Raw genomic sequence first — 72,089 nt, 5'->3', positions numbered from 1 at the left:
TTCTGGCTAAGATTTTGGCTTTGAGGTTGGAGAATGTGCTTCCAGGATTAATTCACAAGGATCAATCTGGTTTTGTGAAGGGGAGGAGAACATCAAGCAATATCCGGAAACTGTTAAACATAATATCCAGGGGAGAGATCAACCAGGAGAAAGTGCAATCCTATCGCTTAATGCGGAGAAAGCTTTTGACAGGGTAAACTGGAATTTCCTCTTCTTGGTGATGGCCAAAATGGGATTTGGAGAGAATTTTGTGTCATGGATAAGGTTACTCTATACCAATCCAACGGCTGAAGTCAACACTAATGGTATTAGATCTAAAAAATTCAATTTAAAGAGAGGAACTAGACAGGGCTGTCCATTGTCGCCTCTCCTTTTTGTGATAGCTTTGGAACTGCTTGCGGCTTTGATCAGAATTCAGTTAGACTGAACAGTTAGACTGTGCTCTTTGGGTCTCACAGAGAGGTCAAGGCAGATTAAGATTCTCAATCGGATTTATTGGCCACCGGAAAAAATGTGGAGAAGGGGGATGTTGGGAAGTTTGGATTGTTGGAGGTGTGTACATGAATCCGGAAATTTGGAACACATGTTTTGGGATTGTGGGTTGGTGAGGTTGTTTTGGAGTGAGGTTGGTCGAGTGTGTGATGGAGTGATTGAGGGGTTGCCGGCCTTGGATTTTAATATGGTGATTTTGGGAAGTGATGAATTATTGGATGACCTTTCACAATGTCAAAAAAATGGTTGTTCAGGGGGACCATGATGGGCAAGAAGATAATTTTGCGCAACTGGAAAATTACTTTGACTTTGGACATTGGATCATGGTTGAATGCAATGCACAATTTGGCAAACATGGAAAGGGTGCTGTACAGGAGGGAGGGGAAGATTGGTTTGTTTGACAAAATCTGGGGAAAGTTTCTCTCACTATACTAATTTGCTAGAGTATTTTTTTGGGGGGGGTTGTACATAGTTGGGTTATTGAATGTTTCTTAAATTTTCTTTTGATCCATATGCTTATTGTATACTGTTTATATTTGTGGTTAACTTGTAAATAAAAGTTCAAAAAAAAAAGAGAAAAGTGCTGGGAAGCAGAAAATTGTGCACTATCCTGCACATGCAAATTGTTTAAACGCAGTCTCCTGTACGTTTCAGGTGTGCAAAGGGTTCCATGTGATTTGGTCACTTTTTTGTAGAATTCGATTTTGCCCATTTTTTAATTTTATTTTACATTTGCCCACAATTATATGTGGAGGGAGACCCCCTGCAGCGCCCCCAACCTCCATCTTTCTTTATTATCAGGATTACCCACCTGCCCACATATATTTTGCGGCCAAAATCGTCTAAAACAATGTGACGATTTTGATGAATTCTGCCGCAATGTAATCTCCCTATCCTGAGGGGGTGGTGTGAAGTCAATCGCCTGTTGTTGCTTGTGTAGGCTCCACAATTAGGGCTCGAGAGCTTTTTCCATTGAAAGCTATACATTGCTTTGAGGGTAGTACCTTGACTTTAGCAGCGACCAATTCTGCACAAGAAGATCTGCTACGCTGTCAATTTACATGTGATGGGGAGAACAGAGAGTGCCTAAACCAGAGTGCGCCTCGCTCACTCTGTGGAACCTAATGGGAAACAGTCGGCACTGGACCAGGGCTTCCATGCTGCTAGCAGTTCGTCGATCATGCTAAAAGCATCAAGATCATGGCTTTGCAGCACTAGATGGCAAACTCTCCAGGACACATCAGTTTCCTCAGATTATATATCGTCCACACACACCTTAATTCTTACACTTATGCTGGGTTGCAGTGTCATTCTCTGCTTAGAGAAAACGGCAGTGGAATCAGTGTATACAAACCCTTTGTTAGGCCACTATTTTGACAAGCCTTGATTTAGGTGCCCAAGCTGCTGAATGACATTTTCTAGTTTTGCTGGGAAGGTATAAACCCAGATGAAAACTATAGTAAGAAGTTGCCTCTTTCCACCCCAAACTCTCAGCCACATCATGCCGTATTGGACCTTCCCACACATAGCCATTATCATCTCCCTATTACTCTATAGGCTAGAGTAGGCCAACACCTTACACGTTGGCCTTCCAGACTACTTACTGAACAGACCATAAGAAGCCTAAAGGAATACAGCAGGACTCCTAAAATTCCAAAGACTGGAGTACATCACCCTGGCCCTCCAGACACTCTGCGGATTCCCAATGAAACGTGAGATACGTTTGCCAGTGCCCCCTTCATTTCAGGGGTCCGGAATCCATGCAGAGGAAATCCACCCACTATCAGCCGAAAAGAGTGCTTCGATCTAGAAATGTAGCCTTAGTAGCAGCGCCAAGTTTCAATCGACAACGTCAAAGATTATCCTCCTTCTCATATCTGTTTAGTAAGCTCTGGAACTCCACCCGGAGGCCGCTGCACTCAGAGGATGACCACCTATTTTTGAGAAAATCCCACAAAGCCTGGTGATTGGCAAGAGTTTATTTAAAACAAACTGGACCAAGTTTCAACGAGCCACCATTCCCAGACAAAGGCCCACCGGGAAAAATATGAGGAACGGACTTTCAACCCAAGTATGAAACACTCTGGATATCCTACAACATAAACAAGCATCACAAAAGGAACAGAAAGACTGAAAACCAAGAAGAAACTGAGAGGGCACCCTTACACTCACTAAGACATGCCACACGCGCAAAACTCAACTGCTCAAACTCATTTGGGTCAGTCTTCCCAGATATTGCCTGACGGTGGATCCGGTGCTGCAAGAACTCTGCATCTAATGGAGAAAAACACAACAACTGGCACTCACGGGTCAACAACACAAAGGCAGTCAAACGGTTCAGCCTAGTACTGAACTCCATAGCAGGAGCTCTCAACAAATCCCAAATCTCCACTGCTCCCCAACTAACCTGCTTTCTTCTTCACCTCCTACCACCAAGTGCTACGCACAGAGACCACCTGGCGCACGGCAGCTTTATGCCTGCTAATACCACATCAACCTCACATCTTCAGGTATATCAGACAGCAGCCCCACCCCCCCACCACCAAAACCAGTGGTGAACCTATTCTCGCAGAGATTTTATTAGACTTTCCCCAGCAGACAAAACACATACCCAAGTGTAACCCGCACAGACCCCACCTAACCATTCCAGCACCCAGTACCTGGGAAATTCCGGCCTGCATTCATCAACACATCAGGTTTCACACCTGCCTTCCTCGCTATTCCACTGGTACCCAAACCCTTCCTCTTTTTCTTGCAGAGTAACATGTAACTAGGCTGCAAAATGGCATAGTTGCACTACACAAGACAACTTTACATATCATTGCATACATCAGGTGATTGAATTACAAAGATTTGCTTTGGAGCAAGTGAGGGGTCTTGGAGTCCGCAGCCTCCTGGGCATACCCCGTACGCAGGCCTGCACTGCATTCTCTATTGCTACTATTGTACCTTTGTCTTTTGTTTCACCAGAATGTAACCATGATGTGCCCTCTCTCTTTGACCAGCTGCTCACACTCACCACCAGGTTACAATAGCTTCCTCATTAACCATGCTGTATGATTGTAAAGCACCCAGAACTGGCACTCCCAAATGTCTGCTGGTAAAGAGTTTCTTGTTAAAGAACTATGTTTCCTGTCATAAATACATACAAATACATGCAGATGCACCAGGCACCTTTACCACATATACAGTGCTTAATTTGTAAAAAAATAAGTGACAGGGCTCAAATATTTTCTAACACACCCATGACACGTCAGGATGGGCAGCTCCCCACCCACGGTTCCACCACCCACGGCTGCTTCGAGGTTGGCAACATATATGGGGTTAAAAGCTGCAACTCCCGCCGGCTTATTGTGGTTGACGGATGTACTCACTACAGCAGATGTGGATTCTACAAATGCCAATCAACAAATACATACAATGACATACTCATGGTGTCTTGACATGAGACACATGTTTAAGTGTGTCTTTAAACACAATTTAAAGTCCTTCGTGATCAAAGTACTGGCTGATTGTGAGAGCTCGGAAAGGGAACTCATTGTAAATCCAATGGGTGTCAAAAAGGCGCTGGCACAATGCACTGGGTGGGGACTATTGATGGCATGCGGGGGCTGGTATGGGCAAAATCTCTTTCTCCCTATGACAAACCCAGAGGTTTTCTTCCCAAGTGCTTGAGGCTGTTTCCAAACCCTAAATATAGGCAGGCATTCTTGAGATTTCAGTTAGATTTAATTCACGCTGGAGAGACTCATTCTCATTGGTATAAGAACGTACAGATTTGCTTTCTGTGTGAAAAGACTGATAAGCAGTCGCTAAGGGATATCATGATTAATTGCAGCAGGGGTACATGGGAGCTGAGAGATAGACACCTGGGGAAGTGTCTGGAAAGAGTGGAGAGTTTTTCCTCTGAAATGTTCTGGGAGAGGGAGCTAGTAAGTCAATAGGTCAAGAAACCCCCCTTACTCTGCAAGTTATAACAGTGTTGCAAGCCTTGGGTTTTATAGAAGTGTAACTGTCATATTATATGTTTGTTTATTGTAATGCAATAACAAAAGAGAAGTAGAATCTAAATTGAAATGACATGAAAGGAAGGTTTTGCTGTATTTTAATCTATTCGTTCTTTTCTCTGTACTCTGAAAAGATATTCATCGGCTAGAACACAATTAAAAAAAAAAACTGAACACAATCATCATTTAAATGTTGCTCTGATTCTATTGGTGGTTATTATGTGACTGACAGTTACAACAATAAAGTTGCCAAAACACTTCATCATAAACTGTATCTGAGACAATAAGCCCCGGGACTCAGAAATAAGGAAGGGGGTTGCTGCAAATGTGCACAGGCATATCCCCCAATTTGCAGCACAGGTAATCTATGGAAATGGGGCCTGCGGATCCTCACGAGTCAAGGTGCCTTGGATCAGTTATAGCAATCTTTCCCTTCAAGCTTCAAACCATTGCCTAATTTACGCATCTGTTGAGTGTCATGAAATGGTGATTTTCTGAAAGCTAGCTTGAAGAATTCTATCACTGGCATGGCAACACAGAATAACAACCCTCGCTGTTAATATTATTGCTCTAAAGGAAGGAGGGTGCAGATCCCCAGTACACATGATTATTCACAGTTTCTCTACCATTCATGTATTAGTTTTAACTGTTAGGTGTATTAGAGCACAGCTAGGGAGAAATGGCAAATGACAAGGGACACAAAGCTTGTAGGTGTTGTTTGGCTATGTACCACCATTGATTGCCCTTGGCCATGGTAATGTCTTAACTAGGCCATCCTTCTTGAGGAAGTCTTGTTAAAAACAAGTATTAGCAAAGCCAACTGTTCTGGCTTGTGTATAAATATTAGGCACTGCTGTTATAGGCCCAGATATGCCATTTTGGAGTTGTTTGATGGCCAGTTAATACGACAACGGCTGTACCTGGCGGATGCTTTTCCCATGCCTAAACAAAAGCCAAAACTGTTGGCATTACCAACTTTTGTTCAAAATGGCGTCAACCTTTCAAGGTCCTTCATTTCATCGTACTCTATAGGGAAGCAGTGATTTGCTGTTTATGGGTGTAGGACTGCATGTATAACATGTATTGTATTCCCCCTTCGGGTCCAAAAGTGCTTATATGGTTGTAACATCTGCCTGTTACTTGTGGCTGGCAAAAGAACAATGGCGCCATCGTCACAGAATCTATTCCCTCCTACGTGGGCCAACATGGCGCTGAAGTATTTTTCGTCTTGTTTTTGTTGTCAGTGCTTTGCTCCTCTTGCTCCTGCACTTCTCAATGACTCTGGAGATATCGCACATTGGTGGTCTCCCCCATTTTGTTAATAAAATGCCAACTCCCCTTCAAACCATCTCTCAGAAAGCATCATTGCTTGAGGGAAAGGGAAACTCTAAAATGCACTATGACTGTGTTAAGTTTACAAAAGAGAATAAAGGCGGATGGAAAACAATTTAGTGAAAATTAAATTTATAAGGGCTGATTCATGGACTTTTTTACAAGGTGCAAAGTGACTTTTTAATGGTACAAAGTGACTTTGCACTGCCAACACGCATGCTGATTCATGCAACAGTACAACATCTCTTTTTTCCGTGCAAAGTCACTTTGCACCAGTGAACGGTCACTTTGCATCATGCAAAAAAACAATCCATGAATCGGGCCCATATTATTTAAAATAGTGCATGAAAAATCATTTTGTGAAAATAAAAAATAATATGAAAATAAGTGCATGTGGGGGGTAGTATTTGTCCCCGATACACAGATATCTGACTTTGATGTTTTCTGTCTTGTTGCTTGCTGTTCATAAGGACACACTGGCCACCGCAAGGACGTAGAAAGCAAAACCAGGAGACGTCCAACTTAGCCCAGAGCATGCAGTGTATTGATTTCATTAAAAAAGAAAACGAGATGTTAGAAACCGAATACAACCAGAAAAGGAATACATGGACGGCTCAAGTCAGTTATTTCAAATGACTGATAAGAAGAATACGGACATCCGTGCAAGTCATGTGGGCAAACGAGCAGGGCCCGCAGACCCCCGAGCACTTCTGCCCCAGAATACGGCAGTCACTGCATGTGTTTGTGTGAGCATATTCTGCATGGCGGAGCGAAAGCTAGCGAGTTACCCTCTGGGCTGCATTGTGGACACCTGTAAGCAAAGACACCGCAAAGGAGGGGCCCCACCGACAGAACCCACAGCGACTGATCGCAGACCGTGCACAGAGTCTGTCTCTTTCTGTCCCCAACCATCCCACCAAGTCCCTCCTTCCCCTGGGCATTCCCTTCCAAGCACCAGGAAGTCACTGTTTATGAGTGAAAGCTGACTTCCCTAATTGACAAAGCCATTCAACTGACTGGGCGGATTACACACGGCAAAACCCGATTCCGCCGGGGCTATGCCAGCTGCCTAGATAACAATGGAACCAACTGGCAAACGCCTGAGAGAAGGAGCATAGGTTCTTTAATTTCCTCTGTTATCTCAAATGCCACAAGATGAGTCTCAAGTTCTACCACCACCCACAAGAGAAGAGCCTCTAAAACCAACGCTCCCCTCAACCAATCAAAACATTTCCCACACAAGTGGGCTCCTTTTTGAAGTAGGAGCAGTCCCCCAACCAGGACCCAGCCACAAAAGAGCCTGCCAGTGATCCAGGACCACAAATTCTACAGCAAGACAGACACACAGTTGTTAGGAAAGATTTCATAATTGTATGTAATTTTCCCTCCATGTGGCAACCCCCAAACTTTTTGCTGTTGTTTTACACCCTGATCTAGACTTTGCCAGAGAAGTGCAGCTTTCCGCAACACTCCTCTGTGCTTTCGCTCAATTCTTATGGGGAAACTGACATGCCTTTAAAACAGTCAGTACTGGGAGACTTTGTTTCCCTTAGTCCTTTCCTCATGTTGCAGCTTTTGTGCAACATGAAACAAGAGTGCACCGTAACTTACATTACCGCGCTCTTGAGTCTCTAGTCATTCCAAAGGCCCTAGAAACTCTCTGTGGACTTATTATGAACTGTGCAAGTGTGCCATGGATGGGACTGGTGGCAGCTATCGTTTCTCTTGTGTTTTGAACCCTTTTTCGCCATGTTATCCGCGCTTACCGCGTTTGGCACGAATAGGTGGCCTGGCTCCCAAAATGGCCATGCCACGAGGTTCTTTGTCCTGTCCGCTGACCGTCTTGCCCCTTCACCTTCCCCCAGGTCGAGCCGACCCGAGGCAGTCCTTATTTGGTCATGCACTTTCCCGCGAAACACAACACTTTCGCTGGCTTCTGCATGCTTTGTGTGTGCCTCCAGGATGTGGGCTCGGATGTCTGCTCCCAATACACATCCTGGGTGCAAGAGAGTCTAAAGTGTCCTGAATGCCTGGGACCACTGTGGTCCGTGATAAGTCCACGTATGGTGTGAGTGTTTGTGAGCAGATCTCCCATTGGGTCCTCTCCGTTTTGGCACGAAGGGAACTTTGGCTAAGAGGAGGCTGAAAACACCACTACCATGTCGATCTCCTGAGTTCACACCGAACAAGGGATAAGGAGCCATGTATCCTGCAACAAGAACCTGAGTCAAGGAACCGCTGGTGACCCGCTGAAGGTTTGGCAGCCTGATCCGCTGTCGTCCTGCGAGACCCCTCTGCATCTGATCGTCCTAGAAGGTCTGCGAAGGCGCTTCGACCCATTGGAATAGTGGGATCAACTATTCCTGGCACCTTCATCAAACCCTGCAAGAAAGCCTCTTCGGAAGTGTCCCTGGGCCAACCAGTGGGCTGACCAGCTTACGCAGGACGCTTTGCTCTGTCACTGCCGCCGTTTCGTGGAAACCCTCGAAACTTGGTCTACTGCTTGCTCTGCTTGCACGGCACCCTCACACCGAATTCGTACACTTGGCATTCCCAGGTCTGAAGTGAGATGAGTGCGCCCGGACCAGAGTAAACGCGGTTGTCGTGTTGCCCTGCTGTGGTACCAACCTGTGCACATCCGCTGTATTTGGGACACCCTCGACCCTGCATCCTGCTACGCAGAATCTACACAGTGTTGAGACATCCTGATCATCGCAGCTGAACCTGCCAGCAACGTGAACTAAACTGGAGAAGTCTGGGTCTGCCTGCGTCGGGGACCGGTGAGTAGTCTATACCCCAACCGGTGGCCCCTTACGCAGGAGCCCGTTTCTTTTCTACCGCTGTTGCGAAATAGCGACTCTATCCCGCACTCTCACCCTGCCTCTGCCCACAAGTGGAGGCCTTGCTTGAGTAATGGGGAATTGTTCTGCATCGCTTCATTCACCTTCCTGAACTGCCTGATATCCTGGAAGAGGCCCTCTTTTGTCCATTGGCACAAGCGCGTGCAGGTACTTTTGAGCATAAGGCTCCTCTCTTCGTAGAGCTCGGACTTCCTCCTAGTAAGGTGTATTTCGGATGTCGAACTGGGTCTAATGATTACTTGCACTGCCTGTTTTCCTCCCCATCTAGGTGGTCGACATATTACGTGCTGCTAACTCCTTAGACCCTGCGGTCTTGTATATATATCTTGTACATATATTGTATTGATTGTGATGTGTTGGTTTACTTTAGTATTATTTTGATTCTTTGCTATAGTCGATGTTACAAAGGCCTTGTAATAAATGTGTCTATATTTTTAATATAACACCTGTCTGGAGTAATTTGTAAGTGTCCTTGCTTTGTGTGCTCATTGAGGTCTTTCCGTCACACTCACCCCGCTTGAGACTTAGTCTTGACCGCCGCCATCGCTACCCTGATTGGTCTGGCTTGTCCAGAAGTTACCCTGTTCCAAGAAACTAGGCTGGCCTTCTGAACCTCTGCCCCTCCAGGTCAGAGTTCAGATATCCATCTTAACAACAGTACACCCCGAAAGGTGATGTAACATTGCCTTCACATCCCATCCACCTGCAAATATACCCTTGAGAGTCACCATTTCTAGAGCAAGCATGCTGCCAGGTCCTGTGCTTAGCAGTCCCCTAGTTTATTATCAATGCCACCTCTCTCTTCCCTGAACCCCTCTTCGCCCCCAAACTAAGTTCAACCAGAGAACTAGAACCACCTGCAGAGGAGTCCACACAGAGAGGCTAATCTGTACCAAATGAACAAACACAATGGTACCCTTTTCTTGAACCCACACACCCCAATGATTCACAAACCAGGACAACTGCCTTCTGTGGACTATAGTCTAGTGAGAACTGCATGAAGGCACCATCTTGATTGAAGACATCAATTACCAAGGCACGTTCACCCAATCCCCAATTTCCAAAAGCATCCTGATGATGATCTGGCTGGATTATCTGCACAGCGGACAAGCCACTGAAACAGTGGGCAAGCAAGAATAACCAGTAACCAGGTTTCATCCAACCCATCACTACTGTGATGGACAAACCCAGACACACCGTAGAGCTATGCATGTTGAAGAGTTTTGCTGCATTGCAGGGCTATACAAAAAAACAATGAAACAAGCAATAAAATTCTTCTGCGGTCTTGGAACTCCTGATTTGGTGACCCAAGCACCATCAGTGCTAAGCAATTTCTCTAGCCACCTCCACCCAAGGCACCCAGTTTTAGCAGAAAAGCTCCAGCACAGCTTTCAAGGTCTCCAGTGATATGTCCAACTACACCTCCTTTACTAGTGCTTGGAAAGACCTTTTGTTGCATAGGTGCCTTACAAATGCTCAATAAATAAAAAGTCTGACAGAATAGAAGGAAGAGGCGCGCGGGGAGTGGAGGAGGTGCGACTGTTTGTATCTTTAACACCACTCTGTCTTTTAGTGTTAGTGGTAGAAAATCCCTCAGTCTCTTGTAACACATATGTGTACCTCTCCTCATCAGCAACATTTCTCCATAGATATAAACAAGACATCTTACTTAATTCTGTTGACGTTTCGTCTCCTGGTGCATCGACTCAGATCACTGATCCATTTTGGGTGACTGGTGTGCACACTGATGACCCGGCTGCTTGCCACCTTATGCCACAGGTGAAATTCCACCTGTGTAGATCCTTTCACTTTCTGGAATGAACACTTCCTTCTTTTTTCTCTCAGCAACCGTCAAACCACATACTCTTCGTTCCCCTGGCTTTTAAGGCAACCACATTTTTCACTCCATCAAAAATATGACTCACACCACCATTTCCCTTCTCATTCAGACGGCCCCTCCCCCGCCCCCTTCTCAAACATCTTGCAATTATCTTGGCCTTCACTGCAACACATCAGTACCTATAACACCCTTTAGCAACTCCTAAAGTTAGCAAAACCAAACAACCACGTTTCCTTGAGTTCTCCCATGAGCTTTAACATCTTAAATCTAAGATCAAAGCCCCTGGAACCAAGTGGAGAGAAATATATCATTCTCATGATAAACTAAACATAAAATCGGCTTGGCTATCAACCACAAGGTCATTTTGAAGGTAACACAATCCCTTTATACCGACAAATCTGTGACAATAACAACAGTAAAGAGTTGTCTTCCGAGTTATACATGATTTTATTATACATAAATCTCTAGGCTTCAAGGTCGAGCTGTGGCAAGATCTACACTCTATTATGAGAGAGCAAGACCCCCTCCCTGGCACTTGTTCCCAGTAAGGCCCCATTTTGTTACTTTAGTTTCCCCGCCACACCTGTTTAATTTCTGCTCTACTACCTGACTCAAGTTCTTACAGTCATGTCCTCTGTTAAACCCACAGCTTCTATACCTGGCATTTTCCCACATTCATTCCTAAAGCTATGCAGAATATTTTTTTCTCGTTTTCTAGTTATCTTCTTCTCCCCCTTCTCTGAAGGAGTTAACTGCAACTCATGCAATCATGCCATTTTTCTTTCATTACTGAACAACCTGCCCTTTGATCCTTCTGTGCCCTCCAATTAGAGGTGCACTGGCACTCCCGCTCAGCTTGCTAACGCTTCGAAACCATTTCAAATTGAATCTGCTCATCTCCCACGACATTTGGATAAAATCCAATCTGAGTTCCGTCATCCTGGCCATAGGACCATGGTGGCCTGTTGGCCTAGGTAAAGGTGAACGGTACAACCTCCTTTCATCAACACCCGTATTTACGACAAGTGTTTTTATGGTGGGTTTTTGCTGAAAATACTTTTCAAATTTTTTTGGGAGTGGTAAAGGGCATATAAAGAGTTGGGGGTTGGGTAAAAACAAAAAATAGGTAGAGGACAGGGGGCTTGGTGTAGGGAACCCCCAAAAAAATTTGAAAGAAATTCAATGTGTTTTTTCAGCAAAAACATGTCGTGAAAACACCCGTTGTAAAAGCGGATGGCGATGAAATGACATAGAACCTGGTGAACCAGGGGTGGGGTTGGGGGTAGAATGGGAAGGAGAAAAAAAGAAAAAGAAGAGATCAGTAGTGGGAGGGAAAGAGAGAAGAAGAAATAGCAAGGAGAGGGGAAGAGATTCAGGGGGATGGACAAGGGTGGGGTTCAGAGGTTCAGCTGAGGCTCCCCGGTCTTCTTGGTCCCATATGTTTGTTGAGTGCTGAGATTAGGACGGGAGGGAGGGGGTTGAGGATTTCAAGGAGCACCTCGACCACGTTACTTTCCAGGATACCGTTTTGAGGGTACTTTGTATTGGAACCAGATGTATTTGGGGGGGGGGGGTGGACCAGAGCTGTTATGGCTCAATGTCAGGAGTTCATCCCACAAGTCAGGCTCCCCAGCAAGACCTCATCAGTGGGATCATCCCAATTGGCAACAGGTTCCTCTACAATTTTGTCGTAGGTTCCCATCTCTGTGCGATGCAATAATGTTTCCTGGCCTTCTCTTTCACTGCAGCAGTTCTCTGTATCTACAGTGAGGGACATGGAATCCTCCTCTAGACAAGCCAAGTCCTACAGGTAATTTTGATGTTTAAAGTGCCAATTTAGGTTTTCTTATCCGATGTTGAGTAGCATCTTTTTTTATGCATTTGGTCTGAGGTAGACCTCTTCTTTTTTTGTTAACCTGTTTGTGAGCTCGCAAAAAGGACTGTCCTTTTTAGCTTGAATTTCGTCTGTGCATACGCTCCCCTTAGGGGGAAGGGGCTTGTTTTAGCTAGTTCCAATATTTCCTTTGGGGGAGTTCAGTGCAGTGAACTTAACTTCTGTGCTTCACGACCGAAGGTGTTTCAGCAGGATCCAAAGCTGTTGAACTCATTGGGTCTTTCATGTCTTGCCGCAGATCGTCCCTTGCATCAATAGCCCCCACCATATTTTGCTTAGATTCGGACCGATCCTTCGTACTGTCTTACTGTGAGCTGGATCATTAAGGTCTATTATGGCATCACTGCCTGTACTGGTGATGGTAGTATGCAAGGGATGGCCACAGGTCTCCGGTTCAGTGCTTGGATTATTATCAAGAGCCAGGGGGAGCAATAGTATCCCCTCCCAATTGCAGATTTAAACATGGCTTCCGTGTTGTGCACAGGTGACATCCCTCTACCGGCGGGGGCTCCATTCACCTCGGTATAACTTCTAGCTCCTTACTCCTCTTGATGAATACTCGGCAAACACTCCATGATGCTCTGCGTCTGGAATGAGGGTTTTATAGAAGCACGCCCACTCACAGTCTGCTGCAGCCAAATGTTCAAGAAGGACAAACACTCGTCCTAGTATTGCCCTCATCCATTCTCCCACATCAAAAAAGAAATGAGCCTTCCTGGTTTCTTTCCACAATGTTCTTCAGAAGTGGCAAGAACGTCTATAGAGCTCTAGAGCACTGTCTCCACTATTCAAAGGACATCTGTCCTTTGGATCGGTTATTCGTCTCTTAGAGAGGTCCAATCATTGTCAAGCAATTGTCAAAGGCTTCCATTTGACATCGTGCATCCTGGATTGTTACATGTTTGAAGGCCATTCTCAGGAACATTGATCATTCAAATTGTCATGCATTCCTCCTCCCCTCTTAGGGAATGCTTGGCTAGTCTCACAGTACTCTGTATGAAAGGGGATGGTCAAGTTTCTCCCCTTACTAACTCCTCCAATCCTAGACCGCATTCCTCTTTCTTCCATTCTCAGGAACATCTTTCATTCAGATTGTCATGCTTTCCTCCTCCCCTATTAGGGGATGCTTGGCTAGTCTCACAGTTCTGTGGAGGAAAGAGGTTGGTCAAGTGTCTCCCCTTAGTAACTCTTACACTCCTATACAAAATTCCCCTTTCTTCCAAACAACCAACCTGCCACTCCCAATTAGAATTAGTTACAGTCAGTTTGATGCTGAGTTGGGAAAAAATGAACTGGTGATGGAAGCTGGGCATAGGACCAAGGGGCAGAGCAAGGCATGGTGTTGAACAAAGTTTTCATAGTTACAGTTTTGAAGAAAGTATGTGTTGCTCAATACTCCAGTCCGATTCCCATGGTAGGGATGCCCAATACTATGGTGGAGTACGTACTGTAATCTGGGAGTGCAGGAGAGGCTGAGGTGAATCACGTGTACTCAAATGATCGATCCTCACTTTGGAAGTGCAATCTTGAAGAAACGGTCCAAGACTGGATGTCGGTAGCGTGGGGAAGTAGACCTTGTGCATCTGTGAGAGTGTAAGGCTGGAAGTCAATAACCCCAGGGGGGACAGGAGAGCTTTCAGTGTCCGTCACATGTCAAGCTTGCATGATGCAGCGTCTCATCTCTCTGATGACACTCAGAGCAATACCACTTACACTAGGGCTATTGCCATGCCAGAGCTAATTGCAGCAGAATGCAACTGAAAAACACTTAACATATCTCTATAGTAATTCTTTAAAGGTTTTTGTTTACTCCAGGCAAAGAGTTTTGCATTTGAAATGAAACAGACCGTTGTAACTTGTAACTTGTTACTCACTCTCCCAACCCATCCCTCACCCCCTTGCCTCACTTGGCCACTCACCTTCCTCCTTCCTCCTTCTCCTTCTTCACCCTTGTCACACCTGAAGAAGTCACCAGATCGTTACGCTCACCTGGTCTCCACGAGGGCGTTGCACGAAGCTGAGCGATGAACCTCTGTGCGCGTCGCTTCCTGTCCCACTGCTTGACTCACGCTTTGGCGCTATCCTAAAATGATGAACAGAGAAGTTAACTTGCTGCGTAGGGTGGGCAAGACTCCCACCTCCCTCAAACCTCCAACCACTTCCCTCTGTGCTTATGTCTCACCTTAGGTATTTTAACGATGGGCTCTCCATCCTCCGTCTGAATGCAGGGGCGCTTCAATGTTCTTAGGCACTTTCACTGGATCTAGTTCCTTCACTGATCCTAAGTGGAATCCAGACCAGCTGTGACTCCGTAAGTAAGTCTTGGTACCATTTGGTTCTTGGTAACTGTTTTTGCATAATGTGTTTCTTCTTGTTCCCAAAGTTTCACTATTGTCCTTATTACTTGAAGGAGCGGTCTTGGAGATGCCAGGTTAAGCAATGGACTCCTAAATGTGGCGCTGAGCAATATTTATGCAGGTGGATGTTAGCGCGTGAGTGCGGCATCGAGATGTATTTTAAAATGGGTATTTTTCTATTGCGCGGCTAACCTGGTGTCTCTTTTTCCTTCCTCTGCAGGTGCGGTGATGCTCCGGAGCAGCGACCTTGTGGACCGCTTCGATGGAATCCTGAGATGACTGATGCCTCCGGGTAAGTTTTCGTTCTCCCTTCTTGTATCCTTCTGCAGGTGCGGTGGTCCTCAGGATCGGTGGGAGAGAGAGCCGTTCGATGGCATTGGAAAGACTGCTTCTCTCAAGTAAGAACTTAAGTAATGTTCTTCTTCTTGTTTTTTCCCTTTTTCGACAGGTGCTGATGGTCCGTGGTTCCCAATGAAGATAACAGTGTGTGGCTGAAATCCAGGTAAGCAGGAGCAGAGCTGCAGGAGTGCAAAATAACGTGAAGCATGTTCTGCTCTTTGGGTGTAGTTTATATAGCCCAGGTAAAGTAGTCCCAGGTAAAGTAGTTCCAGGCCCAGCCACACCCTAGAAACTAGACTGCATAGCTCAGTTCTTCAGGACTGGGATATGTGTGCCTCCATGTTTACTGGAACCTCATTCCATGTGGTCAAATAGTATGAGCCTGGTGCCAAAGGTGCCAGGACTGGCTCCAGGAGAGCCCCTGATAACGTTTTGTGGTCTTTAAAGCCCCAATGGAAGCCTGCAACTTGAGAAGGCTGGGTTGGCCCTGAAGACTGGGGACATGCATCATGACACAGAGTTGTCCACTCCATGAAGGTCTCTTGCAAACAGGTTTCCCCTTGCTCATCCAGGACCCAGAACCATCAAGGACAACATTGTCTCTCTTGCCCCTGTACACTCTGATATCTGCAACCACTCCTTTGCTACTAGCTATTTCCACTCTTCCCTCAAGCACTCCCTTGTCTGCCTCCTCCTCAAAAACCGTCAGCAGTCCCACCTCTCTAGCCAACTATCACCCTATCTCTATCACCCCCTTCCTGGGGAAACTGCTGGAGAAGTTGGCCCTGCCCCAACTCAACTCTCACACTGAACTTGCTGGTGGACTCCATGACCATAATTCGGAATTCAGAGCAACCAGAGGCTTGGGAAGTGCTCTACTGAACACCCATGAAGAACTGCTTGCATGCCTGGATTCCAACTCTCAAACTGTCCTCATCCTTCATGATCTCTCCTCTGCATTTTACATGATCAGCCACTCCATCCTCATACAAAGGCTCCACAACACCCTTGGTATCTCAGAGTGGGAACTGGACTGGCTGACCTCCTTCCTAACTGACCGCTCCTCCAAAGTCATCCTGGCACCTTCTCCTCTCCTACTTCCTCCTCCACCTTTGGTGTCCCCCAGGGTTCTATCCTCTCCCCTTGGATCTTTAACATCTACCTTGGACAGCTGGAACTCCTCATCTCCTCCTTCTCCCCAAACTTCCAGAGTTATGCAGATGACACTCAACTCTTTTCAAACTTCTTCTGACCCTCTTGCACCTTCCGTCTTCCCTGACTGCCTAACTGTCATCCAGTCCTGGTGTACTTCCAATGATCTCTGCATCAATGCCAGCAAAACTGAGTTCCTTCCCATTGGGACTTCTGCTCCCACCTTCTTCCCTTCACTGTGGCCTGTCTCCATGGGCTCTCCCAGTGCTCCCTCTTCTGAATCCAGAAACTTTGGGTCATATTCGACTCCTCTCTTTCCTCCCCCACTCACAATCAGGACATTGCCAAGAAGTCCCACTTTCAACTCTTCTCAAAGGAATTTTCACTTTTCTCACTTTCCCAGAGAAGCTCAATGTTACCCGATCTCTGGTTATCTCTAGGCTTGACTATTTCAATAGCCTCCTCCTGAACCTACCTTCTTCCCCTCTGAGACCCCTCCAGATAATCCAGAATAGGGCAGCAAGATTTATCCTTGGCCTTAAGCCCAGGGACCGCATCTCCACTGCCCTAAAAAGTCTTCACTGACTGGGATTGCTGCACAGGTCAAATTCAAATCCCTGTGCATCATCAACAAGGTTCTCTGGGGCTGGGGAGCACACTATCTGTAACTCTGTCGAACTAAATACTCTCCCTCTAGACCTCTCTGTTCCACTGGCACCAAGTCTCTGTATGTAAAGCGTTTCGCTAATCAGAGTGCCGGAGGTCGATCTCTTCCCTCAGCTGGCTCCCTCCTATGGAACAGTATCCTGCTCCCTCTGTGTCTTGAACAGAACTTTCTTAAATTCCAGAAGCTCCTCAAGACTGTCCTCTTTAACTCCTCTTTCCCTTCTTTGCTCCTCTGCTAATCTCACAGTTGGTGTATTTGGTGTACAGGGCCCTTATGAATCTTAGAGGCCCTTTCTGTCTCACACCCAATCACCAAGCTTCTGTCAGCCTCCAGCACTTACTTCTGCACACCCTCCGCCCTGGAGACTCGCACTTTGCCACCCAATGAAGTTCCATCTTGTGAAGCACTTTCCATACTTGGCATGTCTTCTATGTCTCACCCACGAGCACAAACATCCCAGCACTTACCCCCACTGCCCTCATCCTTGCTACACTTGCACGTTCTGAATACTCACAAGGCATAGTGGGTTCGTCCGTTGTTCCTCCCTACCTATACTTTACATTTCTTTGTATAGTATTGTGTTTCTTTCCCATGTTCCTTCCCTGTTACCCTGTGGGCGCTGTGAAACAGTATTCACTTCTTGTATAAGCGTCTAACAAGCGATCAATAAATAAATAAATAAAAGAAGCCATTAGTTCTGCAAACGGACTCCTTGTTTTCTTTGAACATCTGCTCACAGGAAGGGCCCTGATCTTTTTCGACCCACTGTCACATCATCCTGGAACAGTAATAGACCGAATCTCAACAAAACACCCAAATCAGCGGCTTTAGCATAAAGCGCTATATAAATGCAAATAAAACACAAATGCAAACCTCTCAAAATTTTGATAAGCTTGTTAAGATAGTAATACACTGAAAATGTGGTTGATTCAGGGTTCAGACAAATCTATTTGGATATGCCCAGTAGTTGGTCACAGCAAAGCGCTGAGAGTGAAGTGTGCTCTTATATCTCTTACTTCTTCCGGGATTTCATGCCTCACAAGGCGATTGATCCCCCATCTCCAATCCTTGATGTACTCCTTGTGGCAATCCAGCCCAACACAGAAGCCAACCCCTGTGGCACTTCTTAAATCACAGATTCCATCTGCCTCTACGGAGCAGCGTGTGAGGAGGTGGTTGTGGTTAGTGATCAGGTAAGCTCAGTATTCAGTTACCTCCTTACATCCGAGCAGTGGTCAAAGCTGGCGGGAGCTCTGCAACTTTTAAAACAAATGTGTTCCTGTTCCTAAACTTTTATTTTCAAAAGAAACCGTTCCTGAATGGTTTACTTTTAAAATAAAAGTGTAGGAAGAAGTTCACACTGCACTGAACGTTCCCTTAAACAGCAGGCGAGTTTGTTTGGAGGTCTGGATTGCGTATGAGAGGGGGCGTGGTGAGGGGGGGTTTGTGGGGTACGCGGGCAGGCCAGCAGGGAATTTAGTTCCACTGCTTCTTTTCGTACACTTCGACCACTGCTTCCCAGGGACACTAGGCATGTCCGCTTCACTGACGTGGCAATGTCAGGCAGCACCCTTCTGCCTCACTTCTGATGCTGGTTTCTTTTCTGTTCCCTGAAGCCATCGGTGAAGTCCAGTCACCAACACGAATGCCGGGCTCGAAGATATAGGAGAGATGAGAGGTCCACGTGCAAGGCGAGTTTCGCACAAGGTGGAATCGACAAGTCTCCTCAGAATCCACCAGAATCCCTGGTGGTGCGTGGTAGGAGGTGTGCTACAGTCTACTCACGGAGGTCCAACCAGAAACACTTCACCACACCACAGTATATTCAGAGGATCCAGCCATTCCTTGCAGGTCTAAGATAAAATGCCCGTTCAGTCAAACAAAGGTGCCTGAGTGTATGAAAGGAGGTCAAAGATCTCCCCAAATAAGAAATAAGCTGGCACATGTTTTGAATCAAAACTCAATCAAAGATATTTTCGAGGGAGATTGTCAAATGTAATTGATAATTGATCAGTGATTTATCTTTAAGGAAGAAGGTGCTTGTGCCACAAATCAGGATAAATGACAAAGAACTGGACACTACCCTAGCCACCTTCTTATAACATTGGGTGGTCAGTGAGATGTGATTTTGTGAGCTAAGACTCTAGACTTTGCGTAAACGCCGAATCCTCCAGACCCATATCTTGTCCACTTGAGACATGCATCGCTCTGGAGCAAACAGTGTCAATTAAGCAGGATATTGTTTAGTGATAACAAATGGAGTTTGTTCTGCTATTTTGGTGTTCTGCGATCTTGCAGTTGTGTGGCGCCTCATGCCATAGTTGATGGCTCCAAAGCACTTTTGCCTGACAGAGGCAAAGGAGGATTGTGATATAACATTCAGTAGTGAAGGGATAAGAAGTACCTTCTCCTCCTACTTTACAAAACTTTGGAAAATCAATCCAAGATAAAAAAAGCACAAATAAGGATCTAATTTTTGTGTGGTGAACTAGCAAAGTGAACAGCCACATCGTAAACAGGATACATCAACAAATGAGCACCATTCACCACCTGAGGATCCACACTAAGTGGTGAAACACGTGTAGAGGGTTCTCGTGATCAACTTACAGAAGTTCCTCTTGAACAATGCACACTCTTATCTCTGGAAGAACACAATGTACTGACTATTGTAAAAAGATCAGAAAAAAAAAGAATCAAATGTATTCTCTTTCCTTTGCGCATGAAATGAAACCATCAAATTCAAAGCCATAACATTCAGTGGTGGTAGGGAAGAGCTAAGTTGGTTCGGTTGTTGGGATGAGGCCGAGGGATAGATACGATGCTCAGGAAGGCATGAGCAGGAAAGGCTGGAGGAGCTATGTGTACAACTGGACTGCACTTATCGGGGGGCTCAACTGTATTCTATGGGGCGCAGCGCCAAAAGGGAGACATAGCTGGACTAAAGGTTTTCGCTATGCCACGGTGTATGTCTGGATTGTACTCACTGCATGGTTCCCTGCGGCATGTTGAAGCCATGCCTAAGGGAACACAGGCATAAAAAACCCTTTTAACGACTTCCGTAGCCCTCCACCAACATTTGGGAGGGGCTGTGAGTCAGAAATCCAAATAGGCCAATTTTGCCAAAGCTCCTTGAAAAGTGAACACAACAACTTCAAATTTGTTATCTTCCTCATTTATGTCATGGCTACCAAAACCCCTAGGGTTGTGCGGGTGTGCAAAGTACTTAAGCGCACAAACCCCATCTATGGCTGAGCTGTGGTCAGCCTTTGAGTCCTCCGCAGCATCATGATGAGCCAGGACAATATCTATATTATGTTGTGTGAATATTTAGTACTTAAACACGACCATGGGGCTATATCAAAGAGGTACAGGTGGAGGAAAAGAGAGAAATGGTGGAGTGGTGGCCGGGAAGTCAGGAAGATAAGGAAAGTAGGCACCCTCGTGTTATGCAGTCTGGTGGAGTGCAGGTTTTGTTATGCTGCTTACATTGCAATTGTCTCCACTGTGTGGCTGTTCGGAAGGAAATTGGTCTGGAGGAGAGGCGCAAGAGGCATTGTCAAGCTACATGAAGTCGGCGCTATATGGTAAATGGCAGAGGAGGATCAGTTAGAAGAGGGACAGAGTAGGAAGAAGGGCTGGGGGAGCTGTCATCATGGAGAAGTCAGTCCTTGCATTCATTTAAGTGTGAGCCTAACACCAGCTCTGGTTGATGAAAGCGGACTCCACTGGGCTCTGGCTATGCCCTGGAGATTGTAAATAGCCCCCTATGAGCACACACATGTGATCATCAGCCTACATGTCCTGTTACTGTTTCTATGGTGCTGACCGAATTCTGCCATTCCTTTCACAGGAGCCCCAATGGTTTTCCCATTCTGCTCGATGTGCATCACGCGGACAGTGCGTTTTGGATGTATGCAAATGATGTCATGTACCCGGGATGGTAATCCCATTTAATCAACATTTTCAATGAAGTGATGTTAAGTTATGCTGTATTGCTATGTTTTTGTAAAGTGCAGAATCATTCAGTAATTTGAAAGTTAGTTCTGAGTCCTTGCCCGTGTCATATAGTTGCCCCACAAGAGATGGCAAGACCTTCGTCTGCTGGGCAGGAAAGGAGTTTGCAGATGCAGCACTGGAGGTAGGTTGGCTGGGATGAGGGTACTGAGTTTATGGCCCTTTACGAACGTGCATATTGAATGGATGGTATCACACCAGAATAATTCTGAATCCAAATAACGGAATTAACTCAGGAAGATGGCAATGGACTGTTTATTAACAATCTAAAACAGGGACGTTACAACAAACATCAATGGGTGTCTGCTCGGTTTCTCAATGATCTCTGCAAAAAACATACTTTTTATAACAATAATGCCTCAGAGTGACATCATACTACATAGCAATAATGAAAAACCTATCAAGGGTTGGGATTGGTTAAGGGAAAGATCTAAGCATACTTTTCTGTAGGAACTAGGATTGTTATTCACTTCCCGTTATCAGGGGGACAACTTATGCCTCCCTCTAAAACACATGTAATTTCAGAAAAATTAGATAAATAGTTTCTCATTGGTCTTCAAACTATAAGGTCCTTCGTTATATGGACTAATATAATTGGTTGGCATGCTTGTGCCATGTCTGCAACATTCAGCTCACTTAGCAGCATGTAAGCCAAGACCCAGGTGCAGGGAGGTAGGTTATGAAGCTACGTCACTACCCAATTAGCCCAACATCTCGCATCGGGGCAAAACAGTAATACAAGGGACAGAACATAGAAGGGACAGATCTTGTACGAGACACTTGGCAAAGACAAAGAGGGCCTGTTTAATGATTAATGGACTTATACTGTCTTAGTTAAAAAGAAGCGTTTTCAACTTTCTTCTGAAGATAAGGCGGTTGTAGGAAGCTTGCTTGCAGAGGATAGCAGGGCATGCTGTATGCTGGCTGGGCACTGATTCTGGGGCTGCTGGAGGGTTCTCTGGATGCAGTATCTCCCTCTGTTCCTTGGGAGATGTTCAGGGAAGGGATCTTGCTTCCCTCTTTGGAAACCCTGACCTTCCTTCACTGGCGGAAGCTGTAAGGCAATCTGTACCTTGAGCCAGGGTCCAAATTAGTTCTCCTTGTTCCTCCTTGTGAGGTCTTCAGATGATCCGCCCAAAAGAGGGGCTCAACGCTCTTTTAAAGCCAAATGGGCCACAGTGATTGGTGTAGGCTAAGCCTTCCTTAATGAACCAATCGTAGGTCCCCACAAACAATCTCCTGTATGCATGAGGTCATAACCGGAGTACTTTGCAACAGCCGTGGCAGCGAAATAGGTAAGCGGCTGCCCGCACCTGTGATAACAAGGCGCTCCTTCTGCAGAGATCCCGGGCATGAGGCAGTGAACAATGAAGGGCTCCACGTCGGAGCATAGCAAAATACATAAGGCAGATAACTCTTGGGCGATCAAGGCCCAATGGCAGTGAGCAGAAGCATAATAAAGTGTTTAGAAGCAAGGTGGCAGTGCAAACCCGTGTGGGTTTTTAAGAAAAGCGTGACACTGGAAGGTTGCATAACCTCTGCCGTAGGCAGTAAGGCAAACAGTTAGTCCATCTCAGATGCCGCAATACTAGATAGGCAAGTGCCACACTGCCCATAAAACAGTTTTACACGTTTGCGGATGAAGAGAGGACAACCCTTCCAACATGATGCGCTGCTCTGTTATACACTGGAAAAAGATGCAGTTTTCTGGGCCACTTGGAGTACGTGTAAAGGAATCGCTGGCGCTCCTAAAAGACAAGTATTGCAGTAATCGAGTTTAGAATTTACCATTGTCCCCCCAACCATAGCGTGGTCCTGAGATAAATGGCTGAACAGGTTTTAATAACCTATGTTGGTAATAGACAGATCTGATGACTTCAGTAACCTGAGCATTCCAGCCCAAAGATGTATGCCATATGCAGCCTAGATTTATTACCTTACAAGAAAAGCCGGTTGTGACGTCAAAAATGGCAGGACAGGAAATTCTAGCATGAAAATCAGTCCATGGTTTTTTTTTGGACCAAAAACAATAACCTCGGTTTTTGAGGGATTAAGTTTGAGCTTGCTTTCAAAATTGGAAGATGTCAAGAATAAATTCTCTTGCATATAAATCGGGAGCTGTATAGGTACAACTTTTTCCAAAATCTTTCATGGCCAAGGCAGACCAGCAATGGGGCGATTATTCAGGAAAACTTGATTGTCTAAGGTAGGTTTCTTTAGTAACAGTCAGAAAAGATCTCTTGAGTTCTCGAGACACACTTCCCTAAAACAGTGTGGCATTCACAAAATCTGTCAGAAAGTCTTTAAGATATGAGGCATGTTGGGGGTCATTACGACCTGGGCGGTAAGGGATACCGGGCACCGGTAAGGAGACCGGTGCCGGTAATCCCTTAACGCCCTATTCCAAGGTCCCTTGGCGGGGACCACATCCCTTACGGGTCCCGCTAAGGGACCAGGGCGCTAATATCGGGCTTGCAAGTCGCGAGCCTGTCATTAGCGCCCTCCCCATTCCCACTGAGCCCTATGGGGGCTCAAATGGGAATGGGGAATGGTTTGTTCAATGGGGATTTACCGGTCCAGCCAGGTTCGGACTACACCGGTAAATCACCATTGAACGAGACTGGACACGGGCACGGTATGAGAGGCAGCCATGGAGCTAGTAGCTCCATGGCTACCACCCATCTCGTAATGAGGCCCATTGTCTTGCCAGATAAAATGGAATAAGATCGTAATCGCGATCTGTTGGTTTAAGTTTTTGATTCAAGATTTCAATGTCGTGCGATTTTACTGCCGTGAACGTGAAATTAGCCATTGATGGGGAAGATGAAGTTGAAGAGTCTGAATTTTGAATAGAGGTTTGTGGATTAGGCATTTGCAAATTGGAGCGGATAGAGTTGACTTTGCTGTAGAAAAGAAGAGTTAACTTGTTTGCAAGGTAAGAGATGGCGGTTGACTGAGTAAAGCACATTCAGGGGACGTTACATTCTTGTGGCAAAGAGCTCCTTAGATCGTTTTTTTGTAGAATTGCACCTCCAGCAACCCCCAGCCCTTTAAGCAAGAGCGTGCAAGGCGGGAACAGCTGCTCATTCTTGTGCTCACATCTATTGTCCTCTTCTGCCCATTAGCTGGGTGCAATGGTCTGGGCAAGATGAGGTAACCTGGTCTCTACAACCCCTCATTTCATAAAACAGAGATAATGAAAAGGCCAGGTTGCCTTTCCGCCCCCCTCTGATCATTTGCTGCCGTCGTATAATAGCTTAGGCCTAATGAGGCTGAAACATCCAGCTGCAACCCGCTCGCGCTGGTTAAAATCTATTCGCTTCCGCCGGCTGGTTAGCACCCGGTGACAGCACAGTCTGTCAGTTTCACGGGCAATTGCACCTGCTTGCTCAGTCCTGATTACTGCCTTGGTAAACAGGCAAGCAGAGAGGTGTCATGCGCGTCAGCCACGCATCACCCATCATGGTCCAAGGTTCTCCCCCTCCCACGGAGCACAGGTGCGCCGCTTGGCCGGACCATTTCATGCTGTTGGCGCCGGAGAGGCGAGGCTAGGCCGTCCGGGTGAAAATAAGGATTGCAGGTTTGGCATTGAGTCACTGCTTCAGTTATGCCCTTTTTGGACATCTTTAAGTTTAGAAATGTTTTTAAAAATCTGAAAAATAGGTATCAGGACGTCAAAGATTCCATAAAAGGAACCGTTTTTAGAATAGGTCTCCCACTTCTGTAGCACTGGAATTATTCACTGCCCTGATGATACTATTTTGTATTTTCATTAATATGAACATTTTCATTTTAATCCCTCCCGCCTTTCCCTATTGCCAGATCAGAACGTGTACACATCCAATTCCTACTTTGGCTTCTATTTTATTCTAAGAAGGCAGTAGAGTTCTAACATTCAATTTTTTGATCTAGCACTTAATGTCCATTTTTTTTCAATAGAAGTTGCTCACTCTTAAAACATGTAAGCAAAGGAGTATTTTGAAAAACATTGAAGGACTTCCAACTTTGCAGGCTTTGGATATATGACTTCCTGTTGCAACAGGTGAACCGCAGCACTGCTTAGAGGAGTCTGGGATAGTGGGAAAGGGATATGTCTGTGTCGAAAAAAGAAAATGGCTAAGAGGTTAGAGATGGAGAGAGGACACGACAATCTGGCTGCCTTTTCTCGAGTGCCCATTGAAATGTCTTCCTTTTTGGATCGCGTTGTGCGGCATTGCGCCGCTTAACCCGCAGCACTGCCCCGCCCTAACTGCAATGCTAATGCAACGTTAAGCATAGGCTACAAGTCAAACCAATTTCTTCTGGTTTTTCAAGCCCACTCCCCAATTCCTACTCACTCTACTCAACCAAGTGTTCTGCCCTGTACACATCTGCACCAGAGACTACCTTTGAGAATTATTATCCCCTAAGCAGACTATAGCAGCTCCCTACAGCTCTCCCTCCTGTATCTCCGGGCAACCCAAAGAGGATGCCTTTGGTAAGCTGATTTAACGCCCTTGAGCTTTCCCAGCCACCCGCTTTTAACTGAACTCATCTTTGGCTCCAATAGAAAGATGTGGAAGAGGTTGGCTTATGTAAATTATTGCCAGACAAGTCCAGGGTCTCCCACAATGCTAGCTGCACCCCCTACACTTGAAACACTTGTGTATAGGCGCGTTACAAATACCATATCATATCTTATCATTATCATATCATACATGTTTCTTGTTTGTAAGTCATGCACCTGGCTGGGGAGCAACAGAGCGCTGCACGAGGGTGACGCATCCAGGAGGGGCTTCAGAGGAGCTATGAAGGCCAAGGGAAGCGGAGGAAGAAGGAACTGCAGAGGGGGAGGAGGGGTTGATTGGCAGTCAGTAATTGGCGAGATGCGCTTTGGACAGTAGGGTCTTTTGCAAGTGCTGTTTGCAGGACCCATAGGCATCCAGATCCATGACATTGGCCCGACAGTACCCCCATAGTGAATCCCCTCCTTCCTTGGGAGTGCCCTTAGTTCCATCTAGATTGCCAGGCCATGTAACGTGGCGTTTTGCCGCCAGTGCGCAAAGAACTTAGGCAAGGCAACATGGTACCAGCATTTCAGAGGGATTTGCCTTCATATGCCCAGACACTACTATCATTTACTCTGGTGCTCACAAGACCAGTGTTGCTATCATATACCAACTACTGCCCACAACAACAAAAACAGGTACTCATACCACTGCCAGGTTTTGCCATCAAAAGTCTGCTTACTCATGCCATAGCTAGAGATTGGCTGTATATAATGTCCACCTACTGAAATCATTGGACAGACATTGTGACGATGAAGTGGGAATTGAAAACATGCAATGGATGCAGCCCACCAGTTCACATTTTACCGTACTGAGTCTCGGGAGGATAGCTCAGGGGCAACGTGCTTGCCTTGGAAGCAAGACAACACGGAGCAACACAGGTTAGATCCCTGGGTCTGTGCTTAGAAGCCTTTGGGTATTAAGCGCGATATAAATAACATATCATCATCATCCTATTCACCCTGTGCCTTGCAGGGAATGCACTGCACAGAGTCCCATGGCATGTGTATCCTTTCGCACGACGCAACATATTAGTTTGGAGGCAGATGGATACACAATTCACAGAAAATCTGTATTTGTAATTAGTCTAGTGTATCCCATTAACTGTCAATACATGGCTTTGACATTATTCAGCCAAATCGACAAAGAGGGGGAGATTTGCTAGCACTGTAATCCGCATCCTCCAGGATTCAATTCATTGGATAGCAGCATTTTTTATGCTTGTTGTGCAAACAAATCACCCTCAAACACCTGCTATAAAAAAGAGAATCTAGACTACTCTCAACCATTCCTTTTCCTGGGAAACTCCTGATCCAATCACAAGCCTTTCTTCAAGCACAGAAATCTCTGAAACCTCCTTAACTCACAGCTGGTTTTGACACCATAGAAAGCACAGGCAGCAAGAAATGCCACCCCCAAGTATTCAGGCATTACTCTGTTATCCAGGCACTGCCATATGCGTGAGTAGGCCCAATCCAGGCAATGAGCTTTTGCACATCCAAAGGGGGCAAGTAAAAACCTTGATTTCTTCTGGCCAGAGCCCCCCGGACCAGGTGCACCGATGCCAGGAGGTCCGTACAGGTAGCACCCTGGACATCTGTCCCTCACACACACCCCAGCTAAAGAATTGAAAAAAATTATTGGCAATAATGTACATTTCCAATAATTAATAGCAAGCCCCAAGTCTCGGAGAAGAAAAGACTGTGCTGTGTTGCACTATGAGACACTGCAGACTTGAAAAGCTCAAAGTCTTTCCTACATTGGAATTCTGAGAACAGGACAAAGCAAAACTGGCAATTCGTCTCTTAAGCCACCTGGATGGTTTGTTTGGTACAAAGGTGGCACTTTCTAAACACCCTGCTGCCCTAGCATGCACACACCTTAGCCTACGCTCAGGCGAGAGAACTTGCAAAAACACTTCACTCACCATTTGGTAACAAAGCTGAACGTCCAGGCTGGCCATTACAGAAGGTGGATGTGCTGGATCAGACTTCAGCATTGTACCTAGCTGCAATCTTAATAACTAAATAGGCCCTTAGAAGGCTGTTGCACAATTATTAAAGGAATAGGACCAGAGATGCCTTTCAGCGCCTGACACATCTTTGCATCTATTATGGAAAATAAGTAGAACCTCCTGGCAGGAGAACAGTGAGCGTGCGAACGTGACTTCCAAGCGAGATCCTTCTGAGACACAGACCCACACTCTCACTCGATTATTTGAGGGTCTGGTGTCTCTTTGTAGTGCTGTGAGAAGAAGCACCTGGTAACTGATGTTGGATACTGCCTTTGCTTGGAACAAATCCCTGTTGCCTGGCTCCTATGCAGCTGGTGAAGGTCTGTTGCTACATATGGCCTGGTGCTTTCCAAGCATCCCTGTGCATTACAAACCTCCCTGTGATCTCACAGCTCACTGCGACTGAGTTATTGCATTGCATCCCGTTTCAGCTGAACTGGGAGGTTGCACAGCCTGCAATTCGGCTGTGTCATCAGAAGACCCTCCGAGCTTTGTAAACAGATGCACACTGATGACTCACCTCATGTAGCTCTTGGTAACTCAACGTGATAAGATGATGATATTACTGCATGACCCATGTCCTAAACATTTAGCCTTCAGCTTTTTAGAGATGAAGCCCAGCTGATAGCCGCGTGACTGCTCCTTCAAGGCAGTGTCTGCACAGTCACAACTCACAACATCATTCCTGCCGGCTTTCTCTCAATTATGCCTGAAGTAGAGACAACAATCAGTGTTTCACAATGAGCCAGGGAAACTGATCATTGAAAGCAACATGCCAGCAGCTGCCCACGCTAAAGCTCCAACGCGGCTCTTGTATCTCCTGGAGTAGCACCATGCAATCTCATCACTCCCACAGCACTCACAGTTACCTTGAAACCCCATTGGCACCCCAATCCAAAACAAATCTGTGCCATATTCCTTAGGGTATTGGTGCTCTAAAATCACAAAGTCTTCCTCATTACTCCCATTATCTGAGCACTATTCAACTCCATCCATCTGTCATCCTTCCTTTCCTTGATGGCGCCTTCTCGCTGTTTCCGTGCGGCTTCTTTATTTCTTTTGTCTGTGCCTAGGCCACTTTGTGCACATTCACGTTTCTGAGCTTTTTCTTTGTTAGCTTAAAAACCTTGGACACACCGGCCCTTCCCCATCACCTTCCGACCTGCTTCCCCGCTTGCTATTTTTGGCACTCTACTAAAGGACCATTTTATTTCTTTCTCCACTCCACCCCGGCCTGATATGCAAACAGCTGTGTACCCATACTCATCGCCTTTCCGGCAGCTCTTCTTTTGTGCCCACTGTCATTTGCCCCTACTTGTCGGTGTATAACTTGGTGACCCAGTACCCCATCCCACACAGCCACACTCTACCTGCTTCTTGTTATCTCTCACACTCCAAATGCCTCAAAATTAATTCGCGTGATAACCTCCCTCAAGACACGCACCTCAAAGTATGAGAAGCAAAATGTCAGCAATATCTCCAGCATGGATTCCCAACAATTATAACGTACCCCCGTTCTCCTACCGAGGCCTTGAATCTTGTCTAACATTTCCACCGGTCTCCTTCCCTGACCATTCATAATCCCAAGAAGCATGTGTTGCAAAATGGAATTTCTTCCCACTGTGCATTGATGGTCTCCAAAACCAACTTCCTAATTATCAGTGCCAACATGGCATCATCTTTCCTCCATTCGGACACACCTCTCCCAACCTGGATGTGACCTTGCAACCAGTTCCACCCTCCAAAAAGGCCCTCTATGCCTGCTGATAAATTCTCTTCAATGGCACAGCCAAAACACCCCTACGAGGCGTAGTGCCAGTGGTCACTCAAAATCCACAGGTTTTGTGCCCCCCCTCTGACCCTGAATCTGAATCAGGACTAGACTCACAGAATCTCGAGCACTGTGAATGAGGCAACTCATCACCCACACCGTTGTCCACACCAGCAGCGCGCCGTGCCTGGAACAGTATGCTGGATTACAAACAATGCAGCACAACCGCACTCAGAGGCCACATTACCCATCTTCCACCGATCGACTGTTTGTTACCATTGGCCAGAACCGCTTCATTTTCCACATTAAACCTCATCCTTTTATTCCTCTACCCCCACCCAACAGCACAACTGTCACCAATACCACAAATATTCCAAAAACATAATCTCGTGTCCAGCAAAGACACAACTCTGCAGCACCCTCATCACTTATCAACTTCCTCTTTAGCAAACAACACAACCTTCAGAACCCGTGGTATCTGATTACAACTGAAAACCCCAAGATGTCTTCTCTGTAGGCAATCAAACTGACACCCTAAAGAACTCCTCCAAAGCCCTTACAACAAGGCCAAATTCGCTTTCATCTTCTGTGTGATTCCTATCTGGTAATCGGATTTCTTCAACACCACCCAACTTATAGCGAACAACATGTTTTGTTATAGGGGCGACCATCTTGAAGTTCAGATACTACAGCAGCTTTTGTATCTTTTTAAGCTGAAATGTTTTTGCACCCCCAACTTCTCACACCAACTACTTCAACTTCACCACTTTATCCTAGGGGAGCCTAGAAACAAAACCCATTTAGTTCAACTCTATCGCCAAGAAGATCAAAGATCCTCTGACCTTCTGTCTTGTCTTACACTATGGGAAATCCAAATCCATTGGCCATGGCCATCAATGCCGGCAAAACCTTTCCACACTCTGTGTTCACCCCGGAACAAATATCAAAGAGTTCCACGTGGTATTTCCATATTTTCAAGGCCGCACACCAAAAAGACAGATTTATTTCAGCTGATTTTGTGTGGCATTCAAAAGCAGAAGTATCACACTTCTGGGGGTATCAGCCCCCCAACCCTCCAGGGAAACCGTTCCCCTGCCCGCTCCACCCTCTCCTGTGCTGGCGGGATTTCTTAGAAATTGGGGGGGTTCTCCCCAAAACCCCCTTTCCTCCCCCACCACCTCCTTTCCACGCCCAAAGCATTCCCCCTTAACCCCCACCACAAACACACTGATTCATACACACAAACACGTAAACACACTCATGTTTATTTGTTTACCTGCTCCCCTGCCTCCCCATTCCCTACAGACACAGTCAGACACATATATACACTCTCTCATACAGACAGTCACACACACACACACACATACCAAAACACTTACCTCAGATGCCCACTTCTTCCCTCTTCCGGCCCGTCGCACCTGTGTGCCCCTGTGCACACTAGTGTGGGTCCAGGGGCGTGACAATTCGATTTAGAAGAACCGCTCAGAGCGGTCTCTGAGCGGTCTTTCTAAATACATATTTTTCTATTTCTTTTTTAAAAACAAAATATTTACTTAGCACCAATCACCCAGCTAGAACAGCACCTGCACAGGCCCCGATATCCTAGCAAAAGCCCACTTTGGCACCATGGTGAACATCTCAAAGTTGGGCAAGAGATGGAAAACCTAATCAGCATTGACTTGTTGGCATAAAGCCCACCCCCAAAACGCACGCCAAGTAGTTAACAGTCCCCGGTGTGAATCAGCAGCAAGCAAAATGCCAACTTTACAGTATCTCCTGTACTCTACATGCAATATTTATATTTTGTAACTTCTGTGCTCTGCTTGTAATATTTATATTCTTGTCGCGCCCATATACCTTCGGGTGAGGAACGCGTTACAAATAAAATAAACAAACCAACAAACTGTCACCGTATTCTGAATTTATTCTTTTTTTTGCTTTAGGCTGAACTGGTGGCATCAATCACAGATCTCGGTGCTGATTTGACCTCAATCGATCTTCGATATTAGTCATGCGCAACCTTTCGAGACATTGTTGACCATTTCAATGGATGTGGGTGCACCCGCTTCTCCATGCGCTGGCCATGGCCACAGCTACGCTGCGAGTGAGAGACACGTGTGACACAGGCTTCCTTTCAAGCACATAGTTGTTCAGAGGCCTGTGGCTGTCTGTAGCAGTGGTGGCCGCAGGTTTGACTGCCTGCCTGGTGCATTGGTGGTAGTCTGAAGACCAGGGCATGAATGTGGTGTGAGCCAAACCAATTGTGCAAATGCCACATCAACCGGATGACCGCTCAATCAAGTGGTTCCCAGAATTCAATCTGCCCACCACTGCTCCTTTTTAATACGCTTTTTTTCAATAAGCCAGTGCTCCTTTCAATGCATTTATTAATTCATACATTTTAACCTGCTCCATGTATTGTTAATGTATTGTATTTATGTTTGCTTTATTTCCAGAGATCACTGTTTTATTTTTTTTATATTGCAATAATTCGATTACATCAGAATTAAAGTGGAAAAATAAATTTAAAAAAGAAAGTCAATAATTCGTACAATCTGCAGCATTTATTTAGCATGTATTTTCATTTTTGACTTGGAAATGTAAATTGTGACTATGCAGTAGACTTTTCAATGAACTCCCACTCCGCTACATTGCAGTATTTTGCTCAAAAACATTGTTCAGATCAAGCTGTTTTCTCTAGGTCACCTCCCTCTTGACACATTGCAGTTTTAATATTATTAGTATTTTCTCTTTGTTTTTGTATTGTAATTGCTTAAGGATATCAAAATAACCCGCCCCCACCCCACCCAATACATTTTAAAAAAAGGCTTGGGCAGATGTACGCATCAACGTCAGCTCCCAGTCACCAGAGGCGAGGATTCTCACTGCGTCACAATTTGTGCTGTTATGATCAAGGCTGTAGAAGCATAAATGAGCCTCAACTCATCCCCACTTGTCACAACCGACTCAGATACAAACTTGCAATGCACTAGGCTACACAATGACAATCACTTCCGAGCAGGCCATGTTAGTGACCATTCCCCACAGTCCCCTGCCCAGCAGGCAACGTTCAGCAGTGTTCTTGGACGTTGTGCCTGAATACAGCATAGCTGGGGAGTGGAACGCGGCCCACCCGCCAGTCCCACACTTCAGTTCTCTTGCCTCCCGGCCGCTGACTGCTCTTACAGTTGAGTGGCGCATACACGCCTAACTTTAAGCTGCTTCCCTGCCATTGACGTGTTAAAGGTCCTTTATTGGAATTCGAGTTAGTTGGTGATTGAGTGCAGCCACCATAGTTCGTTTGCTTCTCCTTTGATGGCTTCGCTTTGGTGTCCCATGACGTGATCGGCAACAGTTCTGTCATTGTTGCACCATTTCCCCCAAAGATATTGAAGTCTCTGTGGTTGCCAATCAACTCACTGATTGTGGCTGCAACTCCCATCCAGCACCTGTGGCCACGGGGCAGGACATTTCCTTTTAAGTTTAATGCACCGTCAAAAATTGGGCAATTAAATCGATAAAAGAAAATTCAGAATTGGTCTTTATTACCGCAAAAATTTAAAAGGACAAAGTCTGTGATTATGGCGAGCTTCTGTTCCATCAAAGGTCAAGATTAGCACAGTCATTCCCAAAGGCAGATTTAGTTTTAAAATAACTGCATAGCAAAATACGCCCCTATTCTGGGTCATCAACGGGTCGTATTCACAGACTTGAAAAGCATGCCTGAAACTATCACAAACATACCCTAGCATTGGAGAGGGGCTTTCTTGCCACTGCAATAATCATGGATCTACAATCTTTGACTCGCCAGGTGCTTTTGGCTGCAGCTCACATCAGCACCAGCCAGTAGTGTAAATGGTGAATGGTCATGGGAGTTATAATACAAAACATCAAGAGAGGTGCTGGTTGCAGATCTCAACTTGTATTGCTGTGATATGTGCTTAGTGCACAGTCCGTACAACAACATCAGGTACAGGGCTTGTATCTCTGGTCTTAGTCCCAGGGGTCCATTTTGGGATTCCTTAGCTGGGATCTGCAAAATATAAAGTTGTGTAAAAATGATGGTTTACTGATCAGGGAAAAGCCTAGCAGTATATCGTGTCTAACATCCTGTAACATTAATACAGTAACATTAATGTCCTATGGAGTGAGTGAGCTGTGTGTTCCTGTGACCTGTGCTGTGTTACTTTGCTAATTCTCTTGGCGTGGAAGAGAGGATTTTTTTTTCTTTTGCTGTCTACTGCTTGGAGGTGTGTCTTTTTACCTTCAGAACACTTAAAACAGCTCTCTCTCGCAGAGCGAGCTGAGTGACCTGAGTGTTCCTGTGTTTGTGTGGCGGGGGGCTATGACAGAAAGGGCAATGGAAAGGACCCTTTCCGACTCCTCCTCTCACGATGATTGCAATGGGCCGAGTCGGGAGGAGGAGCTGCACAGACTTCAGAGCTTCTGTCCTGCATCAGCTGTTATAGGTCTGCATACCCCCCAGCGATCATCAACTACAGCCGCAAAAGGTCTTACGGGTAAGACAAAAAACTCTCTTCATTTGGCGAAATTTTTTGACTGCGCGCCTAAAAATAAGTTACAAAAGTGCATACCTTGGATTCCAAGATGGCGGCGCTGGGAAATGGACGTGTGTGACACACGCTCCGTCCCCCCACTGGGCCGCGCCAGCAAAGCACATCAATTAAGTGGAAAAATGTGTCTACGGCAGAACTCACCGTGGGCAGCAAACGTTACGCTCGACAGGGAGTACATCGAGACCACATAAGCAACCCAAGCCCGGTGGCGTACCCCGCTGCAGGCGACTCCCTGGGGCGGGGACGCGTTGAGGACACCAGCACCGGAGAACATTCCCGGGAGGCAGACCGTAGAGGCCCAGCCGCTCTCCAGCTGGGCAACGCCGAGACTCTGCGATTCCGGGACCGGGCTCCCAAGACGGCGGTTGTGAGGATCGTGTCCGCGAGGAGGAGAACCACAGACGCGCCGCCTCCAGGCCGAGGAGTGGAGGTGTCGCGCTCCAGCAAGAGACGGCCCTGACAGGAGGCAAGGAACGCTCCAGAAGGTACCAGAAAGAGCGCAGCACCGAAGTACCACCTCCAGACAGCAGTAGCAGCGACCTGATCCTGCCGGGGACCAGAGCGTATACAAGGCGGCACTAAGTGGAGGACATATAACGGACGGAGTAGGACATCAGAGGCCTCGAGGCCTGGAGGGGACGACCAGTGCGTGGGAACACGGGGTCTCCTACACTCCAGGTACGCGGAGAAGGGGGCACAGGGACCGGGCGCACGGTACGCAGGTGGAGGCCCCACGCGCCCCAGGCAGACCTGAAACAGAGAAGCGGATACCCCTTGTAGAGAATCAGTTCCGATACTACAGAAGAATCTTACCGCACCTATGTCAAAATCTAGAGGGAGGGCAGCGCAACAAGACCAGCAAGCATCACAGAAAAGAGGGGATCAGAGCCTGACACAACTGTGGGGGCCAAAACACCCCGATCCTTCCATATCCACTAGGAAGAAGACCCCAGATGTCCATTCCGCGACACAGAGCACGGATTCGCAGGACACAGGGATGGCATCTAAGGAAGACATGAAATCGTGGTTCGGGGAGCTCCAGGCGCAATTCCTAGCAACAACACAGTCACAATTTGAAGCCATGAAAAAAGACATGCAAACTGCCATACAAGAACTACGAACAGAGATCACGAGTCTGGGAGAAAGGACGGACACCCTGGAAAAAATAAACCAAAACCTAGACGAGGAGGCACGTCAGAATGCGGAACTCCAAAAACAACTCTTGACCCGCACTCATAACCTTGAATTACAGTGCGAGGATCTAGAAAATAGATCACGAAGAGCGAATATAAGAATAAAAAATATGGCGGAAACGGTGGAGGACAGACACCTTAAAGAAGCAGTGCAACAGGTCTTTAAAGAAATCTTAAACGCAAACGAGGAAGAGGAAGTAGGAATCGACAGGGTCCACAGGGTGGGTCCAAAGAGGATCAGACCTGGCACGCGGCCCAGGGACGTACTAGTTGCCCTCTCCTCCTAGTTCCCCTCTCCTCATATCCCCAGAAAGAACTAATATTACGGAAAGCCAGGTCAATGGAGCACATCAGGATGAATGGAGAAGAGGTACAGCTATACCAAGATTTGGCACAGTCAACACTACAGAAACGCAGAGAAATGGGTCCGGTGGTGAAGTTCCTAGCGTCAAAACAGATCAAATATAAATGGACATTTCCTTTCGGACTCCTGTTCTCATGGGAAGGCAAGCAATGTGAGGAAGGGAAACAACTACTGGGCATGCAAGATCGAGAAGTAGAACAAGGAGAACAGAGAGATAAAAGACCCCAGAAAAGATTGGAATGGCACTGGACGAGAGTAGAGAAAAAAGGGAGAGCTCCGACGCCAAAAGAGCTATGACAACAAAAGGGGAAGCTCCAGAAGCCCCCATCGGGGTAAATACGGCATGCCCACGCAGACTTACACGAAGAAAACAAGATGGCAGATGACGATTTTTTCCAAAAGATAAGGTGCGGAGTGGGGGAGGAGGGCTCCAGAGACACCTATTGGAATCCAGAGGGTCTTAGAATACCCTACAAGTTACCCCTGTGGTCAGATGAGCATGGCGCACACGGCGAAACGCCTGAGCGAACATAGGAACCAGGGCTCATCACAGGGCAGTTTTGGGGGGGGGGGGAAGGCGAACCACCATGGTGGCATGCCTTGGGGAGGAGGGGAGGGATACCGGGAACCACCATAGCTCAGATCATAAGGCTCAACCAGTCTTTCCATTTACGGACGGGATGAGTATCAAGGTAATAACATATAACATCAGAGGCCTTAACTCCCCTGTCAAAAGGAAAAAAGTGGAACACTACCTAAAACAAGACAAGTACGACATATGCTACAAGAAACACACATAAAGAGACAGGACAGGGGAAAGGTGCGGCTGAAGGGTTATAACCAGATATTACAGGCAAACGCTAATGACAAAAAGGTGGGGATCCTGATCGCATTCAGGGACTCCATAAAGGTACAAGTGCACCAAACAGAGGCTGATACTCTGGGCAGATATCTCCTAGCCAACACGATTATAGAAGGTTGCCCTCTAACTCTGGCTGCAGTATATGCCCCCAACACAGGACAGGAGGGTTTTCTAAAGGACATGCTTGAGAAGCTGGAACACTTCGCCACAGCGGAGATAATATTGGGGGGAGACCTGAACATCGCATGGGACCCCTCTTTAGACAGATCGACCCCCAGACAGCAGGGGCAAAGCCCTCCCTCGGAGGCCCTAAAAAAGAAAATGTCTAACATGGCTCTGGGGGACATCTGGAGACACATAAATACTAATCTCAGAGGATATACATACTATTCACATGTACACCATACAATGTCTAAGACTACCTATGGGCCTCACCGGGCAGCCTGGGCAAAATACGAAAGACAGATATCGGGTCCATATCACTGTCGGATCACGTCCCTTTGTGGGCGGAGATAGCACTAACCCCACGGACGCCTGGGCTATGGAAATGGCGACTCCCAGAGGACATAATTAGAGATCCTGTAATGGGGAATAAAATCCAAGAACAAATCACTGAATACCTTACAAGTAATAACCACCCTGACATATCGATTGAAACACAATGGGAAGCTCTAAAGGCAGTAACCAGGGGACACCTAATCGCATTGAAGGCCCAAAAAGAAAAGCTCAACTATCAGTGGGAGAGGGAGCTGGAGGCCAAAATTGGGAGCATTCAGGCAGAAATACTGCTGAAACCAACTATAAAGCTACAAAAAGCCCTGAGGCATGTCCAAGGTCAGTTAGAAGCAATCCGCACTAAGAAAGCAGAAAGGCACCTACTGAGGCTCAAACATTGGTACTACACTAAGGCCAACAGAGCTGATAAACTTCTAGCTAGACAACTTAAGGGGAAGCAACTAGATTGGACCATATTGGCCCTCCGCGACGATAAAGGGAATAGAAAGACCCAAACAACCGAAATGGGGGAGATAATGGAGCGGTTCTGCAGAACGTTGTACTCCACAGACCATCCCGATGAAAATCTCCAAAAAACATATCTGGAGGGGGTGGACCTTACAGTGCTATCCGGCACAGAACAACTCACATTAGATAGGGACATAAAGATTGAAGAGGTCAATAAGGCAATCAGGGACCTCCCCAGAAACAAGGCCTGGGCCCTGATGGCTACACAGCACTATTCTACAAGGAATATGGGGACATACTGGCCCCGACCTTGACCGAATTATTTAATTCCTTCAAAGAAAAACACGACATCACCCCAATGATGAACGAGGACGAGATGCTGGTGATACACAAACAGGGGAAAGATCCTGAGTCTCCGACGTCCTATAGCCCAATAGCATTGATAAATTTAGACGCCAAGCTGTATACTAAAATCCTGGCCTACAGACTTACTCAAGTGCTTCCAAAACTGATCCATCAGGATCAGTCTGGTTTCGTCCCCGGACGACAAACACACGATAATATTAGGAGGGTCCTCCACATCGTGGAAAAGATAGGAATAACGGGCACGCCCGCAGCGATACTAACTCTGGACGCAGAGAAAGCGTTTGACCGAGTAGAATGGTCCCTCCTATTCCGCATACTGAGGAAAATGGGCATAGGAGAAACATTCATAAATATGATAAAAGCCAATTACAAATCCCCCAGCATTAGAATAGCGGTGAATGGGTTCCTGTCTAATAAAACACTAATTGAGAGAGGGTCAAAACAAGGTTGCCCACTATCCCCCCTATTATACGCAATTTTCCTGGAACCACTGCTAGCGCGAATAAGAGACAACCAAAACATAAAGGGAATAGACACGGGTCGTATTACCCACAAAACTGTGGCATATGCTGATGATATGTTAATAACGTTGGGAGATCACGAAAACTCTCTCCCTATACTAGTCCAGGAGATAGACAACTATGGCTCTATATCCGGCCTCAAGATAAATAGACAGAAATCTGAATTACTGACACTGTCGAGAGACACAACCCGAATCCAATCAGTAGCAGGCTCCCTCCAACTAAAAATCGCTACGACAGGGACCAAATACCTGGGTATCACCTTAACACATAAAATACAGCAATTATACTCCCAAAACTACCCAAACCTGTTGCAACAAGTCAAACGGGACATGGAAAGGTGGAACCCGTTATCGATATCATGGTGGGGGTGCATAACGGTCGTCAAAATGACCATCCTACCTAAATTCTTATATCTATTTCAGGCCCTACCAATAAGACTCCCGAGGGGGTTCTTCAAATCCCTAGCGAAAGCAGTCAAGGAATACATCTGGCAAGGGAAAACCCCTAGAATTTCAAGCTCGGTACTAACAGCCTCACGAAAAGAAGGGGGCTGCGCTCTACCCCACTTTAGAAGGTACTATGAGGCAGCCCAATTATGGGTCCTGAAGGAATGGATTCTGGGAGAGTCCCAAAAACTGTGGGTTGCTCAAGATAGGGCAGTGGCGAACACCCCGACAAGATACATGCTATGGGCAGGAAAGACACACAGACATCCCAATCTACGCATAAGCGAAATCAGGCAGGCATCTTTGGAAATATGGGACGGAGCAACTAAGAAAGGTACACTAACTAAAGACCCAGCCCCTTTCATGCCCCTATTTAGAAACCCAGAATTTCTGCCAGGTCTAGAGAATAAGGCATTCCAAAAGTGGGAGGAAGCGGGTTGCAATATGGTAGTGGATATGTATCAAGAACAACAAATAAGGACCTTTGAAGATTGCACGACCCTACTGCAGGGACGGCTAGGTATAAATATGACCAACTGTACCATTGGCTAGACACACCGAGAATAAGACAAGCAGGCACCAGAGAATTAACCCCATTTGAGCAATACATCATGTCAAACGACGGGTCCAAAAAGTTTGTATCAAATACATATGGTTTCATCAACTCTGTAGGAGAAAAGGTCACCTGGCAATATATTAAGAGGTGGGAAAAAACCCTAAGAAGGACGATCCCAAGCGGACAGTGGGAATACACGTGGGGGATGATATCTAAATTAACGAGGGCCATCCACTCGAAAGAAATGTGGATGAAATTCTCCTACAATGGCAGCATACCCCAGAGAGGCTCCACGGAATGTTCCGGGACTCTCCAATGTATGCTGGAGGGCATGTGGAGGGGAAGGGAATTGGAGACACATTTGGTGGGATTGCCCAAAGCTTCAACAATATTGGACAGATGTGAAAGACCACATGAGCTCAATGTTCCAGGGGGCCGAGACTCTGGGGGAGGAGGTGTGGCTATGTGGGATTTGGAACCCAAAGGAAAAAACCCTCTCCAAAACACAGAAAAGAAACTTCATGGGTCTTTTAGTTGGGGTGTGGTTAGAAATCGCCCAAAAATGGAAGCAACGGTCCCCGCCCGTTGCAATAGACTGGATAAGAAGTGCATGGTACCATATAACAATGGAACATATGACATACAACCTACAAGGGAATTATCAGAAATTCAGGGAGGATTGGTCGGACACCTTGGAGTACCTACAAAGCGACTATATGGAACAGTGGTGCCCACATAAAATTAGAATTCTTGATATGTTCAGATAAGTCACTGACTCTGGAAACAGAAGCTAAATAGAATGGTGGACATTCCGGGTGGGAAAGGGAGGGGGGATGGAGGGGGTTATGTTGATGGTTCATGTTGTAAAACCAATAAAAAATATTTTTAAAAAAAAGTGCATACCTTGCCAGCCTATGGAGGAAATCCTGCAAGAAGGTGACTGTATGGGAACTTTGAGCGGAGGGGATAGGGCGGAGGCTCCTCCCGCCCCGTGTGACTCAGTAACTCTTCCAGCGACTCTTCCACCACAATTTGAGTTCTCCGCCCCTGAGGCTCCAGAGGCCCGGTGTCCTGTTCCTATGTCATCAGGGATTAGTGTGGGGGGTCCTCCCTCCAAGGAGGGCTGGCCACTCCCACGGCCTCGTGGACTCGGGAACTTGTTGGGGACCTCCAACGCTTGGATGAGGTTACGCCAAACTTAGGTGGAGACTCAAGAGAATAATTAGAAGAGCTCCAAAACATTGTTACAACCAACACGAATGACATTGAAGTGGACACCCATGCGTCTACGATGCTCCAGAAAACGGTCAAAGAAAAAAACAGCTCCACGAAATTAACATCAAAAAGTCCAAAACGCCTTTTTGGTTGCGATTCAACCACTCAGGCACCTTCTCCTTTTGAACAAAACCCGGGGTATCTGACTCCAAACACCATCTTGATCACAAACCATAAATCTGGAGATGAAAAAGGGCTTTTACTAAAAACCAACTCTCTAAGCAGTTTATCATTGGATGACATGGCCCGCCCATCTACAACGCGAGTGCCAAACAACCAATTGGAACCCAGAAAGGTGGGCTTATCTACTAGTTCACCTCAGGCACTGGCAGAGTCGATTAATGATTCTGAACAAAGAAAACAACCTAGGTTGCCTCAGGAGAGTAACGAGGGAAGGTTAGAAGGATGCAACCCACCAGCAACCGTTAAAGGCATCCTAATTCGGACCTTCAAGATGCCATTGTGCAACCAAAGATCCCAGAAAAATTACACCAAAAACATTTGCAACATGGAAAACCGGTGCCACCACCATCGACTCCTTATCAACCCCACAATAGAACATCTAGCGACTTTTCCTATACTTCCTCAAAATAAACACCAACTAAAAAGCCTGATATTTTTTCAATTATGACTTATGTCACAATAGCTCTGGCACCATTCTGCAAACTTTATTAATCCATTAATGATACCCTTAAGGACCACACTTCAATCTTTGCAACGATGCATTTTAAGCTTCTTTATTTAGAAGGGTACATAAATGCCTTGGAACAGTGCAATAACATACATACAACCTCGGATCAAACAAATCATCTTCATCCATCCGGTGAAAATTTGATGACAAAAATGACCACTGGGCTGTGGGAAACCACTGAAGCAAGTGCCCACTCAGAGAACCAACAATTACAACTCCAACTAATGAAAGATGTGACTTGTCCTCTATTCACCTCTGTAATGATGACAAAACAAGATGGGCTTCCAAATTTAAACACCAACAAAAATGCCGACAAAGTAAACACCTCTTTTGGTAATGAAGTGACCTGTTTAGACGACATTTCATCTCCTGCACTAAAGAAAACATGAAGAGAGGAAAATCTGAAAAGCCAGACAGCATAAGGAGTGCCGCTAAATGGCAGTGTAAGTACACTGCCACCAAAATTACCACAACTAAATGGACCTGCGACTTGCTTAAAAATGGCAAAGATAGCAAAAAAGGGTGTATCAACGCAAAAGACTCTCCAATTTAAAAACACGGATTTAGGACTTAAAGAAAAGTTCCAGAAGGCACTAGAAGGAAGAGATGCAACCCATCCGGAAGTAGAGTCTAGTAACCAACCTTCTCCAAAAACCTTAGAAGATTTCTTAAACCACAAGGATTCAATGGATTTTAGTGAACACCATGAAGATCCAGATCAAAGCTTAGTAGAGACTTTAGCTGAGAGACTAAATTCGGCTCCCATCAACAATCAAATCGTCCAAGTTGACCTCCAGAGTTTATTGTCTTTAAGCGACTGTTTTAAAAACGTATCTGATGTTGAAATAAGAGCTTCAAGGGCACATCAATTAAGTGCTAACCAAAAGACATCTGACAAAAGGATGGCTACCTCCCAGTCAGACGCAAGTCATTCACGTAGAGAACGCATATCAAATAAGAAACTTGGTCGTAGCCACGACAAACAAGGCCCCCTTCAAAGCTCAGAACAAAACCAGCGTAGAAGAGTTGAGCCTGTGAGTCCTCTAAACCAAAGACTTCTACGTCAAAAAGATCAATTTAGAGTCAAGGAGAGGCCAACATTCAAACTAAGCCAACGATCAGGTAACACGAAAAACATGGTATTGAACAGACATACAACTTTAAATCTGTTCCATGGCCTTACGACGCTTAGAGCAGTTAAAACGGAGGACCTTAAACTCGTTGAACCAAACCACGATGGAAGAAGAGCTTCTTGTTAACTTTACACAACTTCCAGAACAGTGGCCACAATGCTAAGCAAAGCCATGGATTTTCTCCACAAACAAGGCTTCCAGCTGATGGATCTAACTAAGGATGATAATTTCTCATCACGTATTGACTAAGAGTCTACTTCACCAAATGAGCAAAGAAACTTACTCCAAAACATTGATTTGGGCCACGACTCACTTAAAGATAGTTTGTCGGCGCCCAACAATGCAAACCACAACTTAAAGAGACAAACTCAGGATCGGCGGAACTCCAAGTACGTCATTCTTCCAGTGGGCGACCAAGTAACACTACCTTCTCTCCTACAAAGAGAGACCATACTCGCCGCCCCACTGGCCTTCAGACTATCAACAAAGACTTAGTTGTTCAAGCCATGGAAGGAAGAGTTTCGGATCCAAAAAGAAAGAATAGACCTGACCTCAAACAGCAGTCATGGTCATGGCTTCCGAAAGTTCTCACACACTGGGCCTCATTACGAGTCCGGCGGTAACTGAGGCAGTAAAACTGCCTGGTTACCGCCGGACTCGTATTACCATTCCACCTCCGTGATTCCCGGAATTACCAGGGCATTACAACCCCGGTTTTCCGGGAATCACGGAGGCGGAATGGTGTTAATCCCCTTTCCCATTGAGTCCTATGGGACTCAATGGGAATGGGGATCATGGAAACACTGGCAGCATCTCCTAATGCTGCCGGTGTTTCCTCGTCCGCCTGCAGGCGGGCAGTGTTAAACCCGCCAGGTCAAACCTGGCGGGAACATCACCTCCCGCCTGCAGGAGTCGGGATCAGGTGGTCCGGAAACAACGGTGGCGGCGGGTTTACCGCCACCATTATTTCCGGACCGCCTGATTTGTAATGAGGCCCACTGATTTCACAAATAGCCACAATCCTTTGAAAATATCAGCGAGATGACTGCTACACTTTCTTTAGCAAGCTGGAACACTAGAGGGTTTCTTCATCTAACGGTCCCAGGGGAGATAGACTTGGGTTCATTCAACATTTTATGCCTTCAAGAACTATGGCTCCTAGAAAAACCGACCCTGGACGGCTTCGAAATAGCCTTTTCCCCCACGATGATTGGGGAGAAAGGTTGGCCAACCTCCGGTCTATTGATCGCGGTTTGCCTGGGAAGTGGTTTACAACTCGTAAAAATAACTTTTATAAACCCGTTCATACTAACAGCTCTGCTTTCATGGTCTTGCATAGATAGGTCCACTGGAAAACTGCATAAAACGGAGCTCTTGATTTCCAACATCTACTGGAATCCAAAGGCAATCTCTACAGAAACCCTTTTGGAATTACTAACGAACATAATTGATTCCACGTTTTCAGACTTTCAAGGAGCAGATCTGCTGATTTGCGGCCACCTCAATATAAATGGCAAACCTTTAGTTAGTGGGGCTAAAGACACACGAGGCGCTCAGGCTGAATTACGAAGGAGAGATTGAAATAAATTGATGGCATCAAGACATCTATTTGATTTGATCACCACATTGACCAACAACATCAGTATTCCAACATGGAAGAGAGGAGGTTCAACTTCCATAATTGATTACATATTTGCCTCGCAATCATTCTTAACTAACTTGGTCGTAGCGAAAGTGATACCAACTACTCAAAGTGACCATAACTTGCTGTATATCAAATGGTCTTCAACAAATCGACCTAAAAATCATTACACGACAGATGTGGAAGCGGTGGGAAATGGAAATCATCTATGTCTGTCAGTAAAGAGCATTAAACTGCTAACAAAAACTTACAAAGACCTGAACAACGATACCCAATTAGATTATAGACCCTTTCTGGAACCTCTACGACGTGATCCTGGAAAACACAAGACAAAAGACACTGATCGGAAGTTCCATACCCACAAGTTTGACGCTCTCTTGGCAAGCTATAGAAGCAAAGTTCGTAAAGCTAAAAGATTAGCTGCAAAACATAATACTGCGGCCAACAGGGCTCACGCAAAAAAAGCACAGACGTGTTACAAATCTTGGTTAAGATTATACCGGTCAGTCCTCTAGCACCGGGGCTGAATCCAGAAATATCATCACTACATGTGAATTCACGATGGGCGGACCTACATGTCATTGATGACATTAAGTGGACTATATTAAAATTCAAGAATTCGAGAGCGCCGGGGCTGGACGGTATTACTAACGTCGATTTAAAAACTTCACCAGCTGAATGGGCCAAGTTAATAAGCTTAATATTCAAAAGATGTACCATTTTAAGAAAAACCCTGCCTTCTTGGACGATGTCGGTCATCATTCCGATCTATAAAAAAGGCTGCCAAGATGATCCTAAGAATTTTCGACCAGTGGCCTTGCTTGATGTCATCGGCAAAGTGTTTGGAAGCCTGCTACTGGACAAATTCCAGTCTTGGGCAAAAAACGCCCATGTGCTGACAACCTACAGTCAGGATTCAAGAAAGCAACAGGTACAAGCATTAACATCATGCTCCTCAGTATCCTTAAATGTAATATCCTAGAAGGAAGTCCTCAAATCTATTTAGCATTCAAAGACCTTACTCAGGCCTTTGAGCTGGTAAACAGGTCCAAATTGTGGCAGAAGCTGGAGGGCTGGAACTGTCTGTTTGGAGATCTTAGGACCCTTGACAGCACTCCACACGGACACAAGTGTCCAAGCAGGGATGAGCAGACGAAGGTACACTTTCCTCTGCAATTCCCACAGCCAGGGGAGTTAAACAGGGCTGTCCACTGGCCCCGGCCTTGTTCCTGGCTTACATGGGAGGTTACAAGGAAGTAAACACTATGATCAGATCTTTTCCACCAACTATAGGACACGAAAAAGTGCCCCGTCTCTTGTATGCAGACGATCTGATCCAACTAGATCAAACACCTATCGGCGTTCAACGTCAGTTAGATGCTCTATCTAAATACACATTGGCCAATGATCTTGAAATAAACAAATCAAACACTAACATCGTAATACTGGAGAATCTGCAAAAGAAAAGCGAATAATCGAATTGGTACTTGGAAAGAGTCAGAGTGGAACAAGTTTCTGAATTTAAAAACTTGGGGGTTATGCTTGATAGTACAAAAAAAGAAAAAGCAATGCAATTGCATCTTCATATGAAAATGAGACATCTCATCTCTCAAGCAAAAATCATCGACAGAAAGTACGGCCATTTCTCTTTCCTACCTACAATAAAATTCTATTGTGGCAAAGTGATTCCATCAGTCACATATGGCGCAGAGGCTATGCTGTTCTTACCAAAAACAATTTGGACTCAACTTGAATGTCTGTTTTGGAGATCAGTCCTGAACCTACCCAAATCAACACCAATGATCCTGATTAGGCACAAACTGGCCTTAAACTCACTTGAAGCCATTGTAGCTCATAATAGCATAGTGCTTTACAGGAAAATCATTGATCCATCCAGTCCACCGATTTTCATGTTGGCTAGAGTGGAGAGGGAATCTGGAGCAAGCAAAATGATGACTGAATGGGAAATCGACTGTAAAGAAAATCTTGTGGCATGTGGCAGCTCTATAGAAGAGCTGCTTCAAAAAAAAAAAAAGATTAGACGAAACTGATTGGATTCTAACTTTGGATAAAGCCCTCAACTATAAATTGACATCACATTTGCCAACAACCGCAAGAAAGCTAAACGAAATTCAGCTATCTTTAAAGAGGCATCCAAATAGAAAGCTAAGATCTACCCTGTTAAGGGCGTGGCTAAATCTGCTGACATCAAATGAAATCATGAAAATTAGAGGGTTGTCATCTACAACCAACTGCCGGTTCTGTGAAACACCCCAGACAATTGAAACATTGCGGCATCCTCTTTTGTCTTCCCCAGGAACCTCTCACTTCAGGTCTCCATACTTGTCATACCATTTGGCTAAAGCCTATATAGTCAAGAGGAACTCTGGTGGTCCCTGTTGATTAGTGGAGTGCAACCATCATGGGCTATTGCGGTGGTAAAAATATTGGATCAGATTTTCTCTGCCAATGGGGGGTAAAAAAAAAAGACTTACATTTCGCTGTGAGACAAAAGCAAAGAAGAAAAACCTATGGACTTATATCTACATCACTGAAAATTGCGTGTTTTAAGTAAATCTTCGTTTCTTTTCATTATCAAAACTTTCCAGAAGCCTTGTAAAAATCGCTATAGGCGATTCAATCTCATAATAAAAACATAAAAATGTCATATGACCTACCTGTATTTGCAAACTGTGACAGGTTTCTGTAAGTCAAATCTATTGTTGTTTTGAATATTAAAAGAACCCAGTTCCTGTATATACCAAAGATTGCTGAAGAACTTAAATGCAAACCAGCTACATGCATTTACTGGCAGCAGGCCTCTCCTTCATCAGGTGCAAAGATCATAGTGTAGTGTGATGCAATCCCTCCCTTCCCCTGCCTTAGCAAGAACACAAAACAGCACAGAGAGCCACTGTCTTCTCACATCTCCCAACCAAAGAAAAGGAAGGCTTACTAGACAGGCATTGCTCACTTTGACACCCCGTCTGCCCACATGTTTGCAGCTCACATTAGATTTGGCCCACCTTTGGGGGAGTGCCAACATTAGCATTTAAATATCTTTGCAGCCTCGATAAAGGCCAGAGTGTATTAAACGGCCAATTAACATTCCAATGTATCACCATTCTCTATATTGGACCAATCCCCGAACGGGGAAGCAAAGAACATTTAAAAAGGCCCATGCTGTACCACACAAACTCCACTTTGATTGACCATAGCTTGCAAGACCACTCATGCCCCAAAGAACAAATAGTCCCTGATGCCAACCACCCCAAAACATCACCTGCCAAACCTGATGAAGTGGCACAGAAGAACATGGTGCTCATCATTCAAGTAAGTACTTTTATGATATGTTACTACACAGTGTACACAGCATAACACTCACATTTAAATCACTGTAAATGCCTGTATCTCACTGCATCTATGCCCCCCTCTCTCTGTCTCTTTCTCTCTTGGGCTCTGCATCCCTTTCTTCTGCAGCTTCCAGCAATGTGTTCTGCTACAGTATGTGTGTGGTGATGTGCCCAAATAGTCTAACATAATGTGTTCCTTGATAGAAGACTCCCCTGAGAAGGCTTTCACCTGCCTGCAGAAACATGACCTCAGGTCTACCATCCTTTAGAGGTACTTCAAATTGTACAGTAAAGTCTGCCCTCAAATACAGTAGAGGATGCTACTGCGGTTTCATGGCACACCTGCCTCCCTGCCTCTCTACAGTCTGCCTCTCCCTAACTCTTATTCTTCTGTTAATGCCACTTGCAGAAATGCACTGTTTTGCTACATACAACCCAGTTGCTTTATGCCCTGCCACTACCTGTTATACTATGTTACAGTGTATACCGTGCACCAGTGAAAAAGCTAACTGCTGCCAATGGCAGCCTATCACTGACTCTCTGCCTCTCTCTCCATTGCTCTCGCTCGCTCTCTCCCTCTCTCACACCCATTATTCTATAACTTCCTGTAACGTGCTCTTCTACAGTATGTTTGTGGTCATATACCCAAATATTCGAACATATTATCATCCGTAACAGAGGCTTCACAGGAATAGACATTCACTGGCTTGAAGAAACCGGCCTTTGCCTGCACCGTTCCGCTTAGAGGCACTGCGAATGGAACAGTACATTGAGCCTTCATTATGTACTAGTGCTGTGGAGTTTATTACTGTTGTTTATTCAGAGCATGTGACTCTCTGTCCAGTATATATTTCTCTCTCTCTCTTTCTTTCTCTCTCTCTCTCTCTCTCTCTCTTTCTCTCTTTCTCTCCATTTCTTTTGTTACTTAAAGAAATGCAATGTTTTTTTGTGTGCAGCATGGGTGAATTATGCCATGGCACTATATGTGCCTGAACAGTGTATACTGCACACTGCTGCCAATGCTAATCACTGTCAATGCCTTTCTCACTGTTTCTTTGCCTCTCTTTCGTTCCCTTTCGTCCCTTTCTTTCTTTCTTTCTTTCTTTCTCTCTCTCTCTCTCTCTCTCTCTCTCTCTTTCTCTCTCTCTCTCTCTCTCTCTCTCTCTCTCTCTCTAATTCAATGTTTTCCTGTGTTCCCCCCGAGTGCATTATGCCATGTCACTATATATATTACAGTACAGTCCATACCACACAATGTTGTCAATGCCAATCACTGCCAATGTCTGTCTCTCATTGCCTCGCCCTCTCTTTCTCTCTCTCTCTCTCTCTCTCTCTCTCTCACTCTCTCTCTCTTGCTCACTCTCCCACTCTACCTTTCTTCTGTCAATTAAAGTAATACAATATTGTCCTGCATACAACCCGGATGCATTATGTAATGTCACTATATGTTAGTGTGTAGTGTACCCTGCACACTACTGATGGTGCCAATCAGTGCCAATGTCTGTCTCTCACTGTTTCTCTGCCTCTCGATCTCCCTCTCTATCTCCCTCTCAATCTCTCTCTCTCTCCCTGTCCCTTCTTCAGTGACTCTTTGCAATGTGTTCTGCTACAGCATGCAGTAATGCCCACAATAGTCTAGCATATGTCATATTTTCCTTAATGGGCTCCCCAAGAAGCTCTGCCGTTTTAAGAGGAGGCGGGGGAGGGGCTGGACTGCATCCTTGGGGATGAAGAGGTACTCACCCAAATTGCCAAGTTGACCAAAGCTGAAACTTTGAGTGGGGTTGAGAGAATGGATGAGGTAAGGTAGAGTGGTTGTGTGGGGTGAGGTAGGTTGTGTGAAATGGAGTGGTAGTGAGGAAGAGTGGGTGGATTGTGTTAGGTACAGTCAGTGAATGGGGTGAGGAAGAGTGGGTGAGTGGGGCGAGATATAGTGGGATGAAGAAGAGTGGGTGATTGCTGCATGTAGAGTGCATGAGGTAGAGTGGGTGAGTTGGGTAAGGTAGAGTGGGTGAGTAAGTTGAGGTAAAGTTGGTGAGGTCAATTGGGTGGTGGGTGAGTGAGGTAGATTAGGTAAGGTGAATGGGTGAGTAGAATGAAAAACAATCGATTAATTGGGTGTGGGCATGTGGGGTTAGGGAGAGTGGGTGAGGTAGATTGGGGTGAAGAATATTTTTGAGTGTGGTGAGGCAGAGTGGTTGAGAGGGGTGAGGAAGGCTCAGTGAGGTACAATGGGGTGAGAATGAGGGGGTGAGAGGTGGATGGTAGAGTGGGATGAGGAAGTTTGGGAGAATTGTGTGAGGTAGAGTCAGTGAAGAAGAGTGGATGGGTTGGATTGGATAGTGTGCGTGATGTTGAGCAGGATGAGGAAGAGTGGGTAAGTGGGGCATGGTAGAGTGGCTGAGGTACAGTGGGTGAGTGGGGTGAGGTAGAAAGGGTGAGGTAGAACGGGTCACTGGGTTGAAGTAGAGTGGGTGAGGATGGGTGGGTGAGTTTGGTGCAGTAAAGTGGGCAAGATCAAGTGGCTGAATGCATTGAAAGAATGACTAGTGACCAGTGTAAGAGGATTCAATTCAACACTACAGCTAAGTCAACGCCTAGTCTATAATACTGAATGAAAACCCTTATTGATATATCTTTATGTCCTGTTCCTGCGTTCTGGATGACTACCCCTATATAACACCCCTCTCTTGGAATCCTCCTGACCCCACTGAGCCAAGAAGTAGTTCTGTTTTGCAAGTTAAAAGGTTTATTTGATAATTTAAACAATAGATATATATATCAGACTTTATAATAAATTAATAATTGAATATCACACTTAATCTGATATGATAAAGATTAACAACGGAGAATCTGGCACTAGCACACTTCTTTATAATCACTAAGGAGTTGACATGAAATGGATAAGGTAGCACACTGGTAAATAGGGACAGAAGAATAATGTGATAGAGAATGCTTCATAGAGTTCAAATGGATGCAATGTTGAATGAAATGCAGTACAGAAAATCACTTGATAGGATTTCAGCAAAAGACAATGTAATCACTTTCTTGGACAATTTACCCCCCCCTTTTATGCAATGCAAGGAAATGGAAGGGAGGCACACAATTCTCAGAAATGCAATTCAAATGTAATTCAGTTCACCCAGCAACTTAGACTACAGAAGTTGAAAACACAGGCAAAATGCTTTGATATGTGCTGGCAATGGAGTGAAAATATGTTAAAATGCTTTTAATTCCCTCTAGAGGTTCAGGGTGAGTGGTATCTAGTTAATATTAGCTCAGGCTCACTCTAGCAGTGATGCAGGGATAGTTTTTATGAGGCAAACGATTTTTTTTCAGAGGAAAGCAAAAGCAGCTATCTTTTTGCAAGTGGAGAAATTTTCAAATCGCGGCAAAATTCGCGAATGCGTCTGGCGCGATTACAGAGGAACTACAAGGGCTAGCAATATCATTTTGGGGTCCTAGGAAAGCCTAGGATCTCAGCTTCCAGATGAAAGTTACTGCAAGTCTCTAGCACAAACGGTCGCGGAGATATGAGCGATTGAATAAAGGTCGTTTTTCAGATTGAAATTTTAAAGTTCAAAAGACAAGTGCAGCTTGCAACTAGAAAATGACAAGTGACAGCTTTGCAAATGACAGGTAACAGTTAGGAGGCAGTTCTACTTAGATTAAAATAGATTGAATTATATTATCTTAACTAAGAGATTGGTTCTGCACAGTCTTGCTAGGTACTCACACTATATTCTTGAATTAGAATGGGCCTTGCCACGGATCTGGTCAGGTTTTAGACTGGACTCTGGTCTCTGCACTTCACAGTGATCTGGGTCAGCTCTCTCTGGTTCTGCTAACAGGTCTGGGTCTGCTCTCTCTCTGGACTCTGGAGATTTGATAGATTTGAAGTCTCTATGTCTGCTCTCTGAAGGTTGATGGAGGTAAAGTATGGATTTTCCAGCAGAGCGTCCCGCAGCAAATGGATTTGAAGGTCCCTATCTGTCCTGTCTCTCTGCTTTTATGTGTTTTTAAAATGGGTGTGTGTGAGCAGCATCACTAGCCAGCCCCTCTCCACTTATCATTGGCCAAGCTTTCATTTCTCCCCTGATTGGGGGAGCTAAGTTGTGTCAGAGTGATGTCATTTTACAGCCTGCAGAAAGTCCACTCCTCCTGTCAACTTGCACACAAATCTAGATTTGAACCAAATACATATTTGCAGAGGTACATATTGTTTAAAATTACATGCACCCCTCACATATCACAGGAGGTATACCCTGTCCAAATCTGCTCTTCCTGGGGGCTTGCATTCAGAAATGGCAATATTTTGCACTTTTTAACTGGTTTGCAATATCGGACATTAACCCAAATTTACACACATGTGCGCAAGGAGTATGGACATTAGTTGATGAAGTGTCAGATTTTTCACATGCACACATTTTGAGTAATATCCTCTTTTCCGCTAAAACCCCCCTGAACATGCCACTGTTTCTAAAAACCTCTTAAAATGTGGGCAGAAAAATCATAAGAATTATGGTGTCATTTAAATAATTTTCACAAGTCCGCTCTATGAGTTATTCATCTTTTTCTAAAACCATATTCTGGCTATAGAGGTGTGTCTTTTCATGTCACATGGTACAGAAACCAGTCTTTCCAGTTTCTGCCAAGCTCAGAGACCCTGCCCCTCCCAGCTTCTGCCAAGAGGAAGCTCCATTTACGACTCCCGCCAATAAAACATTTGCCTGAGTCAGGACAGGGCTTTGTTCAGAGCTCCTGTATTCTGTGGGGGCTCCCCTTAATTCAATTATCAGAGAGATGTCATATCCTTAGTGTGGCCAGCAAAAGGCAGATAGGCCTGGGAACACAGCTGTGACTCAAGTTTCACTCCTGATGGGGGTAGCTGGTGGGCAGAATTCTGTTCCTTAAGCCAGGTTTCAGATAAAATGTCACTTTTTGTTCCCCAGTTTAAGTCAAGACATTTTTTTTACATATGCAGCTAGGATGCTGATTCTAAGTTTAAAACTATGACATTTAAACAATTGCAACCTATGTGACACTCAAAGTAGGTCACTCATTTCTTTTAAACATTTGGATTTGTAGTGTCTTTCAGTCCAAATTTACTTAAACTGCTGAAATCCACAGCTCAGCCAGTCTTGTTATAAACCTTCAAGTCACTTCAGAATATAACTTTACATTGGATCCACCTCTTAAAATGTCTTTCTTTGGCATGCCTTGGGTTCATTTATTCAGTTTTATACAAAATCTGGTGGTTTTAAAACGCCGGCTTTTGGATAGTGGTGAGTACTGGTACTGCACCCCTTTTTGGGATTTAAGAAAATGAATTCCCAACAGTTATGGGTTTGCTTTTGGCAATCAGCATTGCCACTCCCAATGGTTTCAGACTACTGTGTGGGTAGTCCAATGGTGGTTTTAGGCAGCGTCCTTCTGTGCCCATAACATCGGCAAAAATGAGTGGCAGCCTATTCTTCATGCATTTCCCTGTGCATTTTCTGGGAAGCTCTGGCCATCATGATGTTTTCCATGTCAGTACTGCACAGTTTTGAGGTAGGGCTCGGATGCATGGGTAAATACATCCCACAAGCCCCCCTCTTGCGATGGCCATTCTATTTCACTAATGGGACTCGCAAGACCTGGGATGTAGTTCTCATCTTCTTCCGGTAGATGGCCAGTTCAGCATCTCTTCCTTCATCCGGTGGATCGATCGGTCATCCTCACCGGTCCTGATGGGAATATTGGGCGGTACCCCGGGCCCATTGGATCTTCGTTCCCGGTCCCTGGGTCATCCTCCTTGGTCATTCTCCATGGTTTCATCTCTCCTAGGATGATAAAGCAAAAGCGGCAATACCTACTCATAGACGTTTTTCCACCACTGTTGAGATAGTGGGGCAGCATATGCATTTCATCATAACGAAACATTACATTCTTATTTTGAAAAAAGAACAGTATAACTAAGAGACAGTTTCATGCAAATCACAATATTTTAGAGACTAGATGTGGTATGTTTTATGGGTGGAACTGAATTAGTCTGAGACAGTACCCGCTAGGATTCCAGAGGATTCCTCCAGTTGTTGCAGAGCGTGCCTGGGATGGCAACATTTCAACTGGTTTATGTGGACCCACTTGTCTTCCCCCGCTGCCAAAGGACCTTTGGGGATGTGGATTTTGTAGGCCACAGGGGAGATCTTGTCGATGATCTCAAAGGGTCCCTTCCATGTAGGCAAAAATTTGCGCTGCTTGGCCTGGTTCCTTTGGAAGTTGTATAGATAGACCCGGTCTCCCACCTGATATTCCTTCCTGGAAGTTTTCAGGTCATAATGGGTCTTCATGCTATCAGCCGATCTTTCTAGATTCCGCTGAGCATAAGCAAAAGCATGTTGAAGGTGTTTCCTTAAATTCTCCACATACTCATGAGTATTGGAGGCATTTATCAGTGTCTGCTCTTGGGTCCTGTAGAGCAAAAGCTGCGGAAGCACCATCTTGCGCCCAGTCATCAACTCAAATGGTGACATTTTGGTTGCAGATGAAGGGGTAGATCTGATGGCCATTAGGACCAGGGGTAATCGGATATCCCAACTTGGCCCAGAATCTGCCACAAACTTTTTTAAGATGCTCACAATTGTCCGGTTGTAGCATTCCACTGCTCCAGAAGAAGCTGGCCTGTAAGCAATATGCAACTTCCTTTTGACCCCCAATATCTCCCACATCTTTGTCATTACTTCACTGGTGAAGTGGCTACCCCTGTCTGACTCAATCCTTTGAGGTAGACCAAAACGGGAAAAGATGTGGTTAATCATCAAGGCAGCTGCCGTTTCTGCCTTGCAGTTTGGGGCTGGGAGACATTCCACCCACTTGGTAAACAAGCATGTCACAATCAACATGTACTTATTCCCCCTAGCAGAGCGAATCACGGGGCCTACAAAGTCGACTTGTAAATCTGACCATGGCAGTGTCATCCCCCGCTTTTGGAGAGGCGCACGATGCGTGAGGGATGATGGTTGAAATTGTGCACACACAAGACACCCCTTCAAGTATTGGTCGAGGTCCTGCCCCATGTGTGGCCAGTATGCAACCTCTCTTAAGATTTCCAGTGTTGTGTGAAACCCCCTATGACCGGCGGTGGCCGCATCATGGGCGTGACTTAACATCAGGCTTCGGAATGAGGTAGGAACCACCCACTGATCGTGGCCAGCTTTGGATTTCCTTACCAGCAAACCGTCTTGGATTCGGAACATTTTTGGACATTTCATCAACACTCTTAGGTCCTCTTTCCCAATGTAATCGGTATCCGTCAGGGGAAAGTTCTCAGGGTCCTCAAGGTGTTGGTAAAACTTACCAATAACTGGATCCCCCTTCTGAGCTGTAATCAAATCAGCATCAGGGGTCTCCTTACTCCATTGTGCAATTGAAAGGTTGTTGTGAGCATTTGTCTGGGACCTAGTGATAGCAGTGACCTGGATTTCCCCCAACAGGGACTCAATCTCAATTAGATCCCCTTGGATGGCCCCGGTTTTGGCCAGCTGATCAGCTAAGTCATTTCCAGTTTTGTCTGGTCCCTCTACTTTGGAATGACCCTTGATCTTTTTCCAATAGATGGTCATCTCATTCGAGGTGACCAGATCATCAATGTTTTGGATCAACTTCCCATGTTTCAAGGGTTTGTTATTAGCACATAACATGCCTCTGGTTTTCCAATTAACCAGGTGCTCCACGAACCCGTTCCGTACATAATCCGAATCTGTGATTATGACCAGTTCGCGGAGTTGATGCTGGACAGCAGTGAGGATGGCCTGATGCACAGCCATCAATTCTGCCACCTGACTACTTCGGGGACCAATTTTGTATCCAGCAGAGGGTTCTGGGGACTCATTCACCCATGCATTCCCTACGCCGGCCATCAGTTCTTTCTCCCCGTCGTTGTCAACATGGTAAGAGCATCCATCCACATAAACAGTGGGCATTCCCTCACACTTGTCTTCTTCAAAGACTTTGTGTGGCGAATTAAGGTATGCCTCCGTGTTGTCCTTTATTTTTAGACTTTCGTCCTCGAGACAGTTTTCTCTGGCACAATCATGCAAGTCAGCCAGACCTTGCGCAAGGGGACTCTTCTTGTTTTGGCCATATCTGACCTCCACAGGAAAGCCTTGCATTGACAGAATCCAGGAAGTAATTCGGGAATTACTCACATTTCCGGCCCGGATTCTGTCACTTTGGAGATATTGCAGAGGCTGGTGTGGAGTCTCCACTATGATGTGTTCCCCATGGATAAACGGGCGGTAATTCTTCAATGCCCACACCGTTGCCAGGAGTGCCTTCTCACAATCGTTGAATTTTTCCTCCACAGAGGATAAAGTTTTGCTCGCATAGGAGATTACTTTATTGTTCTGGTCATGCTTTTGGTATAATACTGCCGTCAAGCACGTATTAGAGAACCCCGTCTCCAGGAAAAACTCCTTGTTTCTGACAGGGTAAGCTAGGCAAGGCGCTTGTGAGAGGCTTCTCTTGAGTTGTCTTACTGCCTCGGCTTGTTCTGGACCCCATTCCCACTTGACCCCCCCCCTTCAGGAGATGAATCAGGGGTCTGGTGATCTCTGCATAGCCCTCAATGAACTTTCTGCTGTAATTAGTCAGTCCAAGGAGGCTCCTTAGTTCCCGCAGAGTTGTGGGGTCTTTCAGTTTCTGAAGTGCTTCCACTTTCTTTTCCTGGGGACAGAGACCCTGAGGAGTAATCTCATGCCCCAAGAAATTAACACGGGTTCTACACCACTGTGCTTTCTGAAAGGAAAGTTTTGCTCCGGCGGCCCTCAACTGGGTCAGAACATAACGGATCTCCGCTATGTGTTCCTCCACAGTTGAGCTTTTGATGAGGACATCATCTACATAAGCCAGGTTACCCCTCGCACCCAGGTCGGGCATGGCCTTATGTAGGAAAATGTTGAACTCATTACCGGAGTTAAGGTATCCGAAGGGAGTCCGGGTCCAGGTGTACTGCTGGCCCCCAAAGGTAAAAGCCAGTTTGTATTGGTCCTCCCTACTGACAGGCACGGTCCAGTACCCATTGGTCAGGTCTATTGCAGTGAATACCTGTGACCCCTGGATCTGGGCCAGCCCTTGGTCAATGTAGGGCAGAGGCCATCGGGAAGTATGGACCCGTTTGTTGAGCTCCCTGAGGTCAGCACAGAGTCTCCACTGGCCGTTTGGCTTTAATATTCCCAGCACCGGATTATTGAAGGTGCTGTGGACGGGACGGATTATTCCCCTGGACTCAAGGTTCTTAATTATTTCAGTAAGGGACTCCATTGATGCGAGAGGCAAGCGATATTGCTTCACAAACACAGGAGTCATGCCAGGGTCCGTGGGGATTGTTGTTGTGTGGATGTCGGTGCGGCCACAGTCATATGAGTCTACCGCAAAGAGATCTTGGAAATCCAAGAAAACTTGTTTCAACTTTTGCTTTTGTTCCAGAGTCACACAGGCATCAGCTAGGTTGACTCTCTCTTCCACCATCTGCCTGAAGCCTGGAAATACTTCTGGTTTGGCTATCTCCGCGGCCTCCTCCAGCTGGGTGGAGAAGTCCCTGGTCAGAGTGCTGATTTGGACCGGAGGCTTCAGGTGGGAAAGGCAGCCCTCATGGACCTGGAAAATCACCTCATCCCTCCTGAAGTCACAAGTCACATCTTCCTTACCATAAGGGCAAGAAGTGTACACCAGGAAGTTCCCCCCATGCCGGGTAAAAATCCTGTCTGGTGTTGTATTGTCCTCACTGTCACTGTCAAAACAGTCCTTGGGGATTGGCCCTAACAGTTCATTTCCAAGATCAATGGAGAAATGTCGGTCATCAACCGCCATTCCAATAATGGTGCCTGCGGCTAGAGTAATACTCTTTAAGTCGCTGTTATCCACCTCTATTGGAATGGTGTCATGTTCTATGTTGACTAATGGAGTTGGGTTTACCCCCAACCCTTGCTGTTGGAGAGAAGCGTTTAGATGTATGTAAGCATCAGGGTTTTGCAAATCTTGTCCCCTTTTAACTTTCACTTCCAGGGAGAATTGTCGAGTCCTTTCTGGGATGGTGACTTCCTCTTTGATCTGAATTGTAACTGCATAAGGTAGCAATTGAGCTGACCTAAATGCTTTTTCTGGATCATCAAAGCCCATGGGATTATCCGCTAATCGGGACCAAGCTTTGAAGTTTATTAGGTCCAAACTAATGGCAAAGCGATTGAGAAGGTCACTGCCTAAGTAAAAGGCGGCAGGGACGTCTCGCACGACCCAACAATTGTGGACTATGCTCTTGTTGCCAATGGAGATTTTGAGCATACACCTGCTTGGCAGGAGATGTTTGGAATTGGGTGCTTCCAGGTCCATTTCCCATTTGTCTATCAGTTTGAATGTGGGAATGGCTGGATCTTTTGGGAGTTGGCGGAACATGGCTTCGCTGATGAAGCTCTTACCGTTGTTCACACACACTCGAGCGAGAACAGAGTCCTTCCCATCATTTAACTGAACAGGGATGAACAACTGCTCTCCAATTTGCTGAATATCAGCCAGGCTCTGAGCTGATTTCACATCTTTCTGGACTACAGGAGTGGGAGTTTCTGATTGTGGATTAGTATAGAATCTCAGAGTGTTTCCTTCCAGCGTGGAGTACCACTTTAGACTGGAAGGAAGGTTGATTTTCAGAAATAGAGAGGACCCCCCATCACCAGTCTGTTGTCCTACTGCTATTACTGTCACGTCTGGAATTTGGCTATTCTGGAAGTGAAATTCTACTTGGTCAGATTTTTGTTCAACCATGTGGCAGGTGCCGTTTAAACTAACATGGTTGACACTCTGTTTTAATTTTATTGGTCGGCTAGTCTGGGTCCAGAGGACCTTGTTTACACAATCTATTAGGGGTGACAACCTCCTCAGGAGGTCATTCCCTAGTAAACAAGGGGTGCCCTCTGGAGTCACAACTATGACCGGGTGTTTCAACTTGTGTCGCCCAATTTTAATGTCCAAGTCTGCCGTCCCCTCGATGGGAATTTCCTTCCTGTCAAAGTTCTGGAGTTGTCCAGGAAGTGAGGTGAGAGGAATTTGGTAATTCTCTCCCCTTCCTGCATTCAGTTCGTCAAAGGCCCTTCTGGACAGAAGGGTAGCTTGAGATCCAGTGTCCACCAGTGCCAAAATTGTACCCTGCCCCTGTACTTGTACCGGGGCATAGTATCTTCCCTCCTTCTCCTCAAGGGGGCACAGATAATGCACATTTTTGGACAACTGGTGGGCTAACTTTCTGGTTTTGGACATCGCTGGAGAAGAGATTTGGGCAGAATTCTGTGGAGAGCCTTTGGAATCTGAAAGAAAAAGTTGGCAACTGGAGATCAGAGCCATGGTGGGTTCCCCTGGCTCCGGTTCCGGGCCGCCCCCCCCCTTTTTGGAGGCAGTCACCAGGATGGGTTTGAACCAGGGGATTTTCTTGCTGTTGGTTCTGGGATGAGATGGTGGGCGGCGGTAGCTCAGTCTCCACATCTCCCCAGTCCGGATTTGCATCCCTAGGGACCCATTTTTCTTTGGGAGGAGTTCCCCCCTCTCTGAAGGAGAAGATCCTTTTCCCAGGATCCTCTGAGGATCTCTCTCCCTCAAATTGGAAGATCTGTACCTCCTCCTCAAACTGAGTCTGTTTGGGTCTTTTGTTTCTCCTACCACCCCTCTGCTCCTTAGGAGGCAGACTTTCAGGGGCAGGAGATTTTGTTTCCGGTTCCTGGGTTTCCAGGGGCTGTTTACAAGTGAGGAAGGAAGCTTCCTCCAAGGCTTTACACCCCCCTTCCCTTTGTGCCTCCTCCCTGGGAACCGGTGAGTTATCGGGGTGCTGCCCCCGTCATTGTTCTGGAGCACCAGGTCCATTGTTGGGTGCGTTCTGCGCCGGCACGCCCATCTGAGGGTTCTGCTGAGCCCTCAGTATGTGACCCAGATCCCGCGCCATGTTTTGAACCTGGCGCTCTAACTGGGAAACCCGCTCAGGCTGATACGGGGCCCTGTTTTCTCCCCTGGGCTGATCCCGGGAAGGGTAGCTATCCCTTCTTTGGTAGTACCCCTGGTTGGGAAGAGTTGGGTACCCCTCCACCCTTGGCCTCCCCTCTCCCGGATTAGGTTGTCTGGGCTCAGGGAATTGGGGAAAGAAGGGTGGAGGATTTTGGGGCTGGAAATTGGATGGATACCTGGGGAAAAAGTTCTGCCCAGGATTTGGAGAATTTCTGCCCTCCGGTGGGAAGTTAGGAGGGAAGTTCCCTGGGCTAGGTGCTTGGCTGGATCCCCCCCTTGGGCTGGAGGAGTCCACACATAACCCAGGATGGGTCGATTTCCCTTGTAACGGGGACTTACATAATCAGGAGAGCGAGGGACCCCATTTGTGGGGCTGCCTCCCTGGCTCCCTGTCTGTGACTGGCCCGAGGACCTCCTGGGCCTAGCATTATTAGGTGCAGGTAGGTTTTTAGGCCCCCCCCATCTCCAAATCCAAAACGGGGGTGACCTTTACCTCTGCCACCTTGGCAGCAGCAGGGGTGCTGTTGGCTTTGGGGTTTTTCTGGGCATTACTTTTGCTATCTACCGGTTTCTGCACCTCATAGATCCGGGTAGCCTGTTCAATGACCCAGTCTAAAGATCTTTTCTCATGAAAATCCCTCACGAGCTGGGTCATTATGTATTTGGGCAAGGCATGAAAAAATGTATTAATGAATTCTCTACTGTCTGTGCGCACCCTTCTGGTGGTCTGCGCAAAAGCACGTTTCAGTTCTTGCACAAATTCTTGTGGGGCCTGATCCTCCCCACATTGCAAATTGTAGGCTGCCTTGCGAGCCTCTTGAGGATTTCTGTGAACAGAAAAATGTTTCAAGATGGCCGCCTTATAGGTGGACCATCTTAAATGATTTTGGTCCTCCAGCCCCGCAAAGAAACTGGAGTATTCCGGGGAGAAGGTCCACTTTACAAATTGAATACAGCTTTGGCTGTCCTTCAAATGGAAAGTCTCCATCATTTGCTCAAACAACTCTAAGTGCTCCCAAACAGAATACTTAGCGTTCTTATGGTAAGGCGTGATGACGCTCCTGATCGCCTTAATCTGCTTTAAGGGGTCCTTAAGCAAGGCCCTTTTTGCCTTATTGGCCTTTTTGGTTCGGGTAACCCTTGTCCATTCATCCTCTGACTCAGAGGCACTGCTCCCAGAGGTTCCTGTCTGCTCTTCCAGGTTTTCCCGGATTCTGCGAGCCTGGGAATGGCTGGCAGAATGTGGGGACCTGGTCTCCTGTGTCCTGCGCAGTTCAGAGGACTCTTCAGATTCCTCCTTGCTGCCAGGATTTGATGGGTACCCCCTCCACTGACCTAACTGGGCAGAGGTTTTCAGGATGCCCTTAATGGGCCTACTCTCCTGGGGTTCCCCATTAAATTGCACTGTGCTTGGGTGCCCATACCCGGATGCCCGCCCCTCCATTCCTGGGTGGTAGTGGCCTATGAGCCCCATGCTTCTGGCTGGATAGAAATCTGCCATCCCTGTGGCCCTGTGCTCATGTGCGCCAGGGGACATGGGGGTGGCAGAGTCCAGGGACTGAGAGGTATGAGGGCCTCTAGTACTAGGGCTCCTGAGGTTATGCTCCGGAGTTTCCATTTCCCAGCGAACCTCATCTCTATCCGCCCCTGCTCCCTGTTGCAATGCAAGAGCCTGCATTTGTGCCTTCAGTTCCTCAGTTAAGGCCTTACTAGACTCTATCAGTCTCTCCTGCATCGCTACCTGTTGTTGGAGCCTATCATTGTGTTGACAGAGGGCCTCATTTTCCCTCTGTGCTTCCTGGTTGGTCCTGGAGAACTGGGCCAGTCTTTGCTGCAGGAGGTTTACCTCCTGAGTCCCATCCCTACTGGCCTGCTCCTTTCTTGCCAGAGCATCTTCCACCCTTCTGGTGTGCTCTACCAAGTTCTGGTTTTCTTTTTGGAGGTTACCCAGCCCCTGGAGGGCCAGGTGATTTTCTTCAATTTCCTTTTTTAAGTGGCAGACTTCCTGACCTAAAGTGTCTCTTTCCTGACTGAGAGCCTGCATCTGTGCTGCCAGGTCGTCCCTCTGTCGTTGAAAGGCACCAGCTTTTTGGCGCTCCTCATCAAACTCTGCCTGGGTATCCAGGTCTTTCAGAATCAGTTTATTGCTCTCCTCTTTCTCTCTATCTAGCTGGCTTTGCAGGGTGACTACCTGCTCCGCGCATGCCCTGTTGAAATTGATCTGTTGCTCCAACTTTTTCTGGTTCTGCAGTAAGGAGTCCAAACTGTCTTGGTGCTCCTTCTGCAGGGCCAGAAATCTGGTATCCTGGTCTGTCTTTTCCTGTTGTAGGATGCCCATATCCTCTTTTATTTTAATGATATATTGCCTACTATCATTTTCTGACTCCTGGCTCCTTTGCAGCCTCTGCTCAGAAGAGACCAGGTCAGATTGGACCTTCTCTAACGCCCTCTGTCGCTTGTTCGCCAGATCTTGGCTTTCCGTACATTTATCCTGCATGTCTCCCATATATAGGTACAGGTATGCCGCTATCCTAACCATCTTGTCTTGTTCATCCTTAGCTTTAGGAGCCATGTATAGTTCACTCAGGGCCACATGTAGTGGACCCTGATCTCTCCATAGGTCTGACCCTGTTTCAGTGACCTGTCGCGTGATGGCCTGCAACCAGGCATCCTGGCCCTGTTCAGTCCATTCACCTCTCACAAATAGTTTATGTAAGAAGTGCTCTCTGGCTATTTTCATGTCTACTAAGGTCGTCATTCTAGAGATTGGTCTCTGTCCTGACTTACAGAAGTTTGTATTTTATTTTTGCAAAACAGACCTTTTTCTTAGAGCGTTCCTTTGAGAAGTGCTTTACAGCGTAACACAGCGTGTGATCTGACCGGATATGTGTATCTGGTCAGCTGGCACACTGTATTAATCTGCACAAGTGATAGATCTAATCCAAACGTCCGGCACGAGCCCCCAATTTGTAAGAGGATTCAATTCAACACTACAGCTAAGTCAACGCCTAGTCTATAATACTGAATGAAAACCCTTATTGATATATCTTTATGTCCAGTTCATGCGTTCTGGATGACTACCCCTATATAACACCCCTCTCTTGGAATCCTCCTGAACCCACTGAGCCAAGAAGTAGTTCTGTTTTGCAAGTTAAAAGGTTTATTTGATAATTTAAACAACAGATATATATATCAGACTTTATAATAAATTAATAATTGAATATCACACTTAATCTGATATGACAAAGATTAACAACGGAGAATCTGGCACTAGCACACTTCTTTATAATCACTAAGGAGTTGACATGAAATGGATAAGGTAGCACACTGGTAAATAGGGACAGAAGAATAATGTGATAGAGAATGCTTCATAGAGTTCAAATGGATGCAATGTTGAATGAAATGCAGTACAGAAAATCACTTGATAGGATTTCAGCAAAAGACAATGTAATCACTTTCTTGGACAATTTACCCCCCCCTTTTATGCAATGCAAGGAAATGGAAGAAAGGCACACAATTCTCAGAAATGCAATTCAAATGTAATTCAGTTCACCCAGCAACTTAGACTACAGAAGTTGAAAACACAGGCAAAATGCTTTGATATGTGCTGGCAATGGAGTGAAAATATGTTAAAATGCTTTTAATTCCCTCTAGAGGTTCAGGGTGAGTGGTATCTAGTTAATATTAGCTCAGGCTCACCCTAGCAGTGATGCAGGGATAGTTTTTATGAGGCAAACGATTTTTTTTCAGAGGAAAGCAAAAGCAGCTATCTTTTTGCAAGTGGAGAAATTTTCAAATCGCTGCAAAATTCGCAAATGCGTCTGGCGCGATTACAGAGGAACTACAAGGGCTATATCGTTTTGGGGTGCTAGGAAAGCCTAGGATCTCAGCTTCCAGATGAAAGTTACTGCAAGTCTCTAGCACAAACGGTCGCGGAGATATGAGCGATTGAATAAAGGTCGTTTTTCAGATTGAAATTTTAAAGTTCAAAAAGACAAGTGCAGCTTGCAACTAGAAAATTACAAGTGACAGCTTTGCAAATGACAGGTGACAGTTAGGAGGCAGTTCTACTTAGATTAAAATAGATTGAATTATATTATCTTAACTAAGAGATTGGTTCTGCACAGTCTTGCTAGGTACTCACACTATATTCTTGAATTAGAATGGGCCTTGCCACGGATCTGGTCAGGTTTTAGACTGGACTCTGGTCTCTGCACTTCACAGTGATCTGGGTCAGCTCTCTCTGGTTCTGCTAACAGGTCTGGGTCTGCTCTCTCTCTGGACTCTGGAGATTTGATAGTTTTGAAGTCTCTATGTCTGCTCTCTGAAGGTTGATGGAGGTAAAGTATGGATTTTCCAGCAGAGCGTCCCGCAGCAAATGGATTTGAAGGTCCCTATCTGTCCTGTCTCTCTGCTTTTATGTGTTTTTAAAATGGGTGTGTGTGAGCAGCATCACTAGCCAGCCCCTCTCCACTTATCATTGGCCAAGCTTTCATTTCTCCCCTGACTGGGGGACCTAAATTGTGTCAGAGTGATGTCATTTTACAGCCTGCAGAAAGTCCACTCCTCCTGTCAACTTGCACACAAATCTAGATTTGAACCAAATACATATTTGCAGAGGTACATATTGTTTAAAATGACATGCACCCCTCACATATCACAGGAGGTATACCCTGTCCAAATCTGCTCTTCCTGGGGGCTTGCATTCAGAAATGGCAATATTTTGCACTTTTTAACTGGTTTGCAATATCGGACATTAACCCAAATTTACACACATGTGCGCAAGGAGTATGGACATTAGTTGATGAAGTGTCAGATTTTTCACATGCACACATTTTGAGTAATATCCTCTTTTCCGCTAAAACCCCCCTGAACATGCCACCGGTTCTAAAAACCTCTGAAAATGTGGGCAGAAAAATCACAAGAATTATGGTGTCATTTAAATAATTTTCACAAGTCCGCTCTATGAGTTATTCATCTTTTTCTAAAACCATATTCTGGCTATAGAGGTGTGTCTTTTCATGTCACATGGTACAGAAACCAGTCTTTCCAGTTTCTGCCAAGCTCAGAGACCCTGCCCCTCCCAGCTTCTGCCAAGAGGAAGCTCCATTTACGACTCCCGCCAATAAAACATTTGCCTGAGTCAGGACAGGGCTTTGTTCAGAGCTCCTGTATTCTGTGGGGGCTCCCCTTAATTCAATTATCAGAGAGATGTCATATCCTTAGTGTGGCCAGCAAAAGGCAGATAGGCCTGGGAACACAGCTGTGACTCAAGTTTCACTCCTGATGGGGGTAGCTGGTGGGCAGAATTCAGTTCCTTAAGCCAGGTTTCAGATAAAATGTCACTTTTTGTTCCCCAGTTTAAGTCAAGACATTTTTTTTACATATGCAGCTAGGATGCTGATTCTAAGTTTAAAACTATGACATTTAAACAATTGCAACCTATGTGACTCTCAAAGTAGGTCACTCATTTCTTTTAAACATTTAGATTTGTAGTGTCTTTCAGTCCAAATTTACTTAAACTGCTGAAATCCACAGCTCAGCCAGTCTTGTTATAAACCTTCAAGTCACTTCAGAATATAACTTTACATTGGATCCACCTCTTAAAATGTCTTTCTTTGGCATGCCTTGGGTTCATTTATTCAGTTTTATACAAAATCTGGTGGTTTTAAAACGCCGGCTTTTGGATAGTGGTGAGTACTGGTACTGCACCCCTTTTTGGGATTTAAGAAAATGAATTCCCAACAGTTATGGGTTTGCTTTTGGCAATCAGCATTGCCACTCCCAATGGTTTCAGACTACTGTGTGGGTAGTCCAATGGTGGTTTTAGGCAGCGTCCTTCTGTGCCCATAACATCGGCAAAAATGAGTGGCAGCCTATTCTTCATGCATTTCCCTGTGCATTTTCTGGGAAGCTCTGGCCATCATGATGTTTTCCATGTCAGTACTGCACAGTTTTGAGGTAGGGCTCGGATGCATGGGTAAATATATCCCACACCAGGGTGAGGAAGAGTGTGTGAGGTAGAGTTTAATGACATAGAGTGGGTGAGTAGTGTGAGGTAGATTGGGTGAGGTACAGTGTCTGAGCAGGGTGAGGTAGACTTTGTGAGGTAGAGTGGGGCGAGGAAGCATGGGTGAGTGTTGTCTGATAGATTGGGATAGAGTGGTGAGTGGGGTGAGAGTGAGTGATTTGGGAATGGTACAGTGGGTGAGGTAGAGAGGGTGAGTATGGTGATTTAGCATGGGTGAGTGTGGTGAGATAGAGTGGTTGAAGTAGAGTGGGATGAGGAAGAGTGGGTGAGTCGGGTGAAGTAGAGTGGGCAAGGTAGGTTGGGTGAGTTGGGTGCAATAGAGTGGGTTGAGATAGAGTGGGATACATAGAGTAGAGAACAGTAACTGACTTTGCAGCCCTACACTCACAGCTAAGAGCCTGGTATGCATGGTTGTTGACACCAATTCTGACATTGGTCATATGATTATGCTGCATGATAAGATGCCAAACATTCCTCTCAAATTCCTGTTGCAACTGCTCATCTGTGATCTTGCACAGATGCCTAAAGTGGAGAATAGAACAATGGAATGTTAAAGTATGGTATTGCAACCTAAGATTGCCATACACTTTCAGCAAGAACATCTACGGCCTAGACTATGCATAGTTCTATGATTCAAAAAACCCTACTTCTATTACATATGTCACATGTGCTTAACAATCATAGACATGTTTTCCACTGACTAGAGTTGGTCACAAGGCAAATTAAATACTCTTCCAATAAAGTACTATTACAGCTATGGTAGACATTTTAGGGAAAACTGATAGGTGCAGCTGTTGGAGTAGCTCATGAGTTTGAATGTCCATGGTTTGTAATGTTCTTTCCAGATTGGGGCCCTTTCAATTGGGTAGAACGGTATGAAGTGGGATTCCTAACCGTGTTAAGTGCATCCATCAAACTCTGGCACCTTACTCACAGCCTTTTGATATTTTTCAGCCTATACAGACAGAAATCGTCTACATCTAAAAGTGCAAAAATCTTGCAAGTGACCAAAACAAGTGGCAGGCACTCTGCAGGACGTTAATATCTCCATATCAGAGTTCTGCCATTACCCAGAGGCAGAAGAAAGGCTAAAGTGCTTACTGGAAGTAATGCATTTCACATTTTAATGAATAAGTCTGCTTATTTTAACCAACCGTGATATACATATTGATGATGTTGAATATTAGCCTGTTAAAATGTAAAATAAAAAAATAAAAACACAAATCCCAAAAATCCTAACTGGACCATGGCAGCTAAAAATCTGTATCTTCAACGGATTTAAAACATGCAAGACCATTGTAATACAAAGAAGTGCAGTGCACATTTTAATAATACATTCTGTTTATTGTCTGTTTATTGTAATGGTGAAGTTCTCTACCAAAATGTCATTAATACAAGGCCAGTTCCGAAAAGGAATTACGGTCTAGGTATTCTAATCCTTCTCTCACAAGTGCTCTATCAGACGCCTACATTGATTCTACTTTGGAAATCCAATGCCATACCTCCAAATGATTAGATGAGTGATAACACATCCCCAATACATCACCAGACAATCAATTTAGGCACATTCCTGCACATGGGCACCACAGTTTCTGTGTAGCGCCCCACTGTGGAGAGAGTGGAGAGGTGCAGCAACAGCAAAAAGAGGTCACTCGGCGAGACATCAGGTCTCGTATCAGGGCAAAATGCACATTGTGTGTCGACAATACAACAGCTTGCCCAGACAGGTACTGTATGTTACACTTTACCATCTTCTTCTCTTATCCACACATGCTCACAAATGTAATAAACTTGTCCATACTTGAATGCACCACGATGCAGTAATCTTGCCTGGTGAAGTCTTTTACGAGCCCTCCTTCGAGCCAGGTGAAAAAGTCAGAATTTCCTTGTGGCCTTCTTCAGGACTACACCCAAAGGCGAAACATGGAGGTACTGTATAGGGTCCAACAACCCTGCCCATTCTCACCTCTTCTCCCAGCGTCTCCATCCCTAACCCTAGGAACTCCAGCCCATCTACTCACTCTTGGAATCTCACAGGGAAACCACAAACACTGAGAAAAACTGCCCCCTCCCTGAGCACCCCCCACCTGCCCCGAGCAGCCCTGCCTCAACCATAACTAGGCGAATGCCCAGTATTTCTGACATTCTATCCAGCCTACTGGGCATATGAGCCCTTTCCCTAAGGGGCTTTGCTTCTTCTCCACCCTTACTTAATCCATTCCTCCCGTTTTTGTGTAATTGTCCATACCACAATAACAGGGGATATCTTCTAATTCACTTGAGTCACTCACAATTACATTTATAATTGATCTGGGTGGACATTTCTTGAGGCAAACCCACCCACTCTCTCTCTCTGGCTGGGCTGTCCCTGAAACAGTGCATATGGGACTGGCAGTCAGCTGGTGGTGTGCACCTCTGCCACTGGCCTTGAGGGCGCCATCCACTGAAGCTACAGGTCCATGTCTAACTCCTATCAATACATCTATTTTTTTTCCGGCATCTTGGACCAGAATTCCTCATCATACCTGAGCCATGCCAGACCCCTAGAGTGTACCCCAAAAGCTAGCTTGTGCCCTGAGTAAAACAGTCCAGTGCTTATGGAGAGGCCATCACTGTGCTCCAGAACATGTTCACAATAGATGCTGGCATTTGATGTTATGTTATTGTTTTCATACCAGGCTATGCTGCCATTTGGATGGTCTCTTGGTGCTTGATCTGGAAGAGGAGCAGGCTGGGTTTGGTGGGTACGTATAACGGGAAAATACGTATACCTGTGCTCTTCTATTGGTGTGTGCGGTTCAACATAACAAGATTCTACTGTAATGATTTCGCTAAACCATGGATTATATAATTTGGATTTTTATTTCCAATATTAGATGTTGGTATACAAATTGAAGTAGCTCTTATCAATCCCAGCTACTTGCCATACATAATACACTGATAGTGCGTCCTTACATTTTGTTGTCTCATAGATAATACACTGGATGTGTGCCCTAAAAGTGTGTACTTCATAGGTACATGTCTTCGGAGGGGAGCCCTGTGTGCCCTCGATGTCAGGGTTCATTGATTGGGAGGGTTTGTACAGGCTGGTGACACCTATTGTGACATTGACCCAACGCTGGTTGGACAGAGTTTGGTGGTGTTTAATTGCTCTGTGTGGGCGGTTTATTCATATGTGCTATATTGTGGAGAGTAGAGTACGAGCAGATTAGTGAAGAGAACAGGAAGTTGATGCCCAGATGGCCATTTGTAGTATCTGGTGCAGCCATGCAGAAGTCGTTGTAGGATTCCATGTAGGGGAAACTTCGCCATAAAGAGCTCCTAGGCGAACATCGGTATATGGAAACTAGCCAGGGTAGGGCACAGTGGGCAGACAGATGCAAATAACAGTGGGTCAAAAAAATACAGAATAAAAAATGCAGCCATCTAGTTGTCAATGTCGATGAGTAACCTAGGACGCTGTGGTTACCTCAGTAGCTGAAATATTTCCATGTATTCTCACACCAATATCTTCCATTTGCCATTAAATGGGACCTAAACTGCTTCATTATCCCCATTTGCGGCAGTCAAGTCACTGTGTCCTAGTGTGGCAGGATGTTTCATTCATGTCTCGCTTCATACCCCAGCTGAAAGCCTGAGGAGCGAGAAGCATGCTTCAAACACTGTCCCAATGCACACGCCTACCCCTCAACCCAGGTATTGCTCCTTTCCCCTGCTCTCTTACCTCATACCTTCCCACCACTCTGCCACTGTGGCAGGCTGCCTCCTTTTACTAGTGAGACCCAGGGCAACAATCATCTTATCTACGTGCTCCTGCTCCATGGGCGGGACGGAACTCTTGATTGCCCCTCAGCTCCTTTTCAAGGTGGCATGTAGTCACTGACCCAGCCCACTTTCCTTTCATTCTACTCCCACGCTCTGGGCTTCGAGCTTCCCACAACTCTCAGGCGGGGCATTCCCTACCTGTTCTCCAGTCTGTTGACCCATTAGACCATTGGCCGGCTCTACCACAATCATCAAAGCTTTGTCTGCCAAACCCTCCTCAAGGTCCTGATCACTCCCGCAGCCCATCTCACATTCTTCACTTTCCTTCGCCACAGCTCTCGCCCAATCGGGTCCCCTGCAGATCTCCCACCGCTCTGCAAGCATCACTTCCATTAACCAGCCCTCAATACTGCTCCTGTGCTTGCTATTTTGTTTTCCTTCCTTGGGACTTTGACCATCCTTAGTCTTCTTGTCCCGCTTGTTCCATCCCCTTTCTCTGAGGACCTACGCCCATTTGTGGTGTGGGACCGCCCTTCAGTGCTCCTTTGTGGGGACCTGCACACTATTACTAGCAACCACTCATGGGAAGCTGCCTTATTGGAGGAGCTATTGGACACCCCTGCCCTGATCCACCAAGTTCTCCCAACCCATCTGCCCACATATCAATTTCACTATGGCTATTCTGGCATGGGGCGAAGAGCATCCTCACCAGTGGGTTCCTCCTCATGTGTTCTGGCAGACCACCCTCTGCATCTACTTTCATCAGCACTCTCTCATTGCCTATGGTGTCTCCATCAGACCTCCCTTATCCCCAGCAGCCTTTTCAGTTTTACTTGTAGGGCAGCTAGTGAATCCGCCCAGCTTGCCACCGTAGACCAGGTCTGGACTCCTGGAACTACTGAGAGGAATCAGCCATCAGGGCCAGCAGAAGATGCATGAGGGATCGTGGGGCCGATTTCCAAATAAAGGTTTGACGCCCCCTCCCCCACAATGCCTACAGCTGGGACCAGTCTGGGCAGCTGTGTGGTGCATAGATTATAATGGAGATGTTTTCTAACTCAAATGAAATTGCAATGGGTGATTTTCCTGGTTGTACCTTTGAGGTCACATAACACGCGCCCCACCTCAAACTTCATTAATCTCATTAATCTAAAGCACGTGCAGGAAAAGGCTGCAGTGTTGATCGATACAGGTGCGCAAGAGATGCTACCTGATTACATGTAGCACGCTTCGCTATGTCCATGCTTCCGTGCCTATAAGAACCGAGGAACAGAGCCTCTGCCGCAAAGCCCTCGCAGGACAAGGCAGCAGTGTTGAGTGACGTAGGAGCGCAGGAGACACTTCCCTACTATACATAGCACGCTTCGGTACGTCCACGCTTCTGTACCTATAAGAACTGAGGTACCGACCCTCTGTGACAAAGCCGTGGCAGGACAAGGCTGCAGTGTTGAGTGACGCAGGTGCGCAGGAGACGCTGCCTGACTATACGTAGCACCTTTCACTACATCACGCTTCCATGCCTATAAGAAACAAGTTACGGACCCTCTGTGAGAAAGCCTTCGCAGGACAAGGCAGTCGTGTTGAGCGATGCAGGTGTGCAGGAGATGCTGGCCAACTATATGTAGCAAGCTTTGCTACGTACCTGCTTCTGTGCCAATAAGAACCGAGGTACGGACCCTTTGTGGAAAAGTGCTCACAGGACAAGGCCACGGTGTTGAGTGACGCAGATGAGCAGGAGACGCTGCCTGACTATACTTAGCACGCTTCGCCACATCCATGCTTCCGTGCCGATCAGAACCGAGGTATGGACTCTCTGCGGCAAAGCCCTCCCAGGACAAGGCTGCAGTGTTGAGCGACGCAGGTGCGCAGGAGACGCTGCCTACATATACGTAGCACACTTCACTACATCCACACTTCCTTACCTATAAGAACCGAGTTATGGACGTTCTGCGGCAAAGCCCTCACAGGACAAGGCCGCAGTGCTGAGCTATGCAGGTGCGCAGGAGATGCTGCCTGACTATACGTAGAATTCTTCGCAACAACCTCACTCTGTGCCTTTAAGAACCGAGGTCTGGCCCCTCTGTGGCAAAGCCCTCGTAGGACAAGGCCACGGTGTTGAGCGACGCATGTGTGCAGTAGACACTGCCTGACTATACATAGCATGCTTCGCTACGTCCACGCTTCCATGCCTATAAGAACCGAGGTACAGGCTCTCTGTGGCAAAGCCCTTGCAAAATAAGGCTGCAGTTTTGAGCGACGCAGGTGTTTGGCTGCGATGAGGTAGCAGCGCAGACAGAGAGTGCGGACAACTTCACACTCATGTCTGCGGCTGCCAGGTAGGAAGGTGCGGAAGAGTTCATTTGCTACACTTCATGCATCCCCCTTGACATGGTGCCCCTTCTCACTCTTGCACATGCATTGTTTTCCGCCTTCGTCCTGTCCTCACACCACCCCCCTGCTTACTTGCGCTCCTTCACATTTTATGCTGCATGTGCTCCCGCGCAACTCTAGGCCACGTGTGCCCCCTCTTACCTTTAGGTTGCATTCACTCCCTCACAACTTTGGCTATGTGTGCTCCCACGCAATTCTAGGCCGTGCGCGCCCCCTCTTACTGTAGGTTGCATTTACTCCATCGCAACTGATGCTGCGTGCAATCCTGTGCAACTCTAAGACGCGAGCGCACACTCTTACTTTAGCTTGCATTCATTCCCTCACAACTTAGGCTCTGTACGCTCCCTCGCAGCGCTAGGCCATGTGCGCTTCCTCTTACTTAGGCTGCGTGCACCCTGCACATTTTTTAGATCAAGTATGCTCTCCCTCTACTCGGCTGTGTGCACCTCCTCCTTCGCTCTGCCACTGCATTCCCTGCGGGCCATTCCCTCCCCTCTTCTTAGCTCCCTCCCTTGTTCTTTGGTGTACTGTTCTTGACGTTTTGTCATCCATGGTTGTTGGCTTACATTGCATTGCCTACATTCCTGCTGTGTTCATCCTTTACTTCTCGGTTCCTTTGGTGATTGCTCTTTCCTTTTCG

This window comes from Ambystoma mexicanum, chromosome 2p, assembly GCF_040938575.1.
Source record: "Ambystoma mexicanum isolate Mex_15411 chromosome 2p, UKY_AmexF1_1, whole genome shotgun sequence".
Taxonomy (NCBI): Eukaryota; Metazoa; Chordata; class Amphibia; order Caudata; family Ambystomatidae; genus Ambystoma; species Ambystoma mexicanum.
This window is presented reverse-complemented; position numbering follows the sequence as displayed.